The 72,089-nt window shown below is 39.5% G+C and overlaps 2 protein-coding genes across 2 annotated transcripts; both read right to left on the bottom strand.

Annotated features, from left to right (window-relative positions):
* Nucleotides 1-39,853: 39,853 nt before the first annotated feature.
* LOC104091130 (WRKY transcription factor 23-like) lies at nt 39,854-42,710 on the bottom strand. Its single transcript, XM_009596411.4, has 3 exons — nt 42,124-42,710; nt 41,775-41,921; nt 39,854-40,472 (listed from the first exon to the last, which is right to left on the bottom strand). Exons 1-3 carry the CDS (start codon nt 42,600-42,602, stop codon nt 40,055-40,057), a joined length of 1,044 nt encoding a protein of 347 aa, XP_009594706.1. The 5' UTR covers nt 42,603-42,710; the 3' UTR covers nt 39,854-40,054.
* Nucleotides 42,711-62,950: 20,240 nt separating this feature from the next.
* LOC138907185 (uncharacterized) lies at nt 62,951-63,582 on the bottom strand. The gene is made up of 2 exons (XM_070197539.1): nt 63,435-63,582; nt 62,951-63,261 (listed from the first exon to the last, which is right to left on the bottom strand). Exons 1-2 carry the CDS (start codon nt 63,580-63,582, stop codon nt 62,951-62,953), a joined length of 459 nt encoding a protein of 152 aa, XP_070053640.1.
* Between the last annotated feature and the right edge of the window lie 8,507 nt (nt 63,583-72,089).

The raw sequence follows: 72,089 nt of genomic DNA, 5'->3' as shown, positions 1-72,089 counted from the left end.
CTTAGCCCTACTGGGCTATTGACGAGGGGATTACTAACAAGTTGTATTTGAAGAATTAACCCAAATAGCCTCACACCCTACCACTTAAATTAAAAATAGCCGGTGAGTATATAATATATACATACTTTATGTATTACATGTGTATAATTATGTATAATTTATGTATATGACTAGAAAAAGTAAAAAATTAATATTGGTTGGCTATTTGTGTAAAGATCCCTTGGTATTTTGAGCTGGGAATTGAGAGGTATGGGCTTGGACAGTGAAGGAACTTTTACTTAAATAATTTGGTATTTCGGTATACCGAAGTATTGAAAGTTCAATACCGATAATCGTACCGAAGTATCGAACTACCAAACAAATTATACCGAATTAGTACCGAAAATCGAAGAACTGATACCGAAATACCGAATTAATTCGGTCCGATTCGATTTTTCGGTTTTTCGGATTTTATGCCCACCCCTAGTACAAAGACATCATTCCCGACAAATAAGAAAGAACAAATAGGCGCGGGATGCATGAAGACCAGAAAAGAGGAAGATTCATTAACAGTTGCGAGTATGAAAAGTGGATCAGCATAATCCCTGATTATGCGCGATTGTTTTATTACCATAACTGTTACTAGTAATTTGAGTAACGGACAATTAATGTAATTAATCTTAGTAACGGGCATGAATTAAGTAAGGAAAACGGTTACATATTATATCCTTATATAAGCGCCCCATACCTTACTTTGTACGATCATCAAGAATTCACAAATATATGCAATCAGTCTTTTTCTTTTACTTCTCTGCTTGATTGAAGATTCTTGCTCGCAATTCTTGGGAGGAAGCAATAATCATCAATAAGATTTTCTTTCCTTTGTTTACTGAATATTTAAATTCAAATTATTTTTTACTCTTTTATATTTAGAAAAGTGAAGTAAACTTGGTTATTATAAACCCGATTTATTCTAATATTAACTTTGACCACAAAAATTATTTTTTGGTTAAACACGGTTGACGATATAAACTATTACTAATTTGTATAAAGTTTTTTTTCCTTTTACAAATTATGTCACAACATAACCTTGGGTATCTGACGAACAAAATAACATGATTCAACCAAAACGTAAACAACGACTTTTATTACGCTGAATCAGTAACCAACATGTTTAAAATAAAACTAGGAGCATGTTTACAATAAAAATGACTAACATAGATGACAACAACGTAATATTCGCTTGATCAAATAGTCTTATTGAATGGACAACATCACCAAATTGTCACGATTCAAAATTCTAACCCGTTGTGATGGCGCCTAACGTAGTACTAGACAAGCTGACATTTCACAATATTTCCAAAACTTTCAATAGAAACGAATTAAAGCAGTTTAAACAATGAAATTTCTCATAAACGGGATAGAAACCCGAAATAAAATGCGGAAGCTCCCAACTATCGGGGTGTCACAGAGTACATGAGCATCTATACATCACAAGTTTGGAAAATACTGTCTGTGATAGTCTGAACTAAATACAATAAATGAAAATATAGGGAAGGAGAGACAAGGTCTGCGAAACGCCTACAACTACCTTGGAATCTCCAGAAGATCAACTGTGTGCTGAAATCAACACCCACCGTATTTGAAAACACCTGGATCTGCACCAGAAGTGCAAGGTGTCGCGTGAGAACAACCAACTCAGTAAGTAACAAGACTAAATAAATAACTGAAAGTAGTGACGAGTTTCACAGTCAAAGTTCAATTACAGTGATTTTAACATAGGAAAGTAGGCATGCTTTCAAGTTCGACAATTAAGGCCAAAACGGTGAATTCATGTCAAGTTCAACAGAAACAGAAGGTAATATCTCTTAGAGATTTCAAGATAGTGATATATGACAACGGAAGTGCAGCAATAATAAAGTAAATACATCCTCTCAGAGCAACAATCACTCAATCCTCCCATACACTCCAACCTCACAATCACTCTTTCCTAGAAATTACTAATTCCTCTCAATCACTCAACACTCGACACTCGCACTCAGTAGGTACCTGCGCTCACTGGGGGTGTGTACAAACTCCGGAGGGACTCCTTCAGCCCAAGCGCTATAACAAGCCAATCATGACATATATCAATTAAACATGTTGCGACGTGCAACCCGATCCCATAAATATCCTCATATTTAGGCCCTCGTCCTCACTCAGTCATCAACCTCTACAGTCTCTCGAGCTCTCAGAAATCTTGATAGCAGCCCAAATAGCAATGACATAATGCATCAATAACGAACAATAGAGAGTGAGATGTAATATGCAAGTAAAACTGTGGTTGAGTACAAAGCAGAAATTTAGCAGATAATTCAACATATACACGAGCTTTGTGGGTCCCTACAGTACCAACACATAGTCTAAACATAATTTCTAACATGATTCGTGGTTCAATTTCTCTAACACATAGAGAATGTACAGATAACAATAGATTAGTCAACTACACAGTTCCATGGAATTTGATCAAGTCACAATTCCTACACGCCCGTACCTAGCATGTGCATGTCCACATGCTTGTCACTTAGCATGTGCGTCACCTTAAAACCAAACGCATGGCACATAATATGGGATTCCGTACCTTCAGAACCAAATTTAGAACTGTTACTTAACTCAATCCAAGCAAATCTTTACTCCAACACACCCTTGCTCATAACATCCTCTGAATGTCTCGAATCTAGCCATAAACAATTCGATATAATCAATACGGGCTAAAGGAATCAACTCCATAAGAAAATGCTAAGTTATTAATCAAAAGTCAAAAATCGACTCAAAGGCCAGCCCCCGGGCCCACGTCTCGAAATCCGATAAAAGTCACAAAAACCGAAACCTATTCAACTATGACTCTAACCATACCAAATTTATAAAAATCCGACACCAAATCGTCACCCAAATCTCCAAATGAAACTCTCCAAATCCTCAGCCTCAGGCTCTCAATTTACACCTTAAATACACACCAACTAGGTGGAAAATCAATGGGGAAGCAAGATTATTGATAAAAAATGAGCACAAGGGACTTACCTCAAGAATACCCTCGAAAACCCTCTCAAGAATCGCCAAAACCCGAGCTTAAAATGTTGAAAATGAAGCAAAATCGCGAACCTTTGTATTTAAGTGTTCTGCTAGCACTTCCGCTTCTGCGGAAACTTAACCGCTTCTGGGGCGTCGCAGAAGCGACCACTCACCCACATCTGCGGTTTCTCCCGCTCCTGCGGCCCCTCACTCATCTCGTGCGGCCTCGCTTCTGCGAGCCTCCAAGCCGCTTATGCGGAACTCAGCTCCCCTTCCCAATTTCGATCATGCGATCTCCCAGCAACATCTGCGGTCACGCAGGAGCGAAAAATGCCTCGCGCCTGCGTGCCTTTCTCTTCTACGCACCTCTCATCGCACCTACGGCCATGCAGGTGCGGAAAACGCCTCGCACCTGCGGCCACCAGCACATTCCCCTCCGAACTCGCATTTGCGAGCTCGCACCTGCGATCAAAGCTCTGCAGGTGCGGTTACACCAGCAGAGTCCAGCCTTCAGCAATCTCTCAACTTTAACTTTTGATCTGTTAACCATCCGGAATCAACCCGAGGCCCCCGGGACCTCGGTCAAATATACCATCAAGTCTTAAAACCTCATACGAACTTAGTCGAGCCCTCAAATCACATCAAACAATTTCAAAAACACGAATTGCACCCCATTTCAAGCCTATTGAAACTAAGAACCTCCAAATCCACTACGGACCTCCAAATCACAATCCGGACACGCTCCCTAAGTCCAAAATCACCCAACGGAGCTAACAAAATCCTCAAAACTCCCGTCCGGAGTCATTTACTCATAGATCAACATCCGGTCAATCATTTCAACTTAAGCTTTCAACCATGAGACTAAGTGTCTCATTTCCTTCCGAAATCCCTCCGGACCCGAACCGACTACCCCGAAAAGTCACATAACAGCTATAAAGTACAAAATGAGTAGTAAATGGGGGAATGGGACTACAACTCTCAAAACGATCGGCCGGGTCGTTATATCCTCATCCCTCTAAAATAAACATTCATCCTCGAACTGGTCTAGAAACGTACCTGGAGTCTCAAATAGATGTGGATATCTGCTCCGCATCTCCCGTTCGGTCTCCCAAGTAGCCTCCGCTCCGCATCTCCCGTTCGGTCTCCCAAGTAGCCTCCTCAAATGGCTGACCTCTCCACTGCACCTTCACTGAAGCTATGTCCTTTGACCTCAACTTTCGAACATGCCGATCCAAAATGGCCACCGACTCCACATCATAAGTCAAATCATCATCCAACTGAACCGTGTTGAAATCCAAAATATTAGATGGATCGCCGACATAATTCTGGAGCATAGAAATATGAAACACTAGATGCACACTCGAAAACATAGGTCGCAAGGCAAGCTTGTAAGCAACCTCCCCAATCCTTTGAAGTACCTCAAATGGCCCAATATACTGAGGGATCAACTTGCCCTTCTTCCCGAACCTCATAACACCCTTCATGGGTGAAACCTTGAGTAGAACCTTCTCCTTAACCATGTAAGCAACATCACGGAACTTCCTGTCGGTATAACTCTTCTGTCTAAACTGCGTCGTATAAAGCCGCTCCTGAATCGATTTAACCTTATCCAAAGCATCCTGAACCAAGTCGGTACCCAATAGCCTAGCCTCACTCGGCTCAAACCAACCCACCAGAGATCTACACCGTCTCCCATACAAAGCCTCATACGGAGCCATCTGAATGCTCGACTGGCAACTGTTACTGTAGGCAAACTCCGCGAGTGGCAGAAACTGATCCCAAGAACCCCCAAAATTGATGACACAAGCGCATAACATGTCCTCCAATGGACTGTCCATTCGTCTGAGGGTGAAATGTTGTGCTCAACTCAACCTGGGTACCCAAATCTCACTGTACGCCTCTCCAAAACTGCGATGTAAACTGCGTGCCCCGTTTTTAAATGATGGACACTGGCAAACCGTGAAGGCGAACGATCTCTCGGATGTAAATCTCAGCCAACCGCTCCGAAGAATAAGTAGTCCCAACTGGAATGAAGTGCGCGGACTTGGTCAGTCGATCCACAATCACCCTAATAGCATCGAACTTTCTCGAAGTCTGTGGGAGCCCAACTACAAAATCCATGGTGATCCGCTCCCACTTCCACTCTGGAATCTCTAATCGCTGAAGCAATCCACCCGGTCTCTGATGCTCATACTTCACCTGCTGACAGTTGAGGTACCGAACTACAAACCCCACTATATTCTTCTTTATTCTTCTCCACCAATAATGCTGCCTCAAGTCCTGATAAATTTTTGCGGCACCCGGATGAATGGAATACCGCAAACTGTGGGCCTCCTCAAGAATCAACTCGCGTAGCCCATCCATATTAGGCACACAAATCCGACCCTGCATCCTCAATACTCCATAATCCCCAATAGTAACATCTCTGGCATCACCGTGCTGAACCGTGTCCTTAAGGACAAGCAAATGAGAATCATCATATTGGCGCTCTCTAATGCGATCATATAATGAAGACTGGGAAACCACACAAGCTAGAACCTGACTGGTCTTCAAGACATCTAATCTCACGAACTAGTTGGCAAAGGCCTAAATATCAAATGCAAGAGGTCTCTCACCAACAGGAATGAATGCGAGGCTACCCATACTCACCGCCTTTCTACTCAAGGCATAGGCCACCACATTGGCCTTCCCGGGATGATACAGAATAGTGATATCATAGTCCTTTAGAAGCTCCAACCATCTACGCTACCTCAAATTTAGATCCTTCTGTTTGAACAAATGCTGGAGACTCTGATGATCTGTAAACACCTCACAAGACACACCGTAGAGATAATGCCTCCAAATCTTCAATGCATGAACGATAGTAGCTAACTCCAAATCATGGACAAGGTAGTTCTTGTCATGCAGCTTCAACTGACGTGAAGAATAAGCAATCACTCTACCCTCCTGTATCAGAACACATCCAATACCGATCCGAGAAGCATCACAATACAATGTATAAGAGCCTGAAGCTGAAGGCAAAACTAGAACTGGAGCTGTGGTCAAGGCAGTCTTGAGCTTCTGAAAGCTCTCCTCACACTCATCCGACCACCTGAAAGGAGCACCCTTTGGGGTCAATTTGGTCAAGTGTGATGTAATAGACGAGAAACCCTCCACGAAGCGACGATAATAACCGGCCAAGCCGAGAAAGCTCAGAATCTCTATGGATGAGGACAGTTTGGGCTAACTCTGAACCGCCTCTATCTTCTTTGGATCCACCTGAATCCCCTCATTGGACACCACATTCCCCAAGAATGCCACTGAACTAAGCCAAAACTTATATTTGGAGAACTTGGCATAAAGTTTCTCCTCCCTCAACCGCTACAACACAATCCTCAAATGTTGGGCATGCTCCTCCTGGCTACGAGAGTACACCAAGATATCATCAATGAATACTATGACAAACGAGTCGAGATAAGGCTGAAATACACTTTTCATCAGATGCATGAATGTTGCTGGGGCATTGGTCAGCCCAAAAGACATCACAAGGAACTCATAATGACCATAACGGGTCTTCAATGCTATCTTTAGAATATTCGAGTCCCGAATCTTCAACTGGTGATACCCAGACCTCAAATAAATCTTAGAGAACACCCTCGCTCCTTGAAGCTGGTCAAATAGATCATCAATGCGCGGAAAAGGATACTTGTTCTTGATTGTAACTTTGTTCAACTGCCTATAATCAATGAACATCTATATAGTACCATCATTCTTTTTCACAAACAGAACCGGTGCACCCCAAGGAGACACACTAGGCCTAATAAACCCCTTATCAAGAAGTTCCTGAAGCTGCCCCTTCAACTCCCTCAACTCAGCAGGTGCCATACGATACGGTGGAATAAAAATGGGCTGAGTGCCCGACACCAAGTAAACACCGAAATCAATAACCTTTTCAAGTGGCATGCCCGACAGATCTGCAGGAAACACATTCAGAAAATCTCACACCACCAGAACAGAATCAATAGTAGGAGTATCAGCACCAACATCCCTCACAAAGGCCAAATAAGATAAACTACCCTTCCCAACCATCCGCTGGGCCTTCAAATATGAAATCACTCTGATGGGAACATAGTCTAGAGAACCTCTCCACTCAATCCTTAGCAACCCCGGCATCGCCAATATCACGGTCTTAGTATGATAATCCAGAACAGCATGACATGGAGACAACCAATCCATACCCAAGATCACGTCGAAGTCCACCATACTAAGCAATAAAAGATCAACTCTAGTCTCCAATCCCCCAATAGTCACTACACACGAACGATACACACGGTCCATAATAATAGTATCGCCCACCGGCATAGATACATAAACAGACGAAACTAAGGACTCACGGGGCATATCCAGATAATGAGCAAAATACGATGATACATATGAATAAGCGGAACTAGGGTCAAATAATACAAAGACATCCCTGTGGCATACTGATACAATACCTATGATCACTGCATCGGAAGCAACATCATCGGGCCTAGAAGGAATGGAATAGAATCGGGCCTGGCCTCCTCCACCTGATCGGCTTCCCCTCTTGGGAGACCCCTAGCTTATTGAGCCCCACCCCGAGATGGTTGGGCAGGTGGTGAAGTAACTGGTGTGGAAGTCACAGCCTAACTCCTCTGTTGCACTGGACCTCTCGGGTGATGAGGACACTGTCTCCATATATGCCGAAACTCCCCGCACTCAAAGCAACTCCCGGTGCTCGCGGTGGGGGACTGAAAGGAGCCCCGAGCACCGGAATAACTACTAGAAGGACCAGGCGTAGATGAACCCTGAGCCTATGGAGCACAGGACAAACTCTGAGCTGGGAGGGCACTGAAAGATGACTGACCCTGATGAGAAATGTATGAACCATGGTTGGATGATGCACCACGGTGAACTGGACGAGCCATCTAAACGTGCCTATAAGGACGACCCCTTCCGTGGTAGAACTGACCTCCAGAAGGAACACCGCCGAAACCACCGATCCACGAGGCCTCTTGGTCTCTCTCTCTCTCTCCGCGATCCTGATTGCGGACCATCTCTATCTGCCGAGCAACATTGACCAGTGAGACCGTCAATGAACCTCTTAATCCTCTCCTTATCAGTGGAACCAACCAAACTGCATGACGAGCCAACTCAGAAAACCTCATCTCGTACTGCATCACAGATATGCCCTCCTAACGTAACTGCTCAAACTGTCTGCGCAGCTCCTCCCTACAAGACTGCGGCACGAACTTCTCCAAGAAGAGAACAGAGAACTCCTACCATGTAAGTAGTGTTGCACTGACTGTAATGCGCCTCTCATAAGCCTCCCAGCATCTGAAGGCAGCCCCAGTGAACTGAAAAGTAGTGAACGAGACCCTACTGGTCTCCAGAATACCCGCAGTGCGAAGAATCCGCTGGCACTTATCCAAGAAACCCTGGTCATCCTCTGACTCAGCACCTCTAAATGATGGAGGCTGAAGTCTCCCAAATCTCTCAAGTCTCCTCTGCTTACCATCAGTCATAACGGGGACCACCGGGGCCTGAGCAGCTGTAGCCGACTGGGCTGGTAGTACCCCAGGTGTCTGAAGTCCCTACATCACCTACTTTGGAGTACGGGTAGCGAGGGTATGAGTACCTCCCCCGGCCTGAGCCGAAACCACCTGAGCACGGCCAGTGAAAACAATCAATATCTAGGCCAAAGCCTCCTGAAGGCCAGGAATCACAATGGGCACAGCTGTGCCTGAGCTGGCCCCATTGGCTCAGCCACATCTGGACCTGCTCCTGAGCTGGAGCAACTAGTGGATCTGCAGGTGCTACTCTAGCTACTGTACGAGCTGCACCTCTGCCCCTACCGCTGCCCCTACTGCGACCTCGGCCTCTCGTGGCCCTAGCTGGTGGTACTGGTGGTTGTCCATCCTGTCTGGTAGCACGTGTTCTCCCCATCTGTGAGAGAATAGAATGCATAAATTTAGTTACAGGAGTCAACAAATCCGCACGACATGAATACAAGAATATGAAGTTTTCTAAGGGTTCGGCAGCCTCTTGAATATAAGTACAGACGTCTCCGTACCGATCCGCAAGACTCTACTAAACCTGCTCATAACTCGTGAGACCTATGTAACCTAGGCTCTGATACCAACTTGCCACGACCTAAAATCTTACTGTCGTGATGGCGCCTAACGTGGTACTAGGCAAGCTGACATTTCACAATATTTCTAACACTTAAAAAAAAAACAAATTAAAGCAGTTTAAATAATGAAAATTCTCATAAACGGGATAGAAACCCAAAACACAACGCGTAAGTTTCCAACTATCTGGGTGTCACAGAGTACATGAGCATCTATACATCACAGGTTTGGAAAATACTATCTGTGATAGTCTGAACTAAATACAATAAATGGAAAGATAGGGAAGGAGAGACAAGGTCTACGAAACACCATCAGCTACCTTGGAATCTCCAAAAGATCAACTGTGCACTGAAATCAACACCCACCGTATCTGAAAATACTTGTATCTGCACACGAAGTGCATGGTGTAGCGTGAGTACAACCAACTCAGTAAGTAACAAGACTAAATAAAGAGCTGAAAGAAGTAACGAGCTTCACAGTCAAAGTTCAATTACAGTGATTTCAACATAGGAAAGTAGACATGCTTTCAAGTTCGACAATTAAGGCCAAACCAGTTAATTCATGTCAAGTTCAACTGAAACATAAGGTAATATCTCTTAGAGATTTCAAGACAATGATATATCACAACAGAAGTGCAACAATAATGAAGTCAATGCATCCTCTCAGAGTAACAGTTACCCAGTCTTCCCATACACTCCAACCTCATAATCACTCTTTCCTCACAATCACTCTTTCCTCTCAATCACTCAGCACTCGTAATCAATAGGTACCTATGCTCATTGGGGGTGTGTACAGACTCCGGAGGGGATCCTTCAGCCCAAACGCTACAACAAGCCAATCATGGCATATATCAATGAAACATGCTGCGACGTGTAGCCCAATCCCATAAATATCCTTACAATCAGGCCCTCGTCCTTACTCAGTCATCAACCTCTCCAGTCTCTCGGACTCTCAGAAATCATGATAAGTAGCCCAAACAACAATGATATAATGCATCAATAATGAACAATAGAGACTGAGATGTAATATGCAAGTAAAACTGTGACTGAGTACAAAGCAGCAATTTAGCAAATAATTCAACATATACACGACCTCTGTGGGTCCCTACAGTGTCAACACATAGTCTAAACATGATTTTTATCATGATTCGTGGTCTAATTTCTCTAACACATAGAGAATGTACAGAGAACAACAGATTATTCAACTACACAGTTCCATGGAATTTGACCAAGTCACAATTCCTACGGTGCACGCCCACACGTCCGTCACCTAGCATGTGCGTCACCTCAAAACCAAATACATGGCACATAATACGGGGTTTCGTACCCTCAGAACCAAATTTAGAACTGTTACTGACCTCAATTCAAGCAAATCTATACCCCCAACACACCCTTGCCTCGCGAAACGGCCTCCGAATGTCTCGAATCTAGCCATAAATAATTCGATATAATCAATATGGGCTAAAGGAATCAACTCCATAAGAAAATGGTAAGTTATTAATCAAAAGTCAAAAATCGACTCAAAGGCCAGCCCCCGGGCTGACGTCTCGAAATCCGATAAAAGTCACAAAACCTGAAATTCATTCAACCACGAGTCTAACCATACCAAATTTATCAAAATCCGACACCAAATCGTCACCCAAATACCCAAATAAAACTCTCCAAATCCCTAGTCTCAAACTCTCAATTTACACCTTAAATACACACCAACTAGATGGAAAAATCAATAGGGAAGCAAGATTATTGATAAAAAATGAGCACAAGGGACTTACCTCAAGAATTCCCTCGAAAACCCTCTCAAGAATCGCCAAAACCCGAGCTCAAAATGTTGAAATTGAAGAAAAATTACTAACCCTTGTATTTAAGTGTTCTGCCAGCACTTCCGCTTCTGCGGAAACTTAACCGCTTTTACGGCGTCGCAGAAGTGACCACTCACCCGCATCTGCGGCGTCTTCTGCTCCTGCGGACTCGCTTCTACGAGCCTCTAAGCCGCTTCTGCGGTCATGCAGGTGCGGAAAACTCCTCTCACTTGCGTGCCTTCCGCTTCTGCGCACCTCTCACCGCACATGCGGCCATGCAGTTGCTGAAAATGCCTCGTACCTGCGATCAAAGCTCCGCAGGTGCGGTTACACCAGCAGAGTCCAGCCTTCAGCAATCTCTCAACTTTAACTTTTGATCTGTCAATCATCCGGAATCAATCCGAGGCCCCCGGGACCTCAACCAAACATACCAACAAGTCTTAAAACCTCATACGAACATAATCGAGCTCTCAAATCACATCAAACAACTTCAAAAATATGAATCGCACCCCAATTCAAGCCTATTGAAACTAAGGCAATTCAACTTCTACAAACGACGCCGAAACCTAACAAATCACGTCCAATTGACCCCAATTTTTGCACACAAGTTACATATGACATTACAGACCTACTCCAACTCCCGGAATTGGAATTCGACCCCGATATACAAAAGTCGACTCCCGGTCAAACTTTTTCTAAAAATTCAACTTTCACCATCTCAAGCCTAATTCCACTACGTACCTCCAATTCACAATCCGGATACACTCCTAAGTCCAAAATTACCCAACGGAGCTAACAGAACCATCAAAACTCCAGTCCGGAGTCGTTTACTCATAGATCAATATCCGGTCAATCATTTCAACTTAAACTTTTAACCATGAGACTAAGTGTCTCATTTTCTTCCGAAATCCCTCCGGACCCGAACCGACTATCCCGACAAGTCACATAACAGTTATAAAGTACAAAATGAGCAGTAAATGAGGGAACGGGGCTACAACTCTCAAAACGCCGGCCGGGTCATTACACAAATGCATAGGCAGGTTAAGGTTCTGTTTGACATATCGTTTCTAACTTTCTAAAAAGTGGTATTAGAAATCGTAGTCTCCAGTAAAGCTATCTTCCAATTCAATGAACATGAATACTCATAAGAGTAGAAAAACACAAAAATTTAAGAGATAATGGTAGTTGTTTGGCCATGTATATATCCATATGTAGCTAGCATTCATTGAACTAGTCTTTGAAAGCATGTATATCTAAACTAAAAGAAAATCTTAATCAGAGGATAGTCACTCATGCATGTGATCGATCTTCTTTTTATCAAAATTCCCAACACAATGATCCCAAAATCCAGACTTGTGTAGAGAACAACATAGACAAGTATCCGTCCTAAGCTCCGCAAAATATGATAATATCAAAAATATAATTAAAATAAGTAACCTCCTACCGGGAAACATGCAGCCCCTTTTTCAACCTAAAAAAAGTGACTGGTGTGTATTGTGCCACTCCCATTGAGCTGGATAATTAGGATAGATGCATAGATCAACTCCCGTTTCACGTTATGTACTGTGCATTGAATTTGGAAAGTGGCTAAGGAATAATCCAGGGTGTTCTCATGAAATTGTGGAGTTCTAGTGTTGTGGTAGGGACCATAGGCATAGCTAGGGCGGAAAGAGTTCATTCGAATCTCTTTTACTGAAAAATTATACGGTATATATTAATTACGTCAAATTTCTTTAGTATTATGCGTATGTATTAGATATTAAATCTCATTGGCTTTTTTATATGATTATTTTTTTGGTTTTGAAAATCGTTTTAAAAATTCTGCCTTTGCCGTTGATGATATAGGGACCTATAAAGAGTGGGAATTAGGAGTACACCTCATGAAAAAATGTGGTGGTTTTGAAGGAGAGGATAGTGAAAAGAATCATGTGGATGCATGTGCATTGAGTTGGAGAACATGCAGTCCTAAACTACAAGGCATGAATAACGACTCTTTCCCTATAAATGTAACTAATATACACTTGTCTCGTTGCGATTCATTGATCATTTGGTACCACTAATTAATTTTGTAGGATATGACATTGGCTAGATGATAATTCAACTTTGCGGCTATAAAATATTTCGCATTATCCTATAATTGCTAATGACCAACCTACCAACCCAACCCCTACAACTCCTTAGTACTATAAATCAAGCACCCATCTATGGGCAACATATCTACCTAAACTCTCTTGTACTTTCTTTATATTTTTTCTCTAGTTTAATCAAGTTGGCAAAGGGCGTTAACACATATCATGAGGAAAGAAAGATGCAGAAGCATTTTAATGAAAAGAAGGGTACGTGTAGAACGTTATCGTAGAAGATCAAGCAATTACGAGATTGAAAGGAAAGTTAGGATCCTACAGAAGTTGATTCCAAATTGTGAGTCATCAAATATGGGCTTTGAGAGGCTTCTTAGAGAGACAGCTGATTACGTATTGGCTTTAGAAATGAGAGTTAAGGTCATGCAGATTCTTGTTAATGTGTTGTCAGCTCCTCAGGAGCGGAGCTAGCGTGTACGTTACGGGTTTAATTTCGGCCAAACTCGATAACTTTGGTCCATACACTTTAAATTTTGGGTCGGGCTCTTCAGCTCTTAATAGTAACTAGATGATGAATCATTTACCGATGATTCAATATGTAAAGGCCTTAATTACCAGGGAAAAGTAACAAAAGGAATTGTTTGTCCATTCTATTTTTACTTTTTAATTACATGTAAGAGGATTCATTTTCTAGATTTTTTTGGGATGATTAGATAGCGAGTGATGCAGTTAGAAGTCTGTGAAAATGATGACATGATTCTTCCATGTTTGTCAAGCCAGCTCGGTGTTTGTGAGAGCTTGGTCATTATTATCATTGTCTTTTATTGTGTGAAAATTTGACTTAATTAGAATTAAGGATCAATATTTTCATTTCACTGGGTGATTTCACTTATGTTATTTTTTATTTTGCATCCTAATTAATTATAGACGTCCAATTTCATATACACGTCTTTTGCCTTTAACTTATATGAACTTGATGCATCCAATTCGCAGATTAATGGTCAATGAATCGAAAACTTTTCTAAAAAATTGTTTACCCTCGAAATCGGATAACAATTAAATTTGTAGGTAGTTTTAAGGATATGCGAATTAATTTGATATAAAATGATAAATTGAGTTTAGAATGGACAAATAAAGATACAATAAAATTCAAACCACGCGAGGAGGATGATTCTAGTTTCAATGAAGCATTCACCTTCGATCCGGGCTCACACTGGACAACTTTGATGAACGAGAGAAAAAACTTACAATAACAGTGAAAATTGGAATGCGTGTTACTCTATGTCTAATGAATTATCAGACCCCCCTTTATATAGTAGGGAAATCCTACTTTAAGTACAACTCTATAAAAGGTAAAAAATCTTCTGTTTAACTGATTGCCGGTTCTTCATCGATACGTACCGAGATCCACGCCGTGATATTCGGCCGGTTACGGATATTACGGCCTTCTGTTGGTCGTGTTCGATTACCCGAAGTCTTCTAGGATTTGGATCGATCTCGACTCATGACCCCTATATTTTCGAAGGCAGACAACGTGCCCCCAGATTCTGACTCGATGAGATCTTTACTTCGATCTCGATCCTTCGCGGTCATCTTTGAGCCCGTTTTACCCTAATGGAGGTCGGAGTGTATCATGAGCGATTTTTACCCGTATATAGATAGTCTCCTTGTTTCTCGAAAAGCGAGCTAACGAGAAACGACATGAGCATCCCGATTCCTTCTCCAACACATCGTGCCATAAACGACAAAACCCCAAAACGTCTCGTAAGTCATGTCATAGTGGAATTAAATTCACGTCAGTCGCCGATTGGCTGTCCCTGGAGGCAAAGCATCATTGAACCACTATAAATAGCCCATATTTCGTTTATTTTTTACTTTACATTGAACCGTCTATCCTCGTACCCTCAGGATTTCACTACTCTTTTTCACGTTCTAGCATTTTTACCTCCGTTATTCGAGATTCCGTTGAAATATTCACTCATCATCCATTCTAGCCAACACATTTGAGCTTCATCTTTCTATATCTTTCAAGCTTTCCCCTATAAAAATGGTAAAAACCTCAAAATCTGCTCCCCAAAAGGTCGCTTCTACTTCCCAAACGACGGTCGAAACTACTTCCGGTGTGGTCGACCTAGGGAGACTTCGTGCTAACGTCTCTATCGATGAACCGACTCCTGAACCTCCCTTGAAGATATTCATTCCCGGAGGTTGTTCGATCACTGACGATTTCAAGGTCGATAAGCCTTCTTCGGTATAAGGTCGGCGTGAGGATGCCTCGAGATATATTTATTCAATCACCGAAGAGGACCTCCCCATGGTCCAAAAAGAGTGCAGCTGGGCCGACAAAGACATTGTGGTCCCCAACTCCGAAGAGGCCATTACCACCCATGTCGAGGGAAATCTGAGTGTTTACACTTATCCCTTTACATTGGGCTCGGTGGATCTGGTCATCTTGGACTTCTGCAAGAGGTATAATGCATGCCTCGGCCAAATTCACCCTTCACTGTGGAGGATCATGATCCTCCTCCGTTATTTTGTGAATAAAATCGATTTGTGCACCTTCACCATCGATCATCTGCTCCGTTTATACAGCCCCAAATCTTTCGCGTGGGGGGGGGGGAGAGGAGGGAGGGCTGATAAAGCTTGTACACCGGGCCAACAAAGCCCCATTTTCGAGCATCGACGAGAACCGGGATCGAGGTTGGCAGGGTCGTTTTATCTGGGTGAGGACCTAGGATTTGATCCCGGCCGAATGTAGACCATTCCCCGAGAATTGGAATATATCACGTAAGTAAAACTTTCCCTCGAATGTTTATTTTGTGTTCATCTCTCTTTTTGTCATTGGTATTCGTGGTGGTACAGCTATTGTTCGAGTCCCAAATGTTGTCCCTCGACTCAGTGAGTGGGTCGAAGGTATTGTATCACAGATGCCCTACTCCGAGCGCTCATGGCGCAAACTCTTGAAGGGTCGTTGGGAGGCCCGTTCCCATGGTAAGATTTCTTTCCCGAGTAGGTTGTGTTAGGCTTCTTCTCATTACGTTCTTATTATTTTTTGTTTATTTCTCTTTTGCAGGTTTGCCTAAGACCGTCGAGCTTAGGCCCCCGGTTGGGGATGAGGACTTACCTTCCGATTCTTCTGCTTCGGGCCACAGCAAGGGAGAAGAAAAGAAAAAGGGCCATGAGTTCACCGTGCTCCGAAAAAAAGAAAACGAAAAATAGGTTGGTTTGTAAGCCAAAATAAACCTCTAGCTCCCTAGTGCTTGACTCGAAATCACTCCTCCGGCTCAGAGACGAGTCTGAGGAGGATGACATCTTTATGGTCCATGAGCCATCTGTCTCCGAGGAATGGGTGGCAGTCAAGGGGGAAACGACTGAAGCTAATCCCCCTCAAGTTCGCAAGGTTGATGCCGAGGTAAGGGCCGAGGACTCGCGAGATGCCGGTCCTACCACGCCCGACATTATGGATATTTTGGGATCGCCTTCGTTTACAGAATCAATGTTTGATGAAGCCCGAACGGCGAAGGAGCAATCCCATGAGGAGGTCCATGGTGCGTATTATCCCCTCCGAGGCTTTTTTGACGGTATAGACTCATCTGCCCCGAATGATTTTACCGAGTTGGGTGACTTAGAGGTGCCCAAGAAAAGTTCACCTTCGGCTGTTGGCGGATCGAGATCGAGCCCGAGATTAACCAATTGCTTCTCCGCTCTGAGCACGGATCCTAGTCGGAAGCGGACTGATGTTCTCACCATTCCCGGGGATGCTCGTATCCTTTTCGCCCCCGTAGGGATAGCTAGTTATCTCCGGCATCTGGTAATCGAAAAAGACCAGGCCAAAATAAATGAGGTAGATGTGCCATGCCTGTATGAAGCACAACAGGCACTGAACCGGATAATTCTCGATAATCTTCAATTTTTGAACTAATTTTTGATAATTCTAATATCTTTTTTTGTATTTGCAGGCCTCGGTGCTCCACCACGAGACCTTCCTCCGGTACCAGGATGAGCTGAGCCAACTCGAGGCCTAAGTCAAAGAGTTTGCTGAGAAGATAGGCATGTATAAGCTTCTCAGCGAGCAATGTGAAGGAGAAGTCAAGAGTCTCGGAGATGAGTTGGATGCGAAGGAGCACGACGACTTGTTGGAACAGGTAAAAATCTTTGAAGTTAGTGAAGATGAGCTACGCACGGTGTCTAACGGTCAGAATCCATAGGTCCAACAGAAGTTTGATCAGGTCGATCAGCTCCGGGATGAGATGTACGAAGTCAAGGCCATGGTCGAGGACTAGAAGGGCAAGATAGACCGATTGGCTTCGAAAAAAAAAGACTGCCCGGGAGCAGCTGGCCTCGGCGAAGGCCCAAGTTCGATCGAGGAAGGAGAAGGCTGAAACCCGATCTCAGAAAATCAAAGATCTCCAGTCTCAGCTAGGTTCGGTCGTCGCCGCATGGGATACCCTTGCCAAGGAGCTTGAAGCGGGCAAGTCAGCGGCAGAAATAACCAGGGCCGACACTGTAGAGATGGTGGCCCAGTATAAAGCTGATGCTGAGGCAACTCAGGAACGCCAGAAGGCCATCATCAAATATGTGAGGTGGCAGTCCCGGAGGGAGGCTCTCGAGGAAGTTCATGCTCGGGGGTTCGATTTATTGGTCGAGATTAAAAATGTTAAGAGGCTCGAGGCCGAGGCCAAGAAGTTGCCGTACCCTGAGGAAGAGGAAGATTTTGAGGGTTCGGGCGGATCCAAGGGCGGGGAAGACCCCGATGGTTCTGGTGACGAGGCGGGCGAAGATAGGGCTTCTTAGGTGACTTATAGATTTTTCTTTTCTTTTGTACTTTTGTATTTTTTTTAGGCTGTTTGGCCTTTGTAAATATTTATGCATATAGACAAGGCTTTTTTCCTTCGACAAATTTCAAGCTTGTTTCTTTTTGCTTCTTTCTTTACGATCGCAGAGATTTTGAATGCCTTAGCACGTAATAATTGGAGGTTCAAACAACGGTCGTTTTTGCTTAAGACTCATGGGGGTTTCGGTATGACCGGAAGCTTTACCCGAAGTATATACTTAGAATTTTTAGATTATAATTTTGCCGAGGGTCGCCTTTGAACCGGTTTAGAAATTTTGAAGGTCTTATGTTTTGGTTACAGATCTTGGACGTCATCCGGGCTCGCCCGGGACAACAGTCCCCGAATGGGGATGACCGTAGCCTTTGAAGTTCGGGCACTGCCTAATAGCTTTTATGCCTCCGGGCTTCGTAGCCCGAGCTATCCGAGCTTGTCCATGATGGCAGTCCCCGAGCAGGGGTGATCTCTTAGATTCGGACAGAGGTGGCCCTTGGGCCCGATGTCTTTAAAGAACAAAATATAGTAATTTTTTTAAGAGACAAAATATGTATCTGCAAGGTAGAAACTTTCTTCTATTTATGTGCAACATACAAGATTGCAAATGTGTACAAGCTTCAAGTTATGGCTTAAGTGGTGTATGTGGGCACATTGACTGTTTGGCCCTTACAACAAATCCTATCCACCAAGCCCAAACTTGTCTGAGTATGATGTTTCCTTCCTTGCTAAAATCATTACTCGAGGGTGATGGCCCTCAGTATTTGGTGCCGATCTTAGAGAGGGATCGGATACTGTTGATGTGAACTTTGACGTCGGTCTTCAATTCTAAGTTAGAACGATCCACTGTTGCCTCGTTAAAAACCTTTCCAGAAAACTTATTTGGGACAAAACCTGTTCAAGGGAAAAAGAGTGTAATGCGTCCTTTCAAGCCTAATAGTTGCATCATTCCTTGGTGGTTACCTACAAGTGTTTGTCCCATCCGTAATATATTTAAAGAAAGGTAATGAATGGGGTCATACCTTAGTAGTAGTATCGTTTTAAGTGGGTTATGTTCTAGTTGTTTGGTAGCCGCTCACTGCTCACCATTTCGAGTTTGTACGATCCTTTGCCGGTGATCTCTATAATTCGATATGGACCTTCCCAATTCGGTCCCAACTTTCCTTCGTTCAGGTGCTTAGTGCCACCTTTCTTAAAACCAAGTCCCCGATATTAAAATGTGGAAGATTGGCTCTCCGATTGTAATATCTTTCGATCCATTATTTTTGGGCGGCTAACCAGACGAGGGCGGCCTCGCGCCTTTCGTCTAATAGTTCCAGATTTGTACTCATGGCCTCATCGTTTGATTCTTCAGTTTCATATCGGAACATGGGACTCGATTCTTCTACTTCGATCGGTATAAGAGCTTCCGCACCATAGACTAACGATAACGGAGTGGCCCTAGTACTGGATTTTGAGGTCGTACGATATGCCCAAGGACTTCGGACAAGATTTCCTTCCATTTTCTTTTGGCGTCGGTCAATCTCTTTTTGAGGTTTTGGAGTATAGTTTTGTTCGTTGACTCTACTTGCCCATTTCCACCAGGGTAATAGGGAGTTGATAGGATCCTTTTGACCTTATGGTCCTCGAAAAACTTGCTCACTTTTGTTGCCGATGAACTGCTTCCCATTGTTGCACACGATCTTGGTCGGCATTCTGAATTGGCATATTATGTGTTCCCATATGAAATCAATAAATTCCTTCTCCCCGACTTTCTCAAATGCTTAGGCCTCAACCCACTTAGAAAAATAATCAGTCATCAATAAGATAAATTGAGCCTTACCGGGGCGCCCAAGGTAGGGGACCAACAATGTCCATTCCCTATTTCATGAACGACCAGGGTGACAAGATCGAATGCAGTTGTTCCCCGGGCTGATAGATCATCGGAGCGTGCCTCTGACATTCATCGCATTTTTGCATGAACTCCTTCGCGTCTTTTTTTATATCGATCCAGTAATAGCCGGCTCTGATTATCTTCCGAACCAGTGACTCGGCGCCTGAATGATTCCCGCAGGTGCCCTCGTGGACTTCCCTCAAAACATACCCGGTGTCCCCTGGTCCTAGACATATGGCGAGTGGGCCATCTAATGCTCTTCTGAATAGGGTACCGTCTTTGAACAAGCTGAACCGGGCCGCCTTCGTACGTAGAGCTCTCGATTCTTTAGGATCCGAGGGAAGTTTTCTAGTCTTCAGGAAGTTTATGTATTTGTTTCTCCAATCCCAGGTTAAGCTTATAGAGTTTATATCGGCATTGCCTTCCTCCACTACTGACTTCATGAGTTGTACGACCGTCCCTGAGTTGAATTTATCATCGTCGACTGACGATGCCAAGTTAGCAAGAGCATCGGCATCGCTGTTTTGATCCCGAGGCACATGTTGTAAAGTCCATTTTCTGAATCGATGTAACGTCACCTGTAGTTTATCCAGGTATCTTAGCATTCCTTCCTCTTTGACTTCGAACGTCCTATTGACTTGGTTCACTACGAGGAGGGGATCACACTTAGCTTCGATCATCTCGGCCCCCAAGCTTTTAGCTAGTTCAAGACCTGCAATCATAACCTTATACTCAGCCTCGTTGTTAGTCAATTTTACAGTTCTAATAGATTGCATAACTACATTACCCATTGGTGTCTTCAACACCATGTCAAGCCCGGACTCTTTTGCATTCGAGGCGCTGTCCGTAATGAGGGTCCAGATTCCGAAAGAGGTCCTCGAGTTCAACAACTCCTTCTCGACCTCTGAAATTAGGGCTGGTGTGAAGTCGGCCACGAAGTCCACCAAATTTGAGATTTGATGGCGGTTCGGGGTTGATATTTGATATTGTACCTGCTAATTTCCATGACCCATTTGGCCAATCATCCCAAGAGCTCGGGTTTATGCATTATTCTTCTTAATGGGTAAGTAGTCACAACACATATGGGATGGCATTGGAAATAGGGTTTTAGCTTCCTAGAGGCGCTTAGCAAAGCGAGCGCCAATTTTTCTAGGTGAGGATACCTAGTTTTGACCCAGCCTAGAGTTCTGCTAACATAATAGATAGGAAATTGCGTACCTTCATCTTCCCGGACCAGGACTTCACTTACCACTAATTCGGATACCGCTAAGTACAGGTACAACTGTTCGTGTGCCTTCAGAGTATGAAGCAAAGGTGGGCTCGAGAGGTACCGCTTGAGTTCCTCTAAGGCATGTTGGCATTGCGAGGTCCATGAGAAGTTATTCTTCTTCTTCAACAGTGAGAAGAAACTGTGGCTCTTGTCGGAGGATCTCGAGATGAATCGACCCAAAGCGGCTATGCACCAGCTTAACCTTTGAACGACCTTGACAATATCCACAATGGTGATGTCCTCGATGTGCTTGATTTTATCGGGATTAATCTCGATTCCCCGGTTGGACACCATGAATCCAAGGAATTTCCCGGACTTGACTCTGAATGCGCATTTCTACGGGTTCAACTTCATGTTGTATTTCTTCAATATGTTAAAGGTTACCTGCAAATGTTTCAAATGGTCCTCTGCTTGCAGGGACTTAACCAACATATCGTCAATGTAAACCTCCATTAATTTTCCTATTTGCTCTTCGAACATCCGATTTACTAGGCGTTGGTGAGTAACAACGATGTTCTTTAGTCCGAACGGCATTACGTTATAGTAGTAGGTACCGTATTTAGTGATGAAGGACATTTTATCCTAGTCTTCCAGGCCCATATGAATTTGGTTGTACCCAAAATAAGCGTCGATAAAACTGAGGATCTCACGGCCGGCTGTTGCATCGATCGTGCGATCGATGTTTGGTAGAGGGAAAGAGGGCATGCCTTGTTTAAGTCTTTATAGTCTACACACATTCTTAATTTATTCCCCTTTTTAGGGACTACTACTACGTTGCTAACCAATCCAGGTACTTAACCTCCTGGATGGACCTTATTTTAAGGAGTTTAGATACCTCGTCCTTGATGAATGCATGCTTGACTTCAGACTGAGGCCTCCTTTTTTGCTTGACCAGATGGAACTTCAGATCTAGGCATAGCTTGTGAGTAGTTATCTCTGGCGGAATACCTGTCATATCGCGGTGGGACCAAGCGAAACAATCTATGTTAGCTATAAGGAATTGAATAAGTTTTTCCCTAGCTCGGGACTTAACCTTGTTTCCAGGTATACCTTACGATCGGGTAGGTGATCGATCAATATGACATGTTCCAATTCTTCGACTGTTGATTTGATGGCGTCGGAATCATCGGGGACTATGAAAGACCTAGGAACTCAGTATTCATTATCCTCACTCATCCCCTGCGTCTCCGGTTCGATCGAGGCTGGTGTCGGTAATTGCTATTTGGTTTTCTGTTTGGCCATCGGACTTAGACCCTTTGATGTCTAAAGTGCGTATACCGGGATCACCTCATCGCCCGCGAACATCTTCTTTGTGGCCGGTTGTTCTCCATAAAATATTTTAATCCCTCCCGGCATCGGGAATTTCAGCATCTGGTGTAGCGTCGAGGGTACTGCCCTCATGTTGTGAATCCAAGGTCTCCCGAGCAAAGCATTGTACCTCATGTCTCCTTTGATCACATAGAACTATGTTTCCTGGATGGTTCTGGCGGTGCTCACCGGTAATGTTATTTCCCTTTTAGTGGTCTCAGATGCCATGTTGAATCCGTTCAGAACTCTGACTACATGCAAGATTTGGTCTTGTAGACCTAGTTGTTCCACAACCCTTGATCTAATGATATTGGCCGAGCTACCCGAATCAATTAACACGCTTAACTTGAGATTTATTTATGAGTACAGATATTACTAGTGCACCATTGTGGGGCTGCACGATGCCTTCAACGTCCTCGTCGTTGAAAGACAAGGTTCCTTCTGGTACGTAATATTAAGTCCGTTTTTCCCTTGTGATGTATACTTTGATGCGCTTTAACATCGGCCCCTGGGGAACGTCGACCCCACCGATGATCATGTTAATGACGTGCTAAGGTTCCTCCTGCTCGATCTGCTTACTAGAATCTCTATTCCTTAAATGGTTTTTCTCTTGATCGCTCAGGAACTCCCTGAGATGTTTGTTGTTGAATAACTGGGATACTTCCTCTCTCAATTGTCGGCAATCCTCTGTTCTGTAGCCGTGAGTTCCATGATATTTACATACTAAGTGGGATCCCTTTAGGCGGATCGGACTGTATAGGTCGAGGCCACTTGGTATCTTTGATGCGTCCGATGGCACACACGATAGCATCAACATTGACGTTGAAGTTGTACTTCGATAACCTTGGCGCTTCCTTAGGCCCGATGGTCCTATCGAAACCATTTTTTCTCATGAGTCCCCGGTTATTTTGACCTCGGTCGCTTCTCCTTTCACTTATCACAGGGTTTCGTCTAGACTTGTTACCCCTACGATCACCATTGTACGGTTGATACCGATCTCTATTTGCCCTTGGTTCATGACCAATGTCTCTTTTGGATCTGTCACTAGCTCGGACGGGATAAACAGACCTAGAAGGGGCCCAAGCTGATCGTCTTTGACCCTAATTTTTGATTGGTATGGGTTGTGCACATCGGCCTAAGTTACAGCCGGATATTCTACCATATTTTGATTCAACTGTTGCGAAGCCAATGAGCTTCGATTATTGAGTCCTTGAGTGAAGGCCTGAAACGGCCCAATCGTCTACCATCAGCGCCAGGTCCATCTTTTCCATTTGAAACCTTGACACGAACTCCTTGAGCATCTCGTTATCTCTTTTCTTTATCTTGAAAAGGTCCGATTTCCTGGTCTCGACCTTGATGGCTCTGATGTGCGCTTTTACAAAAGCATCTACAAGCATAGCAAATGAGTCAATAGAATTGGGGGGCAAGTTGTGATACCATATCATAACTCCTTTTGACAAGATCTCTCTGAATGTTATCAGCAGGACAAATTCGATCTCATCATCTTCCATGTCGTTACCCTTGATGGCGCACGTGTACGAGGTAAAATGTTCTTTTGGATCAGTTATTCCGTTGTACTTGGGAATTTCAATCATGCAGAACTTCTTCGGGATCGGCTTCGGAGCTGCGCTCGGAGGAAAAGGTTTTTGAACAAACTTATTAGAGTCTAGGCCTTTCAATATCAATAGTGCTCTGGGGATTTGGTCGACCCTTGAGTTGTAGGTCTCCACCTTCTTGTCGTTGGCTTTGATATTCTTTTCTCTCGTTTCTACCCATTTTGTCAATTCCTCGAGCATCTTTATTATCTCAGGTTTAGTCCCGGGTTCAGCTTCATTTGGCCTATCTGTGGCTGGTTCATTTCTGCGAGTGCTTCCCCGGGATGGTTCGGGCTTAACTCTACTGGGAGCGCGGCTTTGGTTCTGCATTTGGGCTATCGCTGCCTGTTGAGCCTGCAGTATTTCAAAAATCACCCGTAAATTGATCCCATCCCCTTTACCGTCACTAGTATTTTGGGCTACCGATCGAACTCCCCCGCGGACGTTGTTCTCAGGATCGGTAGGCAAATTTATGTTAATGGCCACATGTGAGTTGGCGTCGATCGGTTCCGCATCCGGAATTCTATTGGGATTGGCGGGGGCACCTCGTTACCGAGTACCATGTTGTTATTCTCCCATGGTGGCCAGACTAAGGATTTGTGTTTAGAGGGGCAAATTGGGAGTTCGACATTTTAATCTTAGACGTGAAATCAAAGACACTTCAACGAACAAGTGTGAAATAGGGTGTGTTGTGGAAATTTGTATCAAATTGCTACTATTATCCTTAGCCCCATGGTGGGCGCCAAACTATTTACCCTCAAAATTGAATAATAATTAAATTTGTAAGTGGTTTTAAGGATATACAGATTACTTTGATACAAAATGATAAATTGAGTTTAGAATGGACAAATAAAGATATAGTAAATTCAAACCACGAGAGGAGGAAGATTCCAGCTTCAGGGAAGCATTCACTCTCGATTCGGGCTCATAGTGGATAACTTTGATGAACGAGAGAAAAAGCATACAATAACAGTGAAAATAGTATATTACTTTAGAATGCGTATTATTATATGTCTAATTAATTATCAGACCCCCTTTATATAGTAGGGGAATCCTACTCTAAGTAAAACTCTATAAAAGGTAAAAATCTTTTGTTTAACTGAATGTAGGTTCTTCATCGATACGTGCCGAAATCTACGCCGTGATATTTGGCCAGTCGCGGATATTACGGCCTTCTGTTGGTCGTGTTCTATTACTCGAAGTCTTTCAGGATTTGGATCGATCTCGACTCACGACCCCGATATTTTCGAAGGCAGAAAACGTACCTCCGTATTCTGACTCGATGAGACCTTTACTTCGATTCCGATCCTTCGCGATCATCTTTGAACACGTTTTACCCTAATGGAGGTTGGAGTGTGTCATGAGCCCGATTTTAACCCTATACAAAGACCAAGGATGAAATTTCAGTAGATGAAAGAAAATATTAGGTGATTTTAGCATACATAAAAGCAAGAGAATTAGTTTTAGCAATGGAACATTTGGACAGTCAGTGAGCCAGTGGTTAAATCATCTTTGTCGTCTTAACTAGTGCTCAAACACGTTAATTTGATGCGCTAAAGCATCAATGGTTTTTCCCCAAAGATCAACCGGATCTGAGAATAGCCAAACGAGAATTCTTTGGGTCCTAGAGTAGGGCTGTCTAAGGGGAGGTACTGGGTTCTTAAGGGCTAAGGGTAAGGGGTAAGGATAGGGAAAGGGTTGCTTAAGGGTACTTTTCTTAAGGGGATTTAAGGGTACGGGGTAAGGGTATTGGTATCCTACTAGTACTCCTACCGGTCATAAGGTTGCGATACTTAAGGGTACGGTACCGGTACTTAGGGGTAATTTTAACTTTAAAAAAAATTATATTTGAATTTAAACAAACTTTAATGGATGAAAAAAATTCAAAGCTATGAAGCACCTTTTATTTTATTTTATTCTATTCAATGTAAACATTACATTTCTAATACACGTTACAAGTATTTAATTATTCAATGATTTTTCGTTGTTCTTGGGTTGGAATTGGTAGCACTTATTGTTCGTGTGCATTCCCCCACCCCCCACCCCACCCCACCCCCATCTCTGGTAGATAGTATTTCATTTTATGCATTGTCATCTTCTTGAAATATTTCCGAAGGCCAAAGTTTCTTCTCTCCGCTTTAATTCAATCTATGAATAAAACGGTAGTCTCTAAGGTGTCTTCTGCCAATGAGTGCCCGTGGTCTCCAAGTTGAAATCGTGCTGCACTGAAAGTGCTTTCGGAAGCTACTGATAAAGTTTGAATAGTTAGCAAATCTCGGGCCATTCTTAAAAGAATCGAAAATGTTTGGTTGTTCATTCTCCAGTATTTTAGCAAGTCTCCATTCCCTTCATCATCGCAAATATCAATAACTCCTGCAAGTAAATAAACATCAAGCTCGTTAATTTGTGAAGATTGTGATTGACTAATCATTTTCCAAATAGCACCAAAAGATCTATTTGCAACAGCCTTTTTAAGAGATTGAGATGGTGAAGAAGAGGTGCCACTAGTTGGTGCGACAGAGTTCATTTGTCTCTGGTAAAAGTCATACACAACTTTAGCATTATGTTGAATACTAGCCAAACAAGTAGAAAGAGATGGTCTTTGAGTTGGTTCTATTTCTAAAATATGGTAAATTATTTCAATAAGTATCTTTACACCAATAAGTTTGATTTGAGGATGTAAAATAGCAGCAATAATGTAAATAACAAGAATAGGGAAAAAATTATTTTTTAAAATTTTCAACCATTATTTTAATAGTCTTTATAATCTTCTTTTTATTTATACTCAAAAAATAACATCGAAATTTTAGCTATATAAATTAATATGCTAGAAATAGTTGGATAATTTCAGCTATATGGTTGTACAGTATGAGAATCGTGCCTGGACTTAGTAGGATTTGTTTCAGAACGGGGACTCCCCTCCTTAGCAAGCCAAACTTCTTTGTGATGAACTATCATATGCTTCATTAAATCTCTCGTTCCGCCATGACCAGATTTATTTTTAAAAGATAATTGTTGTTTACAAAGTTTACAAATAGCATTTTCATTACCCTTATCCTGCGTAAACCATGGCTAATAAATTGATCTATTATTATGTTCAACAGGTTCTCTAGTGGGAGGTAACGGAACATTAACTCCAAACTGAGATTGACCTGAGTTGGAGCCGCAGGAACTTGACTTGTAGGTGTTTCATGTAAGTTCTCTTCTTCCTCACTAAGAATATCAAAATTATTATATTGTGCTTGTAGTGTTTCATGATATAGTGGTTGATAATTAACATTAACATCATAATATTCAGGTGTTTAATCTACGTGAGTAAAGTCGTCAAGATGAATAAGAGTACTAGAGCTAGCATTACCCTTAATTAATTTTTTAAACATGTTTTTACTACTTTAGGGGCTATTTCTATTAATTAATAATTAGAATAAAAATAAATAGCAAGACAAGTATAACAAAATAAATGCAAATATTAATAAGAGTTGGAATGAATGTACCAAAAGCCGACGTAAACGCCGATGTATAATTGATATTGATGGAAGAAAATTGCTCCAACTAGTAGTGTAGTACCAAAATAAATACGCCACCGAATACATGATGTTGATGCTTGAAAAGTTATATCAAAATAATTGAGTGCTATAAAGGTTAATTGCAATTAGAGATAGAGATAGAGAATTTTCGCCAAGCTTCTCCAAGTTCAAAAGCACTTTTTTCAAGAAAAAAATATTTTTTTCCAAATTTGAAGTGTTTGATCAAGCTTTAGGAGAAAAAAAGTACTTCTGAGGAGAGTTGATTCTCCCCAAAAATACTTTTTTGAGAAGTACTTTTGAGAAAAATACACTTAGAAGCACTTTTTAGAAGCTCGGCCAAACACTAATTGCTGAGTAGAAATACTTTTTAAATTAATAAGAAAAACACAAACTACTTCTCGCCATAAGTACTTTTGAAAAAAGCACTTTTAAAAAAAAATACTTCTCAAAATAAGCTGATTTTTTCAGTTTGGCCAAACGTGCTATTAGAGAGATATGAGAGTTTTTGAATTAAATTGAAAGAATGAAATGGGGTATTTATAGTTTTAAAATATGGTCAAAGTGCATTCTAACAAACTTAGGGGCTAAAAATATAAATTAAGGGGTAGGAGATGTTGGGTGGCTAGGGAGGCAAAAAGAGCCGTTTTTGACCATTGCCAACGACTATTTTTTAAAACATAGCCGTTGGCTAACGGTACAAAAATGGTCAAATTTTAAAAAATAGTGTAAGGGTACCAGTTCGGTACCTTAAACAACCAGACCGGTACTAAGGATATTTTTTTTGGTACCCTATCATTACCCTTACCATTTACCCGAATTCCTCACCCCTACCCCCAATCCTGAGCGGTACGATACCGATATCTGTACAGACCGGTACGGGTAATACCCTCCCCTTAGACAGCCCTAGTCCTAAGGGCCTGAACATTAGTGCAAATAAATTTTCGTGGTCCCGAATCACATTATGTGTTTGCACCAAATTAAATTATATAACTTCAAATCGTAAGTTAAAGTTAAAAATATAGTAATTAATTAATGTAATAGAAAATAAATATCTTGTAATCTAATGTGATACAAAGTGGGAGTTATTTTTGGGAAAACTATATAGTATAACCGTTTTCAAAAATAAAAGCTGATAAAATATATAATATTTTGTATATTAATGTATAATATACATATTGTATACATACCTCTTGTCCTTTTTTTATTTTTATGTAAGAGTTATAAGCTCTTGAATCCGAAACTGATGTTGTCCGACACGTTAAAATTTGGGCTAGTTACATATTTGGTCGATCGGACAAAAATAATTACTAGTTAAAATATGAAGCATATATATATGTATATTGCCGGCTAGTATTGTTTTTGAAAACGATTATACTGTGTAGTTTTTCCTTAAAATTTTATTTTTGACATTGGAGCCTATAGGTGTTGGACTCTTAACGGATACCTCTTTTCACAAACTTTAAGGAACGTGAGGTAGAGGTCAGGTGGGTAAATATTTTTCTGTATTGAAAATTTACTCCAAATCATACTAATTTACTAAGGTTGAGTAATCAATTAAGGTTAAAAATGTATTTACTAGCTATGATTTAGTGATTATTAGTTTGAGAAAACATTGTGTCATGTATTTGTTGAAACATTGATAAGTGATAAGTTGGTATTTTACAAACTTACCTCTTCTTAATACTTACACCTTTGCATGATTTTGTTGAGAAACTAATGCATTTATTGAGGATTATTGACATATTTCAGGTATCATATGATTTGGAGAAGATACGGAAGAAAACAAGTCAAAATGTGTTAAATTGGAAAAAATAAAATGCTGCCAGTTGTTGCTCTATGCAATTGCGGAAGCAACCATACGATCGCGGAAGTCCAGGAAAAAGAAGCTATGCGATTGCAGAAGGCTACATGCGATCACATAAGCCCAGGAGGAAGAAGCCATGTGAATGCGGTTGAAGTCATGCGATCGCGTAGAAGGAAAATTGGTCAGCACTGATCAAATGTTCTACGCGAACGCGTCTGTCTCCACGCAATCGCGTAGCTTTGCAGACGTTATCTTTATGCGATCGCATAGAACATAATCTGGGCAGTTATGAAATTTCACGTTTTGACCCCAAACTGTTTAATACATGACCTAGCTTATATTTGTTATATCTTTGGCATATGGGGCCAGCTTTTGTCAGTTTCTTTGGCATTTTAAGAGCTAGAGTTCTTGCACACACACTTGGGTCTTGAAGATTTGGAGGTTTTGGTTGAGAATTTCTTACCCATTTATATTCAATTCTTCATTTTCTTGCTTTGTATTGAATATCTCAGTGTGTAATATTTTTTCCAGTACTTAAATCTTATTTATGGGAATATTCATACTTAAAATATGGATTAAATACCTTGTTGTGCGTATGTACTGAACGATTTTTATTTATTATGAAGTGAGTTGTTGTTTCTTTAATTATTTTTGTTCTTTAATGTTTCCAAAGGGATTAGCTAACCCTATGACTCGCCCATTCACTTTGAATAAATTTTGAAAAAAATATTTCGGGGTTGGGAAAGATTAATTAATAATAACTTGAGGCATTAACTTTCACTTTATAGATTCTACCTAGGGATATGATTGAACTACTTATAACCATATTCGAGTGTGCTTAATCTTTTAAGTTTTAGGAATAATTCAATTAGAAAGTCTTGTTAGTCTTGGGAAGAAGCTAATATAGAATTATTACCCGAGGCTAATTAATAATAAACTCACGTATATTTGTAAAATCGTGAAATATATTGGATCGTTACTTGACTGTAATTCCCAAGGCATCCATGCTTGTCGCCATTGATCATTTTACTTGCTTTCTAGGTTAGTTTACATTTGCGCAATTAGTTGTAAATATTTTCTCAAAACATTTCTAAGTGTTTGGCTTAGCAAAAAAAGTGATAAGTCTCTTACACGCCCAATCGCCTACATATTGTTCTCTGTGGGATTCGACCCCGACTCATAGTTGGATAAATTATATTGCATGCGACCGTGTCCATTTATTTTTTAGTAGTGGATTTGGACATCATCAAAATTGGCGCCATTGCCGTGGAATAATTTGGCGTATTTAGGTTGTTTGAGAAATAAGCGTACGTGCTTTGGTCCAAACTTGTGAATATTTGTGTAATTATTTTCTTATATTTGGTTATTTTTCTTGTTTATTTTCTAAATTTTGAAAAATGGCATCATATAATGAAAATTGGTCGGATGGTAGTACTTTTTGTGATAACAAGTATAGGGATATGGAAATAGAAGAAAGTGAGCATGGTCAAAATGGAGAGTTCAAGCTCATGCTGGAATTCCTACTTGAAGGAAGAAATAAAGTGCAAAATGCCTTGGAGGAGCTTTTGGAGAATAGTCTCCAAAATGATTTGGCGCTTGAAAGGTTGAACTCACAAACGGGAGAAATGCTTGAAGCTTTAGAGTTCCAAAAAGACTCGGAAGTGAATGATATCCAAGAACCTTCCTTTGAGATTGAAGTCGAAAATCCCTCTTTGGTACTTGATCAAAACCAAGAAGAACTCTCAAATGCTCAAAATAAGAGGATGATGCTCATGTTGGAGGCCATTCTTGAAAATGAGGAGAAGCACAACTTGGCACTCGAGGACTTGAAATAAGTTTTGACTCAAAATGATGAAAATATCCGCACTATGGAAGCTTAAATAAAAATATTGGTTGAGGCTCACTATGCCCACCAACTTAAGAGAAAGAGGTCAGGAAGAGTTCAACTTCGAGGAAGAAAGTGAGCTCTATTTCGAGGAATCAAGAATTGAACATCCGCCAACCGACTCCAAGCTTGTTGGTGATCCCAAGAAAAATATGAAATTAGAGTCAACCGATGTAATTAAGAAGATGGTTGAAAATGACTCTAGTTCGGGGGAAAAAAAAGATGTCAAAATCCGGAAAAGGTTGCAAGTTGGGAGTTTGATATCTCATTCCAAGCACTTTTCAACTTTGGACTTGTATGGTGCTATGGGAATTGAACCATGTGAATCCATGTGGGAGTGTAAAGAAGAAAGACAAGAGCCATACATCTTGCAATTTGAATATTTAAGAACGCAAAATGATATTCCTCACATGAAAGCCAAGAAATGCAAAATAAAGAAATTAAAGTTTGGCTTGATCATCTACTTACCATCCCCTATAGTTCATAGTCACAAACTTGATTCCAAGTTGGGTGCCCAGTTGATATCTTCCAAGTGGCGAGAAAAGTGATAAAATTGATTCACGCCGTGCCACGACGGTAAATGCGGCGCTTGGTGGGAGGCAACCCATTATTTTCAAAATTTTAGTCATTTTTGAAATTTTCTTGTTTTACAATAGCTTAGTTTATTATTTTTGACTAATCTGCCAAGTTTTAGAATTTTTGGAGTTGATTTGGGTAGGTCAGGGTGCCCTGGCAGCCAAAAACCAGTAGATGAGGAAAACTGCAGAGCTTTGCGATCGCATAAGAATTTCTGAGTTCGCGCAGAACAAACTATTCCCTAGTGGGATTTGTTTTCTGCGAACGCTAACAACCGTGATCGTGTAGCTCAGGTAAGTTCCCAACGATTAAAAATACTGGAAATTAAAAAAAAGGGTTAGCACACATTTGAACAAACACAAAAACGGACCCTCCTACTTCCCTAACCCCAAAAATCATCTCCAATCCTGCTCTTGCTTCAATATCATTGCATTATTTACTTTCCATCCTCAAGGTATGTGAATTTCTCCTTTAACTCTCATTTGCCTTTCCAATTCTTGGTGTGAAATAGTTGAAGGGCAGCCATGTTTTCAAGGTTTTAGGGTTTGAGTTAAATTTTTAAAGTAGAAATCTTGAGTGTTATACATGTTTTCTTGCTGGGTGAGATTGGTTGAGAGATTGAGGGTTGTTTTATGTGAAATTTCGGGGCAAGGTACATGGGTTTAATGTTGTGAAATTGCTAAGAAAATGAGATGCCCTCCATATGCTTGTTGAAAAGCTTGAATGAACTATACTGGGCGTGGTAAAACACCTTCGCGATCGCGACGCCCAATTACGCGATCGCTTAGGTCTAATTCTATACTTTGTGAAAATGCCCTTCGCGATCGCATTGAATGTTCCGCGATTGCAAACCTTTAACTTTGCAGAGAACCAAAAATGTTCTTCGTGATCGCATGAACATTTCTGCGATTGCATAGGTCTAAGTTTGATGCAGAACCAAAATTCCCTTTGCGATCGCATTGACTATTCCGCGATCGCAGTGCTTCCAAGCTAAGGAAAACAAAATGCTCTTCGCGATCGCATAAATTCTCCCGCGATCGCATTGCTTTAACCTCCAGGCAAAAAATAGTAGCATTGCAAATTTGAATGCTGATGCACTTTGGTCATTTTCTTATGCCTAAATACATCAAAATACAGTGTATTAAGTACCCTTCAAAGAATTTAACATGTGATCTATTTTTGTAGGTACTTTGAGCATAAAGTGGCCTCGAAAAATAATGAAATTGTAATAGAAAACCCCCAAATTGTACAAGAGCCTACTCCCCAAGCTATGAAAGAGGAATATTTTGATCGGTCCAAATTCACAGCTGCTGAATGTGAAAGAAACTATGACAAACTCATGTCAAAGAGCATTGTCAAAGAAAGGGGCATCCATTTGGACAAGCTTGGGGCTAAAATGCCGGATTTTTTCCGAAGATTGACTGATAATGGTTGGATTTGTTTTGCTCCTGAACCAATCAAAGACAACTACACAGTAGTTCGTGAATTCTATGCCAGTGCCCTGAAGACCGACTTCCAAGGGGAAGTATTTACCTTTGTTAGGGGCAAGCAGGTCAACTTTGGTCTAGAGGTAATAAATGCACACTATATTCTTCTCAATGCTGACAATGAGGTATATAGAGCTAAAGCAAGGGAGAGAGGAAGCCAATAGTTGGTGCAAAAGCTTCATGACGGGGTGACCCCGACTTGGGAAAGATTGCACAAAGGGGTTGATTCTTCTGAATTTACAGCTGAAGCCAAGACTTGGATGTCCATTATTTGTGCCAGGATCTTGCCATCTAAACATGAGTCTGAGGTGATGCCTAAGAAGGCATTGATGATTGCTGCTATTATAGATGATTTGCCAATGAACGTGGGCCAGCACATGGTAAGTGAAATTGAGGAAGCATGTAACGGGAGGTCTAAGAGTCTATTATTTCCCTCATTGAACACTCAGTTGTGCTATGATGCCAGGGTGCTAAAGAACCCGGATGATTCTGAGAATGACTGGGGCATTGAAATTTATTCATTGCTCAGAAAAGGGCCAACTGACGGGAAGAAGAAGAAGAGAAGGATTGATGTGGCATCTCCTTCATTTAGGTAGTTTACTGAGACTGTCACTGGGCCCGGTGGTTCTTCCACAGTTGTAGCAGGACTACATGACCCCATTGCTCCACTTCCTTATGGACCTCCCACTATGCGCCACCTCTCCAGTCAAATCTATGGCGTCGATGCACACATTCGCCAACTTGTAGCTGGTCTTCCATCTGGTGCATCTGGGAAGGGCACTTTTACTGGGACTGGTAAGAAGCCATCTCTGGATGATGTATTTCAGGAACAAAAATCAATCAAAAACATGTTGGAAGACATGAGCCGGAGATAAGGAATTGAGAGGAAACAGCTGAAGTTCAAGGAGCATGAGAAAAAGAAAAGCAAAATTCCTATCCAAAATGATGCACAAGCTGAGCTCATTTTATGGCTCATATGAATCAGAAGATGAGGAGGAGGAGGACTTGGAGCTCAAATTTCCCACCACCTCCAGCTCCGAGTGATGCAGTTTCAGGGAGCACCTCTTTCATTTTATCTTATTCTGTTTAGTTGCATTGAGGACAGTGCAACACTTTAGGTTGGGGGATGGCTCATTTACATGTGATGATGTATTTGGAGCATGACTATAGTTTTTATTTGTTTTTGGAAAATGAACATGTGTAGATTGGTAACCGTTTGTAGTTTATTTCTAACATGTTGGCATTAATTTTTAGTTTCTTTTTTTGTTACTTTATTTACTTAATTAAACTCCTTGGTTTTTCTTTATGCCGCTGTTCTTTTCCTAGGAAATAATTTATGTCGAACCGAGTGACTTTTCCCTATGATGGATAGTGTGACAACGTTCTTAAGGGATTAGTCTTGTCTAGCTTTCTTTTTAAATTTTTTCATAAACTTTTTTTTAGTTAGTTTAGTAGCTAGTAGTGAATAAATTGGTTATTGGGTGTGATATTTTTGTCCATAAACCAACATGTGGCTTGTTTGGTACCAACATGATTTAAACTTTGATATATGAAGTCTTGATCTTTAAAATAAAAAATGATTGAAGTGATAATCCTTGTTGTGACTTTTAGGTTCTATTTTTGGTTCTTTAATTCATTAAATAGTCTTTTAGGCTATATGTGATTTTCTTTGGGTTCATTGGTTTTAATTGGATTTTGAATTTATATGTCACTCGAGTTTTCATGTGCCATGTGTGGTGAGATTTGTTGTGAGTTTTCTTGCATTATTTGTAGTATAGAACTTGCCCGGAATATGCTTTAAGGTGAAATCCTAGACTAACTTAGTTTGAAAAATGATGTTATGCCTTCTTTGGACCGTTATTGTGCCTTAAATTTCCTACCCTTGCATATTTTCTCTATTAGAGTCTTAAAACTTTTTCTTTTGCAACCATGTTACAAATTTTAGCCCTTTGTTCTTTATTGATCTATCTTTTGGCATCCTAGCTCCCTAAGTACTTTGAAAGTATAAACATAGGCTAAAAGCTTAAGTTTGGGGGTGAAGGTTGGAAAAGTTGTGATGTGAAAGTTGCTTAAAAGGTGAAAGATAATAATAATAAATAAATAAAAAATATAGTGGAACCTTCCTTGATTTTTGAAAAAAAAATGAGTAAAAAAGAAGAAAAAGGAAGGAAAAATCAGGAGTTGTGAATAAAGGGAAGATTAGGTGTGGAATGAAAAGTAAAGAAAGGATGGAAAAAGTTTTTGAAGGAAGTGTGCTTTAATTGTTGCAAATTGTAGTGCTTAGGAAGGTTTTGAGTCACTTTTATCCAAATTGTGCCCTACCTTAACCAAAAACATACACTACAATCCTTTAAGTCCTACTTGATTTCGAACCAAGTGTGTCTACATTAGTGGAGAAATACATGAAGGGCAAGCCTATGGCCCTACTTATGTGCATTTGAATATCTTTGTGAGAGAGATAGAGAGAGAGAATTAATTCTTTCCATTTTATATCCCATTTGTGTTTAGATTGCAATTTATAAGTTAGGATTCTCTCTTAAGCGTAAGGGCACATGAAATTTTTAGTTGCAAACTTAATCCAAACTCCAATTATGAGGAATGAACAAAAGAAAATTATTTGTGATAATGAGGCAAATTTTGAAGCTTTAGTGTCATATCTTGGTTGCTACTTTAATTAATGTGGTGTTTGAGCACTAGAATTGAAATGAAATTGGTGAGAAGTTGTTGGCGATTCGTATGCTTTGGATTAATTGTTGGTACTAACCGAAGTCACTAGATTGTGTGTAATTTGAACCTTTTTGGCTTGAAATGATGTTTGGTATGTCATTGAGCTTAATTGATGATTTTATTAAAGGATGTTCTTAGTTGTTGAATTGCTTAAGGACAAGCAATAGTTTAAGTTTGGGGGTTTGATAAGTTGGTATTTTACCAACTTACCTCTTCTTAATACTTAGACGTTTGCATGATTTTATTAAGAAACTAAGGCATTTATTGAGGATTATTAGCATATTTCAGGTATCATATGATTTGGAGAAGATACGGAAGAAAACAAGTCAAAATGTATTAAATTGGGAAAAATAAAACGCTGCCAGTTATTGCTCTATGCAATCGCAGAAGCAACCATGCGATCGCGGAAGTCCAGGAAAAAGAAGCTATGCGATCGCGGAAGGCTACATGCGATCGCATAAGCCCAGGGTAAAGAAGCCATGCGAATGCGGTTGAAGTCATGTGATCGCGTAGAAGTAAAATTGGTCAGCACTAATCAAACGTTGTACGCGAACGCGTCTGTCTCCACGCAAAAGCGTAACTTTGCAAACGTTATCTTTATGCAATCGCGGTTATCTCTATGTGATCACATAGAACATAATCTGGGTAGAAATCTGGCAGTTCTGGAATTTCACGTTTTGACCCCAAACTGTTTAATACATGACCTAGCTTACATTTTTTTTTATATCTTTGGCATCTGGGGGCAGCTTTTGTCAGTCTCTTTGGCATTTTTAGATCTTGAGATATTGCACACACTTGGGTCTTGAAGATTTTGAAGTTTTGGTTGAGAATTTCTTGCCCATTTATGTTCAATTCTTCATTTTCTTGCTTTGTATTGAATATCTTAGTGTGTAATACTTTTTTCAGCACTTAAATCTTATTTATGGGAATATTCATGCTTAAAATATGGATTAAATACCTTGTTGTGCTTATGTACTGAACGATTTTTATTTATTATGAAGTGAGTTATTGTTTCTTTAATTATTCTTGTTCTTTAATGTTTCCAAAAGGATTAGCTAATCTTATGACTCGCCCATTCACTTCGAATAAATTTTGGGAAAAATAATCCGGGGTTGGGAAAGATTAATTAACAATAACTTGAGGCATTAACCCTCACTTTATAGATTCTACCTAGGGATAGGATTGAACTACTTGTAGCCATATTCGAGCGTGCTTAATTTCTTAATTATTTTAGAAATAATTCAATTAGGAAGTCTTGTTAGTTTTCGGAAGAAGCTAATATAGAATTATTACCCGAGGTTAATTAATAACAAACTCACTCATATTTATAAAATCGTGAAATATATTGGATCGTTACTTGAGTGTAATTCCCAATGCATCCCTACTTGTCGCCATTGATCATTTTACTTGCTTTCTAGGTTAGTTTATATTTTCGCAATTAGGTTTAAATATTTTCTCAAAATATTTCTAAGTGTTTGGCTTAGCATAAAAAGTGATAATTCTCTTACACGCCTAATCGCCTACATATTGTTCTCTATGAGATTCAACCCCAAATCATAGTTGGGTAAATTATATTGCATGCGACCGTGTCCATTTACTTTTTAGTAGTGGATTTGGATGTCATCAATAAGTTATGTTATTTCGTGTTTTGATTGCCTAACATTCTCAAGGAACCTGATAGGGACCAGATGTGACCAGTTCCCTTGGCCATCATACAATCAACTCTACAATTGTAAAAGCTGATGCACTGTACCGACTGGCAGCAGATATGTTACTTCATGTTTTGATAGTGGACAGATATTCTCGAGGAACAAATAGGGACCAAGTGTGAATTAGTTCCCTTGGACGTCGTATAGTCAACTCTACAGTTGTAAAAGTTGTTGAACTCAGAGGCTGGCCTATGTGTATGGTAGAGCGGTCATCGAACCCCGTAAACCTCGAAAACAATTCTATATATACATGTATTATATGTATATATACCTTGAGAAATAACTTTATATTTAATTAGGTACCCTAAAGCACAAAAGCCCGTTGGGGGCACTAGTCGAATTTGTTGCTTACCTTGCTTTCTTCGTGTGGGATGTCTTGGGTTCAATTCCCCGACTCCCTCACCTTCAATAATTTTTCCTTTTTTAGCTGAAATTATAATTCTAGCCTAGATTATTTATTTATGTCTTACCTTTTTACCTTAGGTTTCACCCTCCAACCCTAGTTTCTTTTTCAATTCTTTTTTGTTTTGATTAAACCCCTGCCTTAAAAGCTCAAAATCACTTCTCTCTTTCTTTTTCCCGAATTTCATACCCAACTTCACCTCCTAACTCACTCATACATGTCAGTCACCACCGAAAGTTTGTTGGTATCCGGCGGGACTCAATAACTATCGTAAAGTTCTCCACTCCATCTATATTAAAGATAATAATGTTCCCGTCATCTTTAAATCCTAGGTCTGCCTCTGGCTGCACTGCACTGACTGGCAGCATCACAACTGCAACTTGTTATAGGCCAAATTAAAAGATGAAATGTCCCTATCTCTTCTCACTTGCTCTCTCATATATAAACAACTTGTTACAAGGTTTGACCTAACACTTGAAAATACAAAAATCATATTCTCTCAAGTGCTAGCCGCCACTGCCTTCAAGGCTCTCTCAAGAACGAAGCCGCTACAACCTCAAGGACCATATCCGAATTTGAAGATACCTTAAGTCCTTAGGTTTGTTGAGTCTTTGTTATTTTTTTCTTCACTTGTAATCTTATTTTGTAGTTCAGATTTCAACCATTGTTTGGTTTGGTTTCTTGACTAGAGTTAGTCAAGGTATGTTGTTTTATGATAGAGTTATTGCAAAGGGCTTACAAAGTTATTGTAAAGGACGGGACTAAGAGTTTAATTCCTAAATTGCAATAGGTTGTAATCTGAAGTTTGCTCGGTTTAGTGGAGTTGAAATCAAAATAGGGTAGGTCGTGATTTTTAATCCCTTGAGCAAAGAGTTGCCCACGTAAACATCATGTGTCTTTTACTTTTCGCTCATTTACTGTGGGAAGAGATAGATAACCTGGTTTTCCTATACTGTTTGGTGGACTCCTAGTGTCCATTAGATTGATATACACACTCGGTGCGGTAAGTGTTTAGTATGTCTGATCTGTCTGTCTATACATAGTTAATAAATTTGAAAAATGAATTTTAGAAAATAGAACATAGAATCTGATCAAATCTATGAATTCATCTTTTTATTTATAGTTAGGACATGGCAATCGTAAAAGCGAAGGACAAACCAGGAACCAGAGAAAGGAGGAAATAATAAGATCCAATTAGGACAAATTGCCCAATCTTATTAAGCGTATGTCAGTTCTACACCATTGCAATGAATACCCGCGTTATCAAGCAAAAATTGTGATAAACCCCTCTTGGTATTTGGACTTCTTTTTTGAATTTTGAGATTTTATGAAGTATAATGTAATTCGTCATCCTGATAGGGTGAACTTTTAAACTTCAGTTAGTAAAATTGAGTGACCAATGGATTTACGTTGGCCCAAAATTTTATTTTCGCCATAGATAAGACAGATTCTCCTCCTTATCTTAACTATGAAGCAATAATTTTCAAACGCAAGTTAGGATCCACGTTAGGACCCTATCCTCACTCGATATGCACCAAATTAAAAGCATATACGGTCAAACTTTTCTATAACAACATCGTTTGTTCGGAATATTTTTTGAATATTATAACGAAGTGTTGTTATACAAAACATATATTATAACATAACATAAAAATTGATTCCGAAAAAGCTTGATTCTTATAAAGAAGTCTTGTTATATATATGGATTTTATTGAGAGGTATGACCGTACGTTATAAAAATAATGAGCATTCCTTTCGATCAAGAAACAACAAAGAACTCTACATATCCATCGTCATACTATTGTAGCAGCAAAGTATAAACATGATAAAGAAACCCCATACATTATATTGGATCCCAAAAACGTCATTGTTAGAGCCAAAAGATATCTGTAAGTTTCCTTAAACCGAAAATGCCAAAGAGTACCACCACTAGCAAAGTAATGCATACTGGGTGTTATTTCAGCACTGATTGTCATCTAGTATGTTACAACTGCTTCATTACCTATAATATATATATATATATATCATCTATAGTCTTCTTCTACCACCCTGGACGACATGAGATCCTGAAGAAGCCCCTGGTCTCTCATTATCTCCACAGAAGGAGGAGCACTGCAAAAGCGCCGTCCATGAGCAACCAAAGCGGCATGATCAAGATTCGAGGCTAATGGAGTTGTCAAGTCGTTGAAATGAGGCTGCGCGGACTGATTAATATGGAACGGCATTTGCAGAGGGAAGGTGGCAGTGGGAGCTGGCAAGGGGAAAACTCGAGTTGGAAATAAGGTTGGGCGGGGCATATTGATCATATTCATATTCATATTCATGGGACTTGGATGAGTATGTTTCCCTTCGTATGTGGTCACCACTATGCTTGGGTCATTGAAACATCGCTCTACTCTCTTCTTTACATTACATGATGCACTTGTGCACCTATAGTAGTTCCTGCAACAAATGTGTAATGTATAAAGTTTAAAACACAAATATGGAATATCTGCAAATCAATATGTCATTCAATTTCCCAACATGGACGTACATATCATTTTCCTTTTTAACCTATAGCAACAACTTACATGCTGAAGTGTCATCATCTCGTATAAAAGTTTAAATTGTTAGAGAAAACATACTTTTATTTATTTAATTATATACGTAACACGCCCCTATATGTAACACGCTCTTTCACCTGCAGGTTTGATTCTTTTTCATAGGCAAAGCTCGTGAAAATCCTTTTTGATAATGGATGACAATGATATTCGAACTCAGGACCTGTATGCTTTAATACTATGTTGAAGTGTCTGAGCTTAACATCTAAAAGCAAAAGTTGTTAGAAAAAACACATTTTTATTTACTTAATTATATGATCCAACACATGTTACCCACAATTGGAAATATTTACATTGCAACAAGATTGATAGCTACCGCAAGTTGAATTACTAATGATAAGAATCTTCAACATAATTAGGGAAATGGCTAAACACAAATGAACTCTCTTATTAGGAAACCTGAAGGAGCGATGCATGTATATTTTTATAGGTTGGAGTCCTCGATTCCTAAAAGTTGAATACGTGAAAGTCTCTTAGACTTGTACACTAATCATAATTGTGTAAACCTGTATTTCCTTGAGTTTTTCATTCTCATTCTTACTCTCCATTTAGCAAACAACCCCCCTCTGTTTAATTTTTGGTAGCAGTAACCTCACAACAACAAAGAGATAATCATCACGAGAATTGTTATGTATAATTGTACTTTTAGATGATAGTGATAAATTAAGATCAAGCTTTAAACCAAGGAGGGAATTTGGACTTTGTTGTGTAGCACAAGTGTAAGAGTAAAAACGGAAATAATAATGAATTCAGTAACTTTTCTCCCCCTTCAACACTTGCTAATATTTTTTTGGAAATGCACTTAATTATTAAGCTAAATATCCATTCGAAGATAGTTAACTAGTACTACAAATCAATCACAAAAGGAAACAGCTTCTTTTTCCCTTATAGGCTATATGTGTAAGGATAAAATCTAATCTTCTTTTTCTAAAAAGGCTTTCTCTTTTTTAACTTTTTCAGCTTATTTGTTAAAGTGATTTTCCAGAGGGCCACGCATTTGTGCCAAACTGGAACCCGTCTGAGCTTATTCGAAAACCTTCCAAACTCTAAGACGATTTTGGAAGAATATAATTACAAAACAGTGCAAAATAATGGCTCTTTATTGGCAGTGGGAGTATATAGAGATATATATATATATATATACCTGGGGAAAGAGCTGTTTTTGACAGTTTTTTGGCCGTATTTTCTCCATCTGTAACCATCTTCCAGAAAATCAACCTCACTCTTTGTCATGAATGCAATTCTGGGCTCTCTCTGCTTCTTCTGATTAACTGTTTTCTTTGCTTTCAACCTACACATAACCCAAAAATGAAATTAGCAACAGCAGATTAATTAGGTATATATATATTTACACTCGCAGTATAGTTACACTATAACAACTACGCAGTACTATAAACTTGATTCAAGAAAACACGTTTATGATTCTTTTTTTCTTTTTCACACAATAAAAAGTAAAAGTAGTGTTTTTTCTAGTGCAAGTAATAAGAACATACTGAAGTTTTGTCTTGGTGATCTGTTCCTCAGCTACTTCGCCCTCTGCATCTTGAGCGTGGCCTTCATTTGTTTCAGAGGAAATCGAAGAAGAATTTGGCGTTGATGGCGTATTCAATATGTTATTAGATGATTCATGAGCTGCTACAGTAATTTTTTTTTTGCTCTCAGCTGCTGGAGATGGCTTTACTTCTTCAGATATAGAAACTGCAGGTTCTATATGGTACTTCTCTTCTTTTGGTAACAACTGATCAAGATTAGTAGTAATACTATTTACATCAAAGACTGAAGTTGAACAAAAGTCTTGAACACCCAATAACTCCATGAACCCCAAAGATGAATTAATACTATTATTCTTACCTTCAACCGCAAAATTATAATCTGACACTAAGCCTGTAAATGAATTGCTAATAACTGGAAAATTATCAAAATAAGACATGGGATCTTCCATCTTTATCGTTATGTCTTTGTAACTTTCCATTAATAAGCAGAAATACTAAAGAAAGTAGATAAATAAGGAAGGAGAAGAAGAGATAGTAAATCCATTAGGCCAAGGCATATATAGTGGGAACATGTACACAGAGAATCGTGTGAAGGTGGACACAAAGATTGACCGGGTTCAGCCGGTTATAGAATTGTACGGACAATAAATAGGTGAAAGGCCACTTATTTTGATATATATTGTTATTACTAAATGAAAATTAATTAATAAATAATATCTTAATTTATTAACTAACTATAATAAATTAATACTCTATATAAACATGGAATGTTAGTAAATTTTGCGGAGTAAACAAATTGCAGGTTGGCTTTTAATGCATGCTGGTCCAAAGACTGGAGTTGCAGGAACACTGATCGATGCATTCAGACGTTAGTTTTGACCGGTAAACCGGTTACTGTGTGAACAAGATCGTTGATTGCGGCTTGATTTGCGATCCCGATATCTTTTTCTTATTTTTTAGATCTACTTTTATATGCTTTTGGAGCCAAATTATTTTAATTTAATTCATCAAATACTAATGTTTATATGGAAAAGAACAAAGATAACAGTGACTAGAAGTGACAGAGTATCTCTTATTTTTTGTTTCACTTGAAACGAAAAGAGGGCACTTTTTACGATTGAAGACAAATATGGTTCCTAAAATTGGAACTTCACTTATAGGATATATCGCCCACAGCTTCAACCGTGGAATTAATTAGGTTTAAAAAGTTTTAAAATACCTATTTTGGGTTGAGAAGGAAAAAAAAACTTTATTAACGATCTAGGACCACAAATATATGGCTCCTGAAATTTGAACAGTTGGATCTTGTAGGTATATATTAGTGATACTTTCTAAAAGGAAAAAGAAAAAAGTGAAAGGAGAGGATGAAAGAGGAATAAGAATAATATAATGAGAGAGAAAAAAAATATTTGTCTTATTATTGGATACCTATATTCTTACCGAATTTTTTTATATGAATGTCATTTCACACTAGCTAGCGCCAATAATGAAATTATCCTGTTTATAAATATTGGATACTTTGAATAAATTGCTAAACTATATGAATGTCATTTCACGCTATATCTATGACAATCAATGAAATTGTCTTGTTGATAGGCGTGTCTTCCTTTGATATAACTAAAAAAAATCATTCAAAGATGTGTATATATATTCTGTTCGCAGAATCAAAGCTCTTTATTTTTGGTAATAATTTTTTTCCTTCTTTTCTCCAAAAAATCAATACAAAAGTTTTAAAAAAAATCATCTCTATCGTTTCCTCCAACTTCCTATTCCTTTAAGTTGAAAAACCTGTTTCAGAAAGGGTGAATAAAATTCAATATTTATTTGAATATTGAAAGTTTGTCACCATAATTAATTAATATATATGGTGAGATATGAATAGAATCACTCCATCTTTAACGTTACAGTTTGAGAATACTAAAACCATCTTTAATAGGTCATATATATGTGTGTGTGAGAATTCAAACAGATTGAGACTTTAATGTGAGTACCTAATATCAAGTAAAAAAACAAACGAAAAGTTTGGCTGTTTTGTTATCTTCTGTATTCAGGTTGGCGTGGGAATAGAAACCTCAAATTCAGTTTATCTTTTTTGTTTATGATCGATCCACGTTATATAGGTTGGAAAATGAAGCAATCAAAAAAAGTTACTGCACGTGTAGCTTTTGCTTTTACTAGAAACTAGAAAAGTCACTTGATGATCGATACATTGTACTCCTACATAGTTTTCCTCTTTTTAAGAAACACGATCTTCGATCGATCGAGGTCCTGTCTTTTGTTGGATTACGCTTTTGCTTTTTCCTCCTCATCTAAAGTCACCCCTATTTGTGGAAAACCCTATAACAACAATAAAAAGCTTTAGCTGTTCATATTTTTTCAAAATCCCAGCTTATGTATATTAATTATCTACGCCGAAAAACTTTCGATTGCTAAATCTTCACTTATTGTGTTAATGGAGTAGCAAATAAATCCATCTACATTTGGACTGATTTGGCATACCTTGCTCCAATAAACACTCATCAAATAATAGGAGTACTTTATTTTCATAGGTTTTACAAGACGTTGGGAGTAGGTGAAATCACTTTAATTTCAGAATACTATACACTTGTCCGCTTTGACTCAAAGTTTTACAAATTTGAAGCAATTTATAATGGGCCCACCCATTTTAGATTTTTGTCAACATCTGTATCCTATTAATGAAAATAGTACTCCATCTGAACATTTAATTTTAAATTTAAACTTACAATTCTATTATTATTGAAAAACTTTTATAACATATAAATACTCTACTCCCTCCGATGCACAATAAGTAATTTTTTACCCTTTTTTTAGTGATCCAAAATAAGTGATTTTTTAAGATTTCAAGAATAAATTAACTATTTTTTTCCTACATCGTCTTTGGAGTATGTGTTAGGAGTGTTTATGTGAATAGATAGTAAAGGTTAATATGATCAGTTTCATTGTTAATTAATGTTAAAAGATAAATTTTTTAATCTGTATGAAAGCATCCAAAAAATCATTTATTATGGATCGGGGAATAGTATATTTGATACACAAGTTTCAAAAAATTATAGTCACACATATGTTATGACTTATTTGAGGCCACAAGTTTTAAAAGTATTCGTTTCTTTTTTAAATTCTATTGTCAATCAAACAATTTCATATAAATTGGAATATGGAGCAGTACTTTATATATCTCATTTTATTTGATATTCCCTATAATTTCAATCTGTTTTAAAAGAATAGTATTCTTTATATTAAAAAAAATTAATTTTATATTTTAATGTCAAAACTTGTTTTAAAGCATGATTTTAAAAAATTCTTTCGTAGGACTTAGAATTCGCGTTCAATTCCAAATTAACGTAAAATGAAGCCAGATGAGTACTTTATGAGGAGTAATTTTTTTACAGATTCCTCAATTCAGTACTCCCATACTATATAGTACAAAATTAATTTGGTGAAGCGAATTGGGGCAAGATACAAGTGGACCCTCGTCATCCATGACAGCCTACAACCCTATTTGGGGCCCCTAGGACCTGTCCATTTTGGGAATCTCACACGTGTATGATAAACATTTGTAATTACTCTGAAATTTCCATCTGAAGCCACGTGGCCTGATTTTACGCGTTTTATGAATATTTACGAGGGGGTGGGGTTTTGCTTCAAATACACGTTCCTACCTCTTTCCTAGTTCCTACATTAAGAAGTGTCATTTTCTCGTAAAATTTATTTACTGTAAATTAATTTTGTTATGAGTAAGAAGTGGACAAAAACATGGGGAGGCAGGAGTATTATAGTAGTCCTTTTAGATAAAGCAATAATGTTTGCCCAAAAGTTGCTTCAAGTATACGTTAGGGATCGAAAAAGGATACAAAATAATTGGCCGTCAATCTCCTAAAAATATTCAAATGTAAGATGACACTTATCTTACATGTATTATCTACACGTTACATAAGATGATTCGTGTATTTAAGGAGTATAGTAGGGCAATCTTATCATGTTTTGTTCGACCATATAAGGACGACGATAGCTGGAACCTGCTGCTTCGCATATTCAAATTTATTCTTTATGCAAATGTAAATACCTTTTCTTTTGCACATATAATGTAGTAATTGAAACTATGAAATTGCAACTTTAATTTGTATAGTAGATAAGTACTAAGATGCTTTTCCTTTTCATTTTCTTCCTCTAAGATGTCCGTTGACAACTCCGGACGGGGCTAGTAGGGACCTTTATATATGTAAGATTAAATTGTATATATATACACACACCACCTTATTAAAAGTCTTGTCTTCGCCATCTGCTACTGCATGTGGGAAGCAAAGGCCCAAAATCGCGGGTGGTTTACAAGCTTGGAAGTGTTGTGGCCGTTCTACACTACTGCCCGTGAACCTTATCGAGTAGTCTTCTTTATTTTAGTAATTAGGAAGTATATAGTATATTTTAATTAGTGAACCTTATAGAGTTGTCTTATTTTGTATACGGTCAAAATCGAGTTTGCCCTTCGTGTGATTAGTCAAGATTGAAACATGATAGACCGAGAGTCGTCATTATAATATCGAGCTATGATGTGAAGTTGAGTTATCGAGCTCAAGATCCAGAAACCGATCAATACCGAGCTCGAGTCAATATCGAGCTCGAGACGCAGAGACTGATCGAGCTCGAGTCAATATCGAGTTCGAGACCCAGAGACCGACCAATACCGAGACCGACTAAGATCGAGATCGAGCCAATGGACAAAAGAGCCGTTATAGTCGCATTTGGGGAGAGAATCTCGGCGGAAATCAATGAAAAACTAATTAATTAATCTATCATGGGATCCCCACTATATATTTTTAATTATACCCAAAAAGAGATCCCCGCTATATTAAGAGTGGTTATCATTTGTAAGAGGAGGGGGCATAGATACACATATTCATTCTAATATATACAGGAAATAGAGCTAATCCTATCTTTTCTTGGCTTTTGGTATTTTTAGTCATATTCTTTCTTCTATCAATCGTTTTTCACTCAATTTGAAGGTGATTGAACCTGAATGCTTGGGCTAACTAGTTCGTCCGGTTTGCATTCATCTCTTTTATAACTAATTTCAATACACATTCATTTATCTTTTCCAATTTGTATCAATTTATACCACGTATCCTTAGAACTGCGTATAAATTCAACTCTATCCGTTTTTCGGGTAAACATATTTATTGGAGTATATTTTTTAATCGGACAAGGGTCTGATTTTTCCATCTACTATCATAACTAGGTTAATTATCCTCCGTTTAAGTTTTCTATCAAAAGTATTCTTACCGTTATACATTAGGTTCATATTTACCCCTTACACGTTAAAACGAGTTACATTTGCCCTTCGTTATACTTTATGATCATATTTACCCCTCTACTCTTCAAAAAGGGTAACATTTGCCCTTCGTTATACTTTCTTGATATATTTATCCTTACAATTATATTTTAGGATCATATTTTCTCCTCACCCGTTAGATCGCCATGTCCCACATTTGTTTTCCTACATAGTGCATATGTGGATTTTTTTTCTTTCAAATTAAATATGATCACCTTTTAAAGATAATTTAACCCACCCACCCAATTTAAATAAGACTTCTTTAACTCTATTGTTGTGTAATCGTAATTTACTTTGGTTCTGCAATAATTGTGAATTGTATTAGATTAGTGATTTGGAGTTCAAACTTATTGTTTGCCAATATGTTGTCGATGCTATAACTATTGTATTTCGCACAATCTTCATAAATGTCATATCAGGAAATTGCTTTTCTTGGATCAATCGTGGTCAATTGATCCAGTTTAGACTTTACAGAGTTGTATCTCTACAGACACTTCAAAACATCACTGAGTGATTCATGTCTCCTAATTCCTAAGTATTAAAGGGAAACAAATTAACATAGACAAAGATGAAATAATTTATTTAAATCAATTAGAGTTAACACTATAGTTTCGTTCACTCATTGTCCAAAATTTTCTCGCTCTCCAAAAAATATGGAGCTGACCCGGAGAAGAGAGATGGACGAGTGAGGGAGGGGGATTAGAAATTATGATTTTCATTTATTTTAGTTAGTGTATCTTATTAAAATTGGGTGGGTGGGTTAAATTATCTTAAATAGGTGACCATATTTAAATTGGAAGAAAAAAAAATTCACATTAGCGCAATGTAGGAAAACAAAGGTGGGACATGATGATCTAATGGGTGAGGGAAAAATATGATCCTAAAGTATAATTGTAAGGATAAATATGTCAAGAAAGTATAACGAAGGGCAAATATAACTCTTTTTGAAGAGTAGATGGGTAAATATGATCCCAAAATATAACGAAGGGCAATGTAACCCGTTTTAACGTGTAAGAGATAAATATGAACCTAATGTATAACGATAAAGATATTTTTGATAGAAAACTTTAATATAGAGTAAATAAGGCTTATTTATAATAGTAGAGGAGCAAATGAGACCCTTATCCATTTTTTAATTCTAAGCGTTGAAACTTCTACCCTTCTTCCTAAGGATCTGACCATGCACCAAAAGAAGACCTTCTAGAACTTGATCACGTACTGGTTATTCAAAATATACTCCTTATATTCTCTAGTGTCTCACAAATTGACAAATCTTACTTCGCTTTTAATCACCCGACAAAGAATATCGTAAAATGTAATATTTCTTAGGCATTACATCTGCAATTGGATAATTAAATTTTCATCTGATTCGACATCACCTTGTATAAAAGAAAAATCTTTTGTCGTTTTTCCGTAGGAAGTTTCTTTCAAATATACGTTTTTAATTGACTTTTCAAGATTATATTTCCTAAATCTAGGGGGTGGGGAAAGGGAAGGGAGTTTGGGCAAAGTTGGTTGGGAATGATGAGGCAATTTATTAATATGAGAGTTTTGAAAATAACTTATTTTGGTGTCTATATTCTCCAATACTATTAGAGTTGGTGGACTAAAACAGAAAGATCAAAGAGTGAACGATAGGAATAAACAAAAATTCATTTATTTTGACCTAAAATACCTAGCAATTAGTTATGGGGGACAGGGGAGATTTCGTTCGATTTGACGGAGTATTTTATGGATGGACCATAATATTAGTAGATTAAATTAATTTGCTAGATATGATGGACCAAAATGAGATCCCGTAAAAAATGGATAGACCGCTTTGGTTAACTAAAAAAAGGGAAACCAAAATTAAAAACGTACTATTTGCAGTTGCGCATGTCGATGTCGTAATGTTTTCCTTAACAGTTTCAGCGAGCCTTCTTTCTTGTCATTGTGTAAGGGTAAAATCGGGGTAAAATTTTTTCCAATTTTCCGACGAGAGAATTAAGGAGAAACACGGTTCGACGTGATTATAATAGAGGCCAGGAACCTCTTGTATCGAGACCCATGAAGGATAAATAATGTATTTGAGATCGGACACGGTAAAGCGACGTACCCCAGACCAAGTATAGCTTCTTGACCTCGGGAGACGCGGTGAACGATTATGCATGACGGATAGGAGGCCATAATATTCGCCCTCAACCGGATATTACGGCGCGAATCTCGTTCGGTATCAATTATAGATCAATAATTACTGGAAAAAAGAAGATTTTTACCTTTTTTATAAATGGAAAGTTTTTCTTTAGTCTGACACATTGTAACACGCAATTCAAAGCAATAAAAGTTTACTACAACAGCTACAGCTCAAAAAATTACCAAAATTAACCTTAAAAGTGATTCCCGTCTATTTATAATGACCCAAAATTCGCTGACAAAAATACCCTTCGGGAGGTTCTGCGACCGCACAATTTCATGTGCAGTCCGCACTTTGCTCGAGTCTGCAGGTTGAGGGATTCTGCGGCGGCATAATTTGATCTGCGACTACACTTTAGCTTCTGCGGCCGCACAATTTCATGCGCGGTCCGCACTTTTGGCAAAGCTTCAATCTTGGTCATTTTGCACTCTCTAAACTTTTTGAATTCTTGTAAGTGTGATTTGTACACTTTCATTAATTTTGGGAACATAAATCAATACTTTCGGACTAAAACTAAAGCAAGAAGGTACTAATAAGTGATCAAAATCCACACTTATCAACTCCCCTAAACTTAAGTCTTTGCTTATCCTCAAGCAAATAGATTAGTTCCCACCTCCTCAGAGTGAAAGGTCATTTCAGAGAGTTAATGGTAAGCCATTCATACCCAGTTAGGACCAACAATTACCCACACTACTCATACATTATCAACAAGGTGACAAATCACATATCATGCACATATAGTTCTAATGTGACATTTGAGCTTCAAGAATTGACATTACTCATCAAAGATTCTTGTTCTATCATGTAGATCATGGTGGACTCCAAACTCTTCCTCCTCTACCTTCCATTTTCCAAGCTCACTTCAAAAGTTAGATCTTAATCTTTAGATCAATGAAAGGTTCACTCTTCTCTCACAAAAGAATGTCACAAGTACAACTTCAAGTACCATAGCTTGCCCCTCATGTAGATCACTACTAATGTAAGCTCACTCGGTTCAAAATCAAGTAAGACTTCTTTCGGGTTGTAATAAAAAGCACTCCACATTTTTATTTCTTGGCTCACATTTACCAATTCTTAGAGGCATTCTCTTTTTCTTGGGGGTCAGAGAGACTTGACATCACTCTTTCTTGTTTATTTCATTCTTTTTCTCCCTTGATGCTTCTGTTAGGGATAATTACCTCTTTTTGATTTCATCAACCCTTCCTTTTATTCTCTTTCTTGCATTTTCTTTTTGTTCCTTTTCTTTTCTTTCTTTCTCTTTTTATAGAGATCATTTCCTTTCTCTTTTTTGGTGCCTTGATACCTCTTTCAAATTCCTCAACTCCCCTCCCCCTCAAACTTATGCCTTAAGCCACTTATTTCACAAGAGTGTTAAGGAAGGGTCGGGTGCCAAGAGAGGATCATGACATAACGGGTAAAGGCTTATATCATGGTTATCAAATAAGAAAGGCTAGAGGCTCAAAGGGGTTTGACTTGGGAATACAACATTGGCTGGCAATAGAAAGCTCAAACGGAGCAAGAAAAGCCTACAATCATTTTTCAAACCAAGCAAATTTAGGATTTCGCCTTGAAGTACATTCAAGGCAAGTTCTAGACCATTCGCACGGGTACTTGGACTAGCAACGAAAGATCACCTCACCCCTCACGCAACTAGACCGTAAAAGAGGATTGAGTCAAGAACCTACAATAACCACAATCAAGTTAAAGATCACTATGGTCCAATAAACCACTCAATGATTATCAAAGTCAACTCAAGAGTCTAAGAGTCACTAACTAGAGCTATTTTCTTTTAAAAATCTAATTTCAAACCATAAGCTCGTAGTTAAGTATGTTGGTACTAAATGAAGCATGAATAACTCTTTTTCGAGAATGACTTGATTAGGACTTTTATTCATTATTATTACTATTATTATTACCTAACACAAAAAATGGACTCATTTCCTTAAGAAGGTTGTCACGCCATCCATCCTCGGGAAGAGTCACCCAGTTCACACAAAACTACCTTTGGAAAGAACCGTGACATTATAAAAACTAAAGGCTTATTATTCATACTACTACGAAAAACGTAAAAATAAGCTACTAACATAAAACGAAGCTACTAACAAAACAAAAACTAAAGTGAAAAATTAAAGAAGATAATGAACAATAACTACTAAAGATAGATCAGCTAAAAATAAGATCAGAAACAATATCATCCAATTATTACAATCTAAATGTATCCAAATGTGTCAATCAAATAAACTCCTACCCCCGAATAAAAGTAAGTATTGTACCTAATGTTTAACAAAATAAGAGTGAAACGAGAGAGGGCGAAGAAAACTCTCTAAGCATCCTTGGACATCTCAGTGTCCCCAGCAGCATCATCTCTCGTTGGGTCAGGCAACTGTATCTTATCATTATCATATCTGGGAGTGGCAGGAGTAGGAAACATCTCACGCACTGTTTCAGCAGTATCGGCAGCAAGGCATGGCTCATCAGACTGGATAACTGGTGCAACATGTGCAAATAGTGTTGATGGATCAGGGGCGGACTGGTCTGGGTCAAGTAACATGTCAAATGGGAAATCCCCAGCTATCGCAAGTCGGGTCACCTCCTTCCTAAGCTTATCAACTAATCTTTTGCTTGCTTGGGACTTACTCATCTTCTTCACTTCCTTGGTCAACTCCTCAATAACCGACTCGTACTGTATCAAAGTCTCCATGATCATCTTCTGGTTGTTCAAAATCTTGCGCAGCTTCTCATCAAGATCAGTGGAGACATGTGGTGCCTGTGTAGATGATTGCAATGTAATAGTACCAGGTATCTCAGACAACTTTGAAGTAGTTGTCTTCATCCAATTGTTAAGACACACCAATGTATGGGAGACTCGTAGAGCAGATAATTGAGTTGTATGCATGGGCACCAGCCTCGGGGCTGTAGCAGGGGCTGCCTTAGGGGCTGTGCTAGGACCTGAGGATGGTGGCGGAGGCATAGCAACAGCACTGGAAGAGGGCTCAGTAGAGGTAAATGGAAGGTTAGCTGCCTTAGAGACTACCACTCCCGGCTCATCAGACTGGCCTATGGTGGTAGAAGGCTGAGATCTCTTCTTTGGGTTGGTCGAATTTATCAACGAGTATCAGTCAAATGGCTTCTTCAGCTTCAGCTTCACCTTCGTATCATATGCTCTTGGTTCTACCTTTGCATCAGTAATGTACATTGTGATAGTGTTGGGATAAAGGTAAGCTGTGTTGGTCTGTTATGCTACCAATATAATGTTGGTCGACATCACGATACCCACATTAATTAGGTACCCGGCCATCATAGAAGCCACTATAACAGCACGTGGAATAGGCAGATGAGTCTCATTCTGGCATAGATCAAGATACACTCAAAAGTCTGCCAACCCTTTGCCTTAAGGCTCAATATATTTTGCTGAATGGGAACCCCAGCAGTGATCCATGGTGGTGGCGGCCCTGGTGGTGCTAAGATCTCAGCTAGACATTGTCGGACTTCTTCTTTTATAGCACACTTCTCTAGGTACTATTTTGTATCTAAGTCCTCAAACCTTAAGTACGCATTTAGCGTGTGCGGATCAAACCTCACCTTGAGGTTGCATACTTTGGTCACATTTTTCCCCTTCTTGATGTGAGAAATGTTGTCGTAGAACTCGCGGACAAGGTACTCTTTGGCATCTACCACTCTCTCATTGAACAACGTCCAAACCTTCCTTGCTCTGAAATGTCTCGGCACTGCAGGGTTATATGTCTCTAGATCCTTCAACAGAAACTGTCTCTCAAGGGTCAAGGACGTGGGCCACCACATTCGGAATCAATGAAGGCAACCAAGCTAACAAACTTGTCCTCCCATATCTACTTTTTCTTTGATCTCTCCACACCAGTGGATATACCCTCTCCCCCTCTACCATCATCGGGGATATCTTGTACAGTTTGCGCATCCGTGTCTGGAGCAGCTGCTGGCTCAGAAGTCTGACTAGTACTTTTTGAACCCTCAGAAGTTCTGTGAGATGAATAGGCCTCATCCATGGTCTCAGATCGCCCCTGTGACTTAGACTGTGTAATTGCCTGCTCCTCCGGAATAGAGGCGGAGTTGCCCTCAGAAGCGACGGGACATAAGAGCTAGACTCGGAGAGGTTTGCACCCCTCCCTCTGCCTGTTGTGGCCTTCCTTCTGATAGTTTTAGGCTGGTTAAGGGGCAAGGTACCTCTACCTCGATCCTTAGAAGAGTCACCCCTGCCTTTTGTAGTTTCTCCGTGGCCGCGCGATCGAACCATTATCTGTATCAAAGCAAAGAGGATCGTTAGTTGCAAGTCATCATTCAACACATTCAAGACTTATGTAGGCAAGGGAGAACATTGTGGACACAGTGAGGTTACGACAGAAATAACATACTGCAGAAGTTAGGGCAAACAGGGAGTGCGGACCGCACAATTGCAAGTGCGGTTGCGCTTTTGACAATTAAACTTCAGAGGCACAGAAGTCTCTTCTCTGAAGACAACGCGAAGGCCTTTTTGCGGTCGCAGAATGAATCTGTGGTCCGCACATATGGGTCTCAAGAGGTAGACCTCTGATAGACTTAAGTATGGCCTCTCTCATATTTCTGTGGTCCGCATAATTAAAGTGCGACCGCAATGGCACATGCCTTCACCAGGTTTCCCAAAACAATAAAACTGCGGACCGCACAAATTCAAGTGCGGCCTCATATTTCAAAATTTACGAACATGCAGTCATTTCGTACTTAGATTTTGCAATTACTTGTACAAATCGGTATGGAAACACGGTAGAAATATGAAATCTCACTAACCCAACCCATTAGAGCATATATTAACTACCCAGTAGAGATCTATCCCACATGGACATATGGATGAACTCTAATAATAGATGACCCAAAAAGAAACAAAAATTTCAAAAAAGGATTAAACTAACACAAAAGAATTAACATGATATGAAGCATACCAGATAGAGTGAGTGTACTGGGTGTGTAAGCACAGGTAGGTGTATGTGGGGGAGGGGGGGGGGGGGAACAGTGAAAATCTCTCAGGAAAACTTCCATACTAACAGTGATTGTGAAGAGAGTGAAAAGTGTAAATGAACTCAAAAGTTCTATTTATACTAAGAGTCACAAGAGGGAAAAAGGGGTCGAGTGTAGACGCACAATTCCATATGCGGTCCGCACTCTTTCACCTGGGCCTACCTTCTCTAAGCCTCATATGCAGTTCGCACAATTTTTAGTGCGGCCGCAAATTGTCTTGTGGTCATAGATTTGCCTCGCACTAACAGACTCAAACTTCAAAGCATTTACATTTTCACACTTTGGTAAGCTTCCAATTGTGCGGTCTGCGTGTGAAATGTGGGGCTACGCATGTACTTTTGTTGTGGCACAAAATATTGTGTGGTCTGCACAAATAAAGTGTGGTCTGCAGTTCCTTCAACATTTTGCCATTTTTTAGTCCACCCTTCTTGCAAGTCACACTCAACCCTGTAGCACACTTCAAATCAAGTTAGAACACAAATAACATCTAACTACAAAAGAAAAAGGAAAAGAACATGGGTTGCCTCCCAAGAAGCGCCTCATTTAACGTCGCGGCACGACGTAATGTCAAAGCACCCTCAAGTGAAGTAAATGATCACCACCACGTGTCTATCTCCAACCTTTCCCAAGTAGTGCTCCACCCGGTGATCATTGACTCGGAATACTTCATTGTTTTTGTTCTTCAAGTCTAATGCACCAAAAGGTGTCACACCAACAATTTCAAATGGACCACTCCACTTGGATTTTAGCTTCCCGAGAAACATTCTCAACCTTGAGTTAGATAATAATATAAGATCACCCATCTTGAACTCTTTGTTCTAAATGTATTTGTCATAAAGATATTTCATCTTTTCTTTGTACAATAACGATCTCGCATATTCATGGTATCGGAACGCATCCAATTCATTCAAATGTGTAACCCGCAAGTTAGCGGCTACATCCCAATCAAGATTCAATTTCTTTAAAGCCCACATTATCCAGTGCTCTTGTTCCACTGAAAGATGACAAGCTTTTCCAAACACCAACTGGTATAGCTACATTCTGATTGGTGTTTTGTAAGCCGTCCGATAGTCCCATAATGCATCATCAAGCTTCTTGGACCAATCCGTCCGATTAGCATTCACCATTTTATACAAGATACTCTTTATCTACTGGTTGGAGACTTCCACTCGCTCAATATCTTGTGGGTGATAGGGAGTAATGACTTTGTGAGTAACACCATACTTGCTAAATAAAATGTCTAAAGCTTTGTTGCAAAAGTGTAACCCCCCATCGCTTATGGTTGCACGTGGAGTAAACATTCTTGTAAAAATATTCTTCTTCAAGAAATCCACTACACTTCTCGCCTCATTTCACCGGCCCGTTGACATTCATCACATGTTTTCACGAACTCACTAGCGTCCTTGTAAAGGGTAGGCCAATAGAAACCACGACTAAGAATTTTGGCCGCCGTTCTTGTGAAATAATAAGATAACAAAAGAAGAATTATGAAGCCAATCACTCTATCGTGTTTATCACTGAAATATGCTTGAAGTATATGTAGGTTACAAAGTAAAAGAGATAGCTACAAGAGATAACAACTGAGATGGTAGGGGATAATTACAAGTGCAAGAGATAATTACAAGAATATAACAAGCAGTAGATAATGAAATAGATATATTCTAACACCCCTCTTCAAGCTGATGCCGATGTGAAACGGAGATGAAGCTTGTTGAAATGCATAGAGAAGAGTTGTTGCCCATTCGGTTTCGTCATGATATCTGCAATTTGATCGGCACTGGAAATGAAGCGAATTGAAAGCTTACCTAACTTGATTTGCTCACGCACAAGGTGATAGTCTAGTTCAATATGCTTAGTGCGAGCATGAAAAACAGGATTGACACTTAAATAAATTGCACCAATGTTATCTCACGACATGATAGCAGGGACGGCAGACGGGAAGCCAAGGACGCAAAGAAGAGAACTTATCCATATGATTTCAGCTGTGGCATTGGCCAGTGATTTATATTCACTCTCTGTGAAGATCGTGCAATAGTGGGTTGTTTCTTTGAAGACCAAGAGATTAAATTGCTTCCAAGATACACAAGATATCCATTTGTAGAACGCCGGTCATCGGGGCAGCCAGCCCAGTCACTGTCCGAAAAACATTGAAGTTGCAAGGTAGAATTCTTGGAAATAAATAAACCAATGTTGGTAGTGGCACGAATGCAGCGAAGTAAACGCTTCACGGACTGTCAATGAACTTCATTCGTGCAATGCATAAATTGCGCTAGCTTGTTGACAATAAATGCAATGTTGGAGCGAGTTAGCGTCATGTGTTGCAGGGAACCTACAATTTGACGATATTTCTCAGAATTTGACAATGACTCACCCAATGTTTTGCTCAAATTTGGAGTCACCACCATTGGCGTGGTACACGGCTTAGATTCTTGCATATTTGTCTCTTTCAATAGATTAGCCGCATATTTATTCTGTGTCAACAATAGGCCATCTTAGACCCTTTTTACCTCAATTTCAAGGAAATAATTCAAGGCAACCAAGTCGCGGACATGAAAGATTTCTTTAATTTTGGTGAGAAACCATTGCAACTTTGAGTAATCTGAACATGTAACAACTATGTCGTTGACATAAATTAATACATATATTCTTAATGTACCTTGAAAAAGAACAAACAATGATGTATTGGCCTTGGAAGAGTGAAAACCGAGACCCTCCAAAAAAGTTGACAAACGCTGAAACCAAGCTCGTGAAGCTTGTTTCAAGTCGTAGAGAGAGCGATGAAGCTAGAAAACATGGTCAGGTTTGGACGGATCAATGTACCCTTGTGGTTGTTCCATAAATAATTCAGTATCTAATTGGCCGTGCAAGAATGCATTGGAGATGTCAAGTTGATGAGTGGGCCAATCATGAACTGCGGCAAGTGTAAGAACTGTCCGAACAATGGTGAATTTGACTACGGGAGAAAAGGTTTCTCGATAGTCAATACCAGATTGTTGGGTGTAGCCCTTAGCAACAAGGCGCGCTTTGTAGCGCTCTATTGAGCCATCTGCATTTCTCTTTATTCGAAAAATCTACTTGTTGCCAATTACATTTTTGTTGCTAGGGCGAGGCACTAAACTCAATGTATTAGTTTGATGTAGAGAATTCAACTCCTGTTGCATAGCGTCACGCCATTCCTAAAATTTCTTAGCTTGAAAAATATTTTTAGGTTCCTCCAATAGATAATTTGGTTTGGTTAAGGCTAGGTTGGCTTGAGTTTTTGCATGGTGGTGGGACGGAGTTGCATGGAGTGGGTGCGAGATGGTTTAGAATTGTCTTTTAGGGCATAATCTGAAAAATCTACAACTAATGACAATCGAGGAGCATTGTTGGATTTTGATATAGGGGATGAGGATGAATTTGAGATAGGAGTTCTAGTTAATATCCGAGAAGATGGACATAAAGGTGAGTTAGGCGGGGATGAGGGTCCAGATAGAGAAGGAGTCGGTGATTTAGATAAGTGAGGGGAATCTGATAGATTAGAGTGAAATGGGTTTCTATCTATAGAAGATAAAGATAATTTATTAGGTGAAAGAGAAATATTAGGAGAGTGAGATGGAGAAGAAGTCTTACCAGATAAAGATGCAGATTCCAAGTGAGACTGGAATGAGCTTGAAATGTGCAGCCATGAGTTATCGGATTTCTTACTAGATGAGTTGGCCGAATTTGCTTTATATGGAAATTCTTGTGAATGAAATTTGACATGTCTAGCTAGATATATTCGACCTGTGGATTTATCTAGACACCTATATGCATTGCGACTCGGACTTTGACCAAGATAGATACAAGGTGATGTTCGAAAAGAAAACTTATGATGATTGTAAGGCCGAAACAATGGAAAAATCAAACACCCAAACGGCTTGAAAGAGAGATAGTTCGGGTTTTTGTTGAATAAAATTTGATATGGGGATTGTTGCTTGATGACATTTGAATGAAGAACATTAATTAAAATGGTACTGTGTTCCATAGAAAAGTTCCAATATTTAAGAGGTAAATTTGCATGAGCTAATAAAGCAAGGCACGTATCTACCAAGTGCCGAATTTTTCTCTCAGAAATGCCATTTTGTTCATGCGTGTAAGGACACGCAATGCGGTGTATAATACTAGTTTTATCAAAGTATTTGTTTAATTTTTGGTATTCCCCTCCCCAATCAGAATGAAAAGCTTTAATTTTTGCTTGACATTGCCTTTCAATCATTTTTTTGAAATTAAGAAAAACAGAGTGAACATCACTTTTATTTTTAAGAAAATAAACCCATGTAAAGCGAGTAAAATCATCCACAAATATAACAAAATAACGATCACCCATGGAAGAAAGAACTGTCGGGCAACAAACATCAGAATGAATAATTTGAAAAGGAGTTGTGCTAGTATGCTCCACAGACGCTAAGGACAAACGAGACAATTTTCCTAAATTACAACTGGCACACGGACTAAGTTTATTTGTAGAACTAGACAAATGATGATTCCTAAATAATGAATGAAGCTTTTGAACATTTGGATGACCTAGACAGAGGTGCCAGTCATCAAGTGAGGGAACTGTGGTTGTCATAGTTGTCTTGGGCATTTGTTGAATGTTGTTAATTCCAGACTCACTTGGGCCTTGCATCGGTAGTTGGCGGGTTTGTTGGTCCTTAATAAGAAAATAGGAAGGCCAAGATTCAAAAAAGCAAGAATTGTTAGAGGTAAAATTTTGAACAGAGAGTGCATTTTTAATTATTTTTGGAACACATAAAATATTTTTCAAGTAAAGAGATTTCAAAGGAGAATGTAGCGTTGCCATACCAGTGTGAGAGATTTGAATCCCTTGACCATTACCTACATGTAGTTGATCCGAACCTGGATATTCATTAATGGCACTTAAACTCTGAAGGTCTGGAGTGATGTGATAATTTGCAGTTGTGTCTGAAAACCACGTAATGGGCTGCATATTTGATGAAGAGGGTGCAACCGCAGAATAGTTAGCCATTGGTGGAGCAGCATACTTATTTGTTGTGGCAATTGTCCAGAGTTACGAGGAACATATCTCTTGCGGCAAGTGACAACAGAATGGTTGTTTAGGCCACAGATTTGATAGGGGCCACGGTTTCGATTTTTATTGGAGTTGTTGGTAGGGCGTGGCTGATTATTATTTGTTGGATAATTATTTTGATGTGGAGAGTATTGTGGTTGATATGGCATAGTAGGAAATAGAGGGGTATTATGTTTTAGAACCATGTTTGCTACAGGTTCCATTGCATTTTTAAGCAAATTTCATGAGCTACTAATTGACCATGGAGTTCATTGAACGTAACTGGTTCTGGGCGGAGATTGAGAGCAGCAATAAGACCATGAAATTCAGGTCCAATGTTGCGATAAATAATTGCATTAAATTCAGCAGAAGAGATAGATCTACCAGCGACACTAAGTTTATCTGAAAGAGTTTTGGCTTTTTGTAGATAATTGAAAATAAAAAGATCATTCTTCTTTAAGTCTTGTAGTTTTATATGTAATTGTAGTTGACGATTTTGCGAGACAGAACCAAAGGCGTTGGCAAGAGCCTCCCAAACTGCAAACGAAGATGTGAGACCTATAACATAAAGAGGCGGATCCAGGATTTAAATCCTATGGGTTCAATTTTTAAAGTTATGGGTTCATATCTACTATTTTTATAATTTTAATAAATTTTTACATACAAATTTTTACTCCGCGTCAAAAGTTATGGGTTCAGTTGAACCCGTAATCAATACACTACATCCGCCTCTGATAACATAGGGATATATCTCTTCAGTTAAAGAAGCAAGCAACCAGGAATAAAGTATTTAATCCTTGCGAAACCATGTGTCAAAGTCTGGGTTGAGAACTTGAAGGGTGGGATCAGTGGAAGAGGCAACAACGACGGGTGGAGCGGGAGTAGTCCCATTGATGAAACAATAAATTGAGTTTTCCATTCCAAATAATATTTTGGTGAAAGTTTAACAGCAAAAGAATGGGTAGAGGTGATGACCGAAGTGGGAGAAGTGAAGGAGGAAGACGTGACAGGAACAACAGACATAGTGAGAAGTGTGGAGAAGAATTCTTTTAGGGCTCTGATACCATGTGAAATAATAAGATAACAAAAGAAGAATTGTGAAACCAATCACTCTATCGTGTTTATCACTAATATATGCTTGAAGTATATATATATGTTACAAAGTAAAAGAGATAGCTACAAGAGATAACAACTGAGATGGTAGGGGATAATTACAAGCGCAAGAGATAATTACAAAGAATATAAACAAGCAATAGATAATGAAATAGATATATTCTAAGAGTTCTTGCTCCACCATTATGACTACCATATGGTGAGGAATGACAAGCTCTTAGAATATCGCCTTGCTCTTCTTCCGGTACACATCTTCTAATCACCCCATTCGTACAAATCCGGAAAAGGTATAGTTCATCCCAATAATAATCTTGACAATCTCTTTTGAGCTTCTTCCTTTGGTTTGAAGAGAACTCATCCGGAATGATTCCACTCACAAGAAAATTTGCCAAGTCCACGAACCATGGCACATCTTTCATTGAAATTGCCAAACTTTGCTTATCGGGAAAGGAGTCATTAATTTTAAGGCCATCATATAGCCTCCCATCCTCCTCCAACCGAAACAAGTGGTCCGCCACTTAGTTTTCACTACCTTTCCTATGTTGGATATCAATATCAAATTCTTACAACATAAGCACCCATCTCATCAACCGGGCTTTGAAATCCTTTTTGCTCATAAGATAACGAAGCGCCGCATGGTCCGTGTGGACAAAAACTTTGGCACCCATCAAATACGGGCAAAATTTCTCAATTGCAAACACAATAGAAAGGATCTCTTTCTCCATAATGGTATAATTGACTTGGACACTATTCATGGTCTTACTAGCATAGTAGACCAGATGAAATTTTTTGTTGATACGTTGCCCCAAAACAGCCCCAACTACTACGTCACTTGCATCATTCATGAGTTCAAAAGGCACACTCCAATTTGGAGCGGTAATGGTAGGAGTACTTGTCAACTTGAGCTTCAATAGTTCAAAAGCTCGCATGCAATCATCATTGAAATTGAACTTGGTATCCTTCTCAATGAGCTTGCATAATGGGTTCACCGCTTTGGAGAAATCTTTTATAAAGCGCCGGTAAAAACCCGCATGACCTAGAAAATTCTGCACACCCTTCATCGAAGTTGAGGGTGAAAGCTTAGAAATCACCTCGATATTTGCCTTGTGAACTTCAATTCCATTCCTTGAGATTTTATGGCCAAGGACAATACCTTCCTCAACCATGAGATGACATTTCTCCCGATTGAGTACCGCATTGGTTTCTTCACATCTAGCCAACACTTTGTTCAAATTATCAAGACAATTATCAAAAGAATCCCCAACCACCGAGAAGTCATCCATGAAAACTTTAAGATAGTTCTCCACCATGTCCGTGAAAATAGCCATCATACATTGTTGAAATGTCGGTGCATTGCACAAACCAAATGGCATTCTATTGAAAGCAAAAGTACCATAGGGACACGTAAAGGTTGTTTTCTCTTGATCTTCCGGAGCACTGAGAATTTGGATGTAGCCAGAGTACCTATCAAGAAAGCAATAGAAAGCACGTACGGCCAATCTATCGAGCATTTGATCTAAGAAAGGAAGTGGAAAATGATCCTTCCTTGTAACTTTGTTGAGCTTGCGATAATCCATAAAACCCTCCAACAAGTCACCGTTCTTATAGGAATCAAATCATTTTTATCATTAGTGACCACCGTCATGCCCCCCTTCTTTGGGACAAATTGAACCGGAGAGGTCCATGAACTATCGGAGATAGGGTAGACAACCCCGGCATCCAACCACTTGATAATCTTCTTCTTGACAACTTCTTGCATAGCCTCATTGGGTCTTCTCTGATGTTCAATGGATGATTTAGCACCATCCTCCAACTTGATCTTATGAATGCAAAAGGCAGGGCTTATACCCCGAATATTCTCCAAGGTCCACCCAATAGCCTTTTTCCTCATTTGTAACACCGCCAATTTGGAATCAACCTGCACGTTAATCAAACAAGAGGAAAGAATAACCGGTAAAGTAGAACAAGGTCTAAGAAATTCATACCGAAGGTGTGGAGGCAATGGCTTCAACTCCAAAGTAGGTGGATTTTCAATATAAGGCTTTGTAGGAGGAGTCTTCCTATTTTCAAGATCCAAAGATAATTTTCGGGGTGCATAGTTGTACGACTCCATTCCTTACAAAGAGTTCACATATTTTATGAAACCATCCATCTCGTCATCATCAAAATTGAGGAAAACGGCCTCCAACATATCACCAACCTTGATAGTAGCACTTGTATCATCAACAATAACATCAGTCACTAAGTCCACAAAAGAACACACCGCATTATCATTTGGTTGCCGCATGGACTTACACACATGTAATACCACTTTTTCATCACCAACCTGATAAGTGAGTTCTCTGGCTTCTACATCACAAAGAGCCTTACCCGTAGCAAGGAAAGGTCTCCCAAGAATGATCGGCACTTCATAATCAACTTCACAATCTAAAATGACAAAGTCCGCCGAATAATGAATTTATCAACCCAGACCAAAACATATTCAATCACACCCGATAGCCTCTTCATGGTACGATCGGCCATTTGCAATCTCATAAAAGTGGGTCTTGATTTCCCAATCCCCAAAGTCTTGAAAACTGAATATGGCATCAAATTTATACTTGCCCCAAGATCACAAAGAGCTTTAGCAAACTTGGCACTTTCAATTATAGAAGGAATTGTGAAAGTACCAGGATCCTCCAACTTAGGATCCATTGAATGAACAATCGCACTCACTTGATGAGTGACTTTGACAATCTCAAAATTCATCGACCGCTTTTTTTCACAAGATCCTTCATAAACTTTGCGTAATCGGGCATTTGTTCTAAAGCTTCTACCAATGGCACATTGATTGAAAGACTCTTCATCATTTGAATGAACTTCTTTAATTGATTCTCATTATTTTTCTTGGCAAGTCTTTGAGGGTATGGAGGTGGAGGCTTAGGCAATTGTGCATTTGCCTTTTATACTACCGGTTCTAGTATGTCAATGATGTGTTCCCTAGACGGGTTCACTTCCTCTTGAGTCTCTTCCACACTATCATCAATATCAATCCGAACTTCCTCATTTGCTTGAACAACATTGTTTGGGATCCCTTCTTCTTGTATCACTTGGTCATCATCGATAAGTTGCCTTTCACTTAAGGTGGGTGCATTACATCCTCTTCCACTTCTTATGATAGCCGCCATAGCAATCCCCGTATTGTTACCACCTTTTGGGTTCACCACCGTGTCACTTGGTAGTGCACCTTTAGGACGAGAATTTAGAGTTTGAGAGATTTGCCCCATTTAAACTTTTAGATTTCGGATTGATTTGTTGTGTTAGGCAAGTTGGGCATCCGAATCGGCATTATTTTCCATCATTTGCTTGAACATATTCTCAATACGTCCCATCTCATTGTTTGAAGAACTTAAACCATGGGAAGGATTAGGAGGTGGGTTGCTTGGTTGTTGATACATTGGGGGCCTTTGAAAACCCGACCTCCGGTTGCCTTGATTGTTACCCCAACCACCTTGGCTGTTGCTTCCCTAATTTCCTTGGTTGTTTCCACTCCAATTTCCTTGATTGTTTTTGTTATGCCAATTCCCTTTATTATTAGAACTCCAATTAACATGGTTGTTTTGTGGTTGCCACTGTTGTTTGTTTAGGCCTTCGAAGTTGTTTCTTTGCCCTTGAAAATTATTCACATATTGCACTTTTTCCTCTTGATCATTATAAGAATTATCTTGATCAAAACTGCCATCATCTTGCACATAGTTCTCCACTCAAGTTTGCATTTGTGTACCCTTGGTCCTATTCTTGTTCACCAAAACATTAAATACCTCCATAGCATGAACTTGCTTAGCGGCTTGCACTTGATTGAGTTGGGCCTTTGCTAGTTGAGTCATGGTAGTGATCAATTTGTAAATGGCTTGCCCATGGTCTTGCAACTCTTTGTGGAGGTGGATCATATTCGGATCACTTTGTGGGATATTGGCCCGGGATTGACAAGCTGATGATGTCTCCGCCGTCTCATCTAAAATGTCACACGCCTTCGTATAAGGCATGGTCATAAAGTTTTCATCGACTAGTTGATTCACTACATATTGGTTGGTTGTGTTAATCCCACGATAAAAGGTTTGTTGCAACATGTATTCCGTCTTATCGTTGTTGGGACATTCCTTAATCATTGTTCTATAGCGCTCCCAAATTTTATGTAGTGGCTCATTCGGTTCTTGGTTGAATGCCAAGATCTCATCTCGAAGTGTAGCCATATGCCCAGGAGAGAAAAACTTAGCAATGAACTTGGCCTCCCGTAGAGAGAAGGGAAAAAACTTTAGCCTCAATGCATCCTCAGAAACATTAGTTTGCTTGCTCCTCCAACATGTATCCACAAAGCCCTTCAGATGTTTGTAAGCATTTTGGGTTGGTGCACCAGTGAAGAAGCCCCGTTTCTCAAGTAAAGTGAGCATCATGTTGGTGATTTGAAAGTTTCCTGCCCTTATACGGGGAGGGACTATATCACTAGCATAATCTTCGTTGGGCAATATCCAGTGTTGAGACGCTCTTGGTGGATCTGATAGAGGTGGGGGTGGAACGGGCATGTTGTTTTGTGGTTCCCGGCCTCTTCGATTAGCTTGTGGCACTTGAGGTACCTCATCGAGTTGGTCCTCCTCTCCGTCCAAGTCCCCCAAAGGCATATTTCCGAGTTCATTGTTCGTCATGTTTGTACCTATGATTTCTTAAACAAGTTAGTAACACGGAAGTGAAAGGAGATACTCCAAAAACACACTCAAATATATAGCTAACATTGTTATAAGTCCCTGGCAACGACACCAAAAGTTGATCTACTCTCAATCCACACTCAACAATGAGTGGAAGAGGTCGTTGGAAGAATAGTACCCAACTATGAGTCGGGGTCGATTTCCTCAAAGAGCTAAGTATGGGTGTTAGAGTGTACACTTGATGCGTGTATAAGAAATAGCTTAAATACGCTTCCAAACACGATGGTTTTGCAAATTACTTCTATAAACTATACGATCAATGCTTCACTAGAGAAATGAAACTAGAGATTGATTAATTGTTTTTGGTTGTTTTCAAATAGGTAAAAGGCCTAGAGATGTAACCTTCGACTAGGTGTTAGCCTAATGGGTTAATTATGTTAACACTTATTTTAGTGATTGGGGTGTATTATATCTCTCCAATCTAAGTTACTCACTCGATACATCTCGGTCATAGAGTGATTTTGCCCAATTTGGCTTTATCAAGCCCAAATGGGTATCAAGACAAATGGTTGATATGAGCTCAAATCGGGTTTTCCTTATCTTTAGTTCAAACTCTTTAATTAGGCTAGTCAAATCCTTAACTAGCCCAATTTCTTGTTAGCCAAGTTTTCCTAGACTAGGTCCCTCTTTCTCAAGTAAAGACCAAGTCAACAATGCATAAATCAATGTTTGCAACCATTAATTCTAAAATTAAAGCACGAACAAGGCAAAATAACAAACATTAGATTAATTACCCATAAGGTTTACACACTAGGGATGAGTCACAACTCTAGTAAATATCGATCTACTCATAGTAGAAATGAAAGAAAAAAAAGAAAAAATACTAATTAAAGTCATAATATAAAATTAAAATGATAAACTATTGTATTTTTAACCCAAATTGGTCACAAATTACCAAAAGTGGTAAACTACAAGGCTACAGCTCAAAAACCTACCAAACTTGACCAAAAAAGTGATTCCGGTCTATTTATAGTGGCCCAAAATTCACTAACAAAAATGCCCTTCGGGAGGTTCTGCAGCCGCACAATTCCATGTGCGGTCCGTACTTTGCTTGAATCTGCAGGTAGAGGGATTCTGCAGCGGCACAGTTTGATTTGCTGCTGCACTTTAGCTACTGCGAATTCACAATTCCATGTGCGGTTCGTCATAAGTGTGGATTTTGACCACTTATTAGTACGTTTTTACTTTTGTTTTAGTCCAAAAGTATCGATTTATGTTCCCAAAACTAATGAAAGTGTGCAAATTGCAGGAATATTGGACATTTCGTCTCTTATGAAGAAATCCGACTCAAAAAGTATTCCGACTCACAAGGCAAGAAGGGGAGCAACACACAAGAAGTGCGGTCCGCAGAGGTATTTCTACGCCCGCATAAGCAAGTACGGACCGCCGAATTCTCTTTGCGGCCGCAGAACTGGTGAAGAAGCCCAATAGTACTTTAGCATAAGTGTGGACTGCACATGAATTGTGCGGCCATAGAACATGGTCCGCACTGATAAGAATTCAAAAAGTTTAGAGAGTGTGCAAATGACCAAGACTGAAGCCTTGCCTGAAGTGCAAACCGCACAAGAATATTGCGGGCGCAGAAATTGCATTGCAGCCGTAAACCAAATTGTGTGATTGCAGAATCCCGTTCCTTGCAAGACCAAGAAATGTGAGGACCGCACATGAAATTGTGTGGCCGCAGAACCTCCCGAGGGTCATTTTTGTCAGCAAATTTTGGGCCATTATCAATAGATGGGAATCACATTTTTAGGTGAAGTTTAAGTAGTTGTAGCCGTTGTAGTTTTCCATTTTAGGAAATTTGTGATCATTTCGGGATAAAAATATCATTGTTTATCATTTTAATCTTATATTATGAGTTTAATTAGTATTTATTCTTTTCTTTATTCATTTTCTACTATGAGTAGTTAGACATTTACTAGGATTGTAACCCAACCCTAGTGTGTAAATCTTATGGGTATATAATTTAATTCTTGTTTATGATTGAGTGTTGATTATTTAGCCTTGTTTATGCTTTAATTTTAGAATTAATGGTTGCAAACATTGATTCATGCCTTTTGACTTGGTCTTTACTTGAGAAAGAGGGACCTAGTCTAGGAAAACTTGGCTAACAAAAAATTGGGCTAAATGAGGATTCGACTAGCCTAATTAAATGGTTTGAACTAGAGATAGGGAAAACCCGACTTGAACTCATATCAACTATTTAGCATGATACCCATTTGGGCTTGAAAAAGCGAAATTGAGCAAAATTACTTGATGACCGAGAGGCATTGAGTGGATAACTTAGAGTTGAGAGCTATAATATACCCCGATCAATAAAATTAGTGTTAATGTACTTAACTCATTAGGCGAACACCTAGGTGAAGGTCGCATCCCTAGGCTTTTTAACCATTTGGTAAAAACAACAAAAACAATCACCCGCTTTCTAATTTTTTCTCATTAGTTTATAATTGTTAGTGCTAATCTAGAAGTAGAAAACAAAATCCCTTGTTTGGAAGCACAATTTAGTTATTTCATTTGTTGTTATCAAGTGTATACCCTAACACCCATATTAAACTTCCTGTGAAAATCGACCCTGATTCTTGTTGGGTACTATTCTTCCAACGACCGTTTTTACTCACTATTGAGGAGGTACCCCTTGAGCCTCAAGCCAATTGGAGAGGCTGGGTACCACATGATAACGTGCCCGATTCACCCCCACCTCTACCACGAGCGGCTCCACACCAAATATTGCTCAACGAAAGTTATGCTAGTGCAATGGTCTCCCCTCGTATTAGGATGGACAACTTCAAAATCACCAATGTGATGCTCACTTTGCTTGAGCAACGTGGTTTCATTACCAGTGCTCCAACTCAAAATGCTTATAAACATTTGAAGGGATTTGTGGATACATGTTGGGGGAGCTAGGAAACTAATGTTTCCGAGGATGCATTGAGGCTAAGGATTTTTCCCTTCTCTCTATGGGGGAAAGCTTTAGATTGGTTGGAACGATTGCCAAACCATTCAATTCATACTTGGGATAAGTTGGCGGAAAAGTTTATTGCTAAGTTTTTCTCTCCTAGGCACATGGCTATACTTCGAGATGAGATCCTGGCATTCAAGCAAGAGACGAATGAACCACTAAACGAAATATGAGAGAGCTATAGAACAATGGTTAAGGAATGTCCCAACAACGATATGACGAAAAACATGATTCAACAAACCTTTTATCGTGGGATTAACACAACCAACCAATGTGTATTGAATCAACTAGCCGGTAGGAATTTTATGACTATGCCTTATGAGTAGGCATGTGAAATCTTAGATGAGATAGCGAAAACGTCGTCGGCTTGGCAATCCAGCATCAATATTCGACAAGGTGATCCGAATATGATCCACCTTCCCAAAGAACTGAAAGACCATGGGCAAGCCATTGCCGAATTGACCACTACCATGACTCAACTAGCAAAGGCCCAATTAAATCAAGTGTAAGCTCCTAAGCTAGTTAATGATATGGAGGTAGTGAATGTGTTGGTGAACAAGAGGAGGACCAAAGGTCCACAAGAGCAAACTCGAGTGGAGAACTATGTGCAAGATGATGGTGGTTTTGAGCAAGATGATTCTTATAATGAACAAGAGGAGGAAGTGCAATTTGTGAAAAAATTTCAAGGACAAAGAAATAACTTTCAAGGCCCAAACCAATAATAATGGCGACCACAGAACAATCATGGAAATTGGAATTCTTACAATCAAGGGAATTGGCATAACAACAACAATCAAGGAAATTAGAGTGGAAACAACCAAGAAAATTGGGGAGGCAACAATCAATATGGATGGAGTAACAATCAAGGCAACAAAGGGTCGGGTTTTCAAAGGCCCCTAATGTATCAACAACCGAGTAACCCACCTCCTTACCCTTCGCATGGTTCAAGTTCTTCAAACAATGAGATGGAACGTATTGAAAATATGTTCAAGCAAATGATAGAAAAGAATGCCAATTCGGATGCCCAACTTGCCTCACACAACATATTAATCAATAACCTAGAAGTTCAAATGGGCAAATCTCTCAAGCTTTAAATTCTCGTCCTAAGTGGGCATTATCAAATCACACGGTGGTAAAACCAAAGGGTGGTAACAATACAAGGCATGCTATGGAGGTTATCACAAGAAGTGGAAGAAGCGGGAATACACCCACCTCAAGTGGAAGGCGACTTGTTGATGATGATCAAGTGATGCAAGAAGAAGAGATCCCGAACAATATTATTCAACCTAATGAGAAAGTTCAAATTGATGTTGATAATAGTGTGGAAGAGCCTCAAGAGGAGGTGAACCCATCTATAGAACACATTATTGACATACCGGATACGGTAATGCAAAAGTCTAAGGCATCATTGCCTAAGCCTCCACCTCCATACTCAAAGACTTACCAAACAAAATGTGAGGATCAATTCAAGAAGTTTATTCAAATGATGAAGAGTCTTTCAATCAATGTGCCATTGATCGAAGCTTTGGAACAAATGCCCGGTTATACAAAGTTTGTGAAAGATCTTGTGACAAAGTAGTGGTCAATGAATTTTTAGACCATCAAAGTCACTCATCAAGTGAGTGAAATTGTTCATTGAATGGATCCTAAGTTGGAGGATCCCGGTGCTTTCACGATTCCTTATACAATTGGAACTGTCCTGTTTGCTAAAGCTCTTTAGGATCTTGAGCAAGTATAAATTTGATGCCCTATTTGGTTTTCAAGACTTTGGGGACTAGGAAACCAAGACCCACCTCTATGAGATTGCAAATGGCCGATCGTACCATGAAAAGGCCGTTGGGTGTGATTAAATATGTTTTGGTTCGGGTAGATAAATTCATTTTTCTGACGGATTTTGTCATTCTAGATTGTGAGGTTGATTATGAGGTGCCAATTATTCTTGGGAGACCTTTCCTTACTATGGGTAAGGCCCATTGTGATGTTGAAAGTGGAGAACTCACTTTCCGGGTTGGTGATGAAAAAGTAGTATTCCATGTGTGTAAGTCCATGCGGCAACCAAATAGCAATGAGGTGTGCTCTTTTGTGGATTTGGTGACCGATGTCATTGTTGATAATACAAGTACTATAATCAATGTTGGTGATATGTTGGAGGCCGTCTTGCTCAATTTTGATAATGGCTAGATGGATGGCTTCATGGAATGTGTGAACTCTTTGCAAGGAATAGGGTCATACAACTATGCACCCCGGAAATTGTCCTTGGATCTTGAAAATAGAAGACTCCTCCTACAAAGCCTTCTATTGAAGAGTCACCTACCTTAGAGTTGAAGCCATTCCCTCAACATCTTTGGTATGAATTTTTGGCCCTTGTTCTACTTTACCGGTTATTCTTTCCTATTGTTTGACTAACGTGCAGGTAGATTCCACATTGACGGTGCTAAAAAAGAGGAAGAAGGCTATTGGGTGGACTTTTACGGATATTCGGGGTATAAGCTTTGCCTTTTGTATGCATAAGATCAAGTTGGAGGATGGCGCTAAACCCTCTATTGAATATTAAATAAGACTCAATGAGTCTATGCAAGAAGTTGTCAATAAGGAGATTATCAAGTGGTTGGATGTCGAGGTTGTCTACCCCATCTCCGATAGTTCATAGACTTCTCCGGTTCAATGTATCCCAAAGATAGGGGGCATGATAGTGGTCACCAATGACATGAATGAATTGATTCCTACAAGAATAGTGACCAGTTGGAGGGTGTGTATGGATTATCGCAAGCTCAACAAAGTCACAAGGAAGGATAACTTTCCACTTCCTTTCTTAGATCAAATGTTCGATAGATTGGCTGACCGTGCTTTCTATTGCTCTCTTGATGGGTAGTCTCAAGAGAAAATAACCTTTACATGTCCCTATGGTACTTTTTCTTTCAAGCGGATGCCATTTGGATTGTGCAATGCACCGGAGACTTTTCAAAGGGGTATGATGGCTATTTTCACGGACATGGTGGAGGAATACCTTGAAGTTTTCATGGATGACTTTTCGGTGTTTGGGGATTCTTTTGATGATTATCTTTCAAATTTGGACAAAGTTTTGGCTAGATGTGAAGAAACCAATTTGGTACTAAATTGGGAGAAATGCCATTTCATGGTTGAGGAATGTATTATCCTTGGCCATAAAATCTCAAAGAATGGAATTGAAGTTGACAAGGTAAAGATTGAGGTGATTTCTAAGCTCCCACCCCCAACTTCGGTGAAGGGTGTGCAGAGTTTCTTAGGCCATGCGAGTTTTTACCAGTGCTTTATCAAAGATCTCTCTATGGTGGTGAACTCATTGTGCAAGCTTCTTGAGAATGATGCCAAGTTTAATTTCAATGATGATTGCATGAGAGCTTTTGAATTGTTGAAGCTCAAGTTGACAACTACTCCCATCATCACCGCTCTAAATTGGAGTGTGCCTTTTGAACTCATGTGTGATGCAAGTGATGTAGCGGTTGTGGATGTTTTGGGGCAATGTATCAACAAGATTTTCCATCCAGTCTACTATGCTAGTAAGACCATGA

This window comes from Nicotiana tomentosiformis, chromosome 1, assembly GCF_000390325.3.
Source record: "Nicotiana tomentosiformis chromosome 1, ASM39032v3, whole genome shotgun sequence".
NCBI lineage: Eukaryota > Viridiplantae > Streptophyta > Magnoliopsida > Solanales > Solanaceae > Nicotiana > Nicotiana tomentosiformis.
This window is presented reverse-complemented; position numbering and strand designations above follow the sequence as displayed.

Excerpts from the sequence above, each read along its gene's own strand:
- LOC138907185 (XM_070197539.1), bottom strand. The coding sequence starts at position 63,582 with ATGAATTTTGAGATTGTCAAAGTCACTCATCAAGTGAGTGCGATTGTT. Across the intron at positions 63,262-63,434 it reads TCTTTGTGATCTTGGGGCAA|ATTGTGAAGTTGATTATGAA; the intron begins GTATAAATTTGA and ends TTGTCATTTTAG.
- LOC104091130 (XM_009596411.4), bottom strand. The coding sequence starts at position 42,602 with ATGGAAAGTTACAAAGACATAACGATAAAGATGGAAGATCCCATGTCT. Across the intron at positions 41,922-42,123 it reads ATCACCAAGACAAAACTTCA|GTTGAAAGCAAAGAAAACAG; the intron begins GTATGTTCTTAT and ends GGTTATGTGTAG. Across the intron at positions 40,473-41,774 it reads AAAAACAGCTCTTTCCCCAG|GAACTACTATAGGTGCACAA; the intron begins GTATATATATAT and ends CATTTGTTGCAG.